Source organism: Eretmochelys imbricata, chromosome 15 (assembly GCF_965152235.1).
Source record: "Eretmochelys imbricata isolate rEreImb1 chromosome 15, rEreImb1.hap1, whole genome shotgun sequence".
In the NCBI taxonomy this organism is placed as follows: domain Eukaryota; kingdom Metazoa; phylum Chordata; order Testudines; family Cheloniidae; genus Eretmochelys; species Eretmochelys imbricata.
The window spans coordinates 15631744-15692691 of record NC_135586.1 but is presented as its reverse complement, the minus strand read 5'-3'; the positions used below and the strand labels follow the sequence as shown (position 1 = coordinate 15692691).

General features: G+C 43.1%; 1 protein-coding gene across 5 annotated transcripts; it reads right to left on the bottom strand.

Annotated features, from left to right (window-relative positions):
* Positions 1-268: 268 nt before the first annotated feature.
* On the bottom strand, positions 269-27810 carry TOP3B (DNA topoisomerase III beta). 5 transcript variants are annotated; one of them, XM_077834681.1, is made up of 19 exons: positions 27692-27765; positions 26475-26599; positions 26133-26296; positions 25167-25298; positions 23990-24096; positions 14206-14280; positions 13068-13264; positions 12413-12569; positions 11133-11246; positions 9616-9706; positions 9112-9266; positions 8742-8847; positions 8056-8202; positions 7143-7316; positions 6071-6199; positions 5433-5582; positions 4173-4273; positions 3374-3575; positions 269-785 (listed from the first exon to the last, which is right to left on the bottom strand). In XM_077834681.1, exons 3-19 carry the CDS (start codon positions 26200-26202, stop codon positions 304-306), a joined length of 2589 nt encoding a protein of 862 aa, XP_077690807.1. In that variant the 5' UTR covers positions 26203-26296; positions 26475-26599; positions 27692-27765; the 3' UTR covers positions 269-303. The 5 variants fall into 5 exon arrangements, with proteins under 5 accessions (XP_077690807.1, XP_077690809.1, XP_077690810.1 ...); XM_077834685.1 differs by having other exon boundaries at positions 643-1616; XM_077834683.1 differs by lacking the exon at positions 26475-26599 and having other exon boundaries at positions 27692-27810.
* Positions 27811-60948: the final 33138 nt, after the last annotated feature.

Sequence of the window (60948 nt, the reverse complement as noted above, 5' to 3'; positions counted from 1 at the left end):
TCTTATTGGTAAGTTTCCTGTATTTTCCTCCTTCCCCTCCATGCACTGTACCCAGATAAATGAACTCCAGTTCAAATTTTAAAGGATTCAGAAGCATGTAGTTGGTCAGGACTGGTCACCTAGGGGCATTTTTTAGCATTTGCATTTGTGTGAACAACAATTAAGGTTGTACAAAGATCCAAACTGTTTTACTTTTCTAAAAAAGACAAAATGTAAATGATCAGTGATGTTTTTAAAATGCACTGAGAAGAAAACAACAACATTTTATACAAGGTTTAATTTTTAATAGATGTTGTGTGAGCATTATACAAAGTATGCAGCCAGAGCTGCCATTTTGTCCTTGGGTCTCTTTGGGTTGGGTCTCCCTCCAGGTCTCCTGCCCTTTCCTCTTCCTCGACCCTGCCTTTTCCCCTGTCCTCCACGGTGCATAGGGTGCCTCGTGGCTGCGTGCTTGAGCTCCACCAGGTCCTGGAACACAGGGTCACAGAAGACACAGCCTGAATGCTGTGTCTCGTCACCAGGGAGGGGAGACTTAGCTTTATTAAAATCCACATCCACAAGGGCCGCATCACATGACTCGCAGGTCTCTGGCGACACTCGCACCTTGTGGGCATTCTCAAAGAAATGCACGATCACATTGCATTTGTTGCAGGCCATCTTCCACTTGGGACCTGACGTGGGATCTAGCACCAGAACCCCATTCTCGCATTCCACACACTGCCCGATTCCAAGCATGCTAAGCGAGTGCTGGCATGTTGGGTGAGTACACTCGTTGCAGCCCATCCCTAGGGAAGAGAGTAAAACCACATCATCAGAAACTGTGTGTTCTATTTTTGCATTTTGCAGGAAATGTGATGTAGGATTTAAACAGAGCTAAATGTACTCTATATACCCTGACAGTCCTACGCACAATACAGTGGGTTAAGAATGGAGTCTCAGGCTTAACTCAGTCTTCTCAGCCCAGAAGTCTAGCTGTGGAAACAAGGAGAATTCACTAGTTCTGGAGTAAGACACTCTTCCCCCCGCAGCTTAATAAAAAATAATCACCCAGTGATATAAAATTGGGTCCAAGACTTAAATAGGTAAGACCCCATTCCGATCAACCCATTACTATTCTGATGTTTGCTGTGGAACTACTCCATGGAAGTCAAGAGTGGAGCTTACAGTATCAGTGAATCATATCTAAGGTGGAGCTGAAGTAGGACATGCAAAGCTCTTGCTCTGCACTGCCGCCGTGATTGCTCTGAAGAGTTCTCAGTGTCACTGTACAATGAAGAGTAATGGAGAAATTTAGAATGAAAATACACTATGTCCCACTGAAAACAGATTTATGATGTCCACTTGTTGTCTCACATGGAGACTAAGCGGTTTGGAGCAGGGAACCACCTTTTATTGTGTGTGTGTTGTATTACCGTAGCACAATGGAGCCCTGATCCACAACCGAGGCCTCTAAGTGCTACCTTAATACGAACAAGAATTGTGATAATAAAAAACTGGCGTTTTAGCTAGAAGTCAGTCTCATCTCAGCACCCAGGCTAAGTACACCTCCAACCCCTTCTTGTCTCTCCTTGAGTGCACTCCTCTTTCAGGTATCAGGCTTTGAACCACCACTTTGCCTGTGTTAAAAAAAAAAAAAAAAAAAAATCATCACACAATTCCCGCCCTCTCAGACCTGTCCCTGGGCTGCAGTCTCTTGTGTGCTAACCATGATTACCTCTGCAAGACTGACTCAGATTCAGTACCTGCAGATCCCTTTTGTCCAGGAGCTATAAATAATGGTATCTAGTGACCAGAGGGTCCTCTCAAAGAAAAGCATGGTTTATTTAGAACCAAAGCATTTCAAAGAAAAAGATATTAAGATGCTGACCAAATCTAAACACGCCTGTCTTTCCCTTAAATTTACCATTCCCTTGAAGCCAGGGAAGGCCCCAGTTGTTTCAAACAATCCTCCAGAACTGTCAGTCTGTGTTCTCCAGGGACAGCTCATTGACAACTCCCTTCCTCTCCAGAGGATCTTTTATCTACAGCCATTTTGTTTCCTTCTTGCCTGCTTTTACAATAGTCTCCTATTAAGCTAGACCAATACATTCCTATGGGACGGCCCAGTAACCCAATAAAACTACACAGTGATTATCTCACTGATCAGGTCACACACAGAATTCATAAAATTATTACACAGCAGCTCCACGTAGGCCACAATGAGATCAATGAAACTTAGCCTATTAGTTTGAAAGTTATCCTAATCGGAATGCTCAATAAGATGCATTGCATATATTGAGTGTTATGAAGGATACCCTGCATGTGCAGAGAGGCTGCTTTCTAATTTATTTTGATTTATAAAAGCAGCTGTAGTTGTCCATCCAATTCTCAGAGTACCCACTTTATAAACTGAAAAATAATACATTCCTGCAAACGACAGTAAAGGAATTTTCACATTAAAAAACATCCCACTCCACATTACGGGTGTTAGAAAAATGCTCTGTTTTTAATATAACTGGACAAATATGAGACTGCTAAATATGATATTTTTCAAATAAATTATTCGTTTTGGGGAACTTTGACAAATATTTTGCCAACGCAGACGAACTTGGTGAAATTTTTCAAAGTAAAATGGTCAAAAATAACTTTTTTTTTTTAACATTAGAGTTGAGCTAATAATGAACAAATTTTAAAAAACTAGTGAATAAAAAGAATTTTAAAATTAGTTAATTCCCGATTTTCCCTGCCTTTAACTCAGCTTTACCAGCTCTAGCAAGTACCTTCTCTCAGCCTAAAGGAAATTCACAGCAAGTTTCAAGATTAGTTCAGATGTTAAAATCAATCCCTGTAGACAGGGATTTATCAAGGAAATCCTGTTAGATTCTTAAATTCAGGAACAGCCAGAAACGTGACTGAAAAAAATAGTACCTTCCTACTCAACAGATCTGTTCCTGTTTATCTTTAAGTCATAGCCATTTACCTCACTGATGAACAATTTTGAAGAATTCCTTTTAGCACAGAAGAGCCAATAAAGTTGTGGAAGAACAAACTGGTTTCTACTATTCCTCATTCCTCATTAACTGAACTAAGATCCAATTGCAGAACCTTTGTTAGTGGTGGTGAAGGGGCAGAGAGAAGGCCCCAGCTTGTTTTTAGGAATTTGGTTAGAAAAACCACTTTTTCAGTTCTAAACTCTGCATATTTGATATGGAGCCTTTGGGAGGCAACAGTTCTAGACACTTACAATTTGAAGTTATTTAGCTGAACAGAATTTTAACGTTCGTACCACTGACTGGGAATCTACTAAAAATGCCCCACAAAAGACCAAACAAATAATTGATTTTAGAATTGTTACAATGTGGTTGATCATTCCATATCTCAATGGAAGCTCTACCTTTTTTCATGTCCCTGAAGGGTGGATGGTTGTAACAGTATGGACATAGTGGGTAGCTCTTTCCTCTGGATCCGGAAGACCACAGCACCAGCTCAAAGTCATCCAGGGGGCAACGCAGCTCTTTGTAGAGTTTGATGGTGCCATTCTGGGGAAGGCTGTATGTTTCATCACAGTGAGAACAGTGCAGACGGCTTGGCTTGGCCTGGAAATAGAATAAGAATCTCCAAATAAGCTACAAGAAAAGGAGTACTAGTGGCACCTTAGAGACTAACCAATTTATTTGAGCATAAGCTTTGGTGAGCTACAGCTCCGGGGACCGCTACTGGCCTCACACTGTCCACAGGCTGTGCCTTGATCAGAAGGACTTGGGCCCCCGAGAGCGGCACCGGGGAGGGAGTCTTCTGTACGCCACATTTCCCGCGCCCCATTAAGTGAGCTGTAGCTCACGAAAGCTTATGCTCAAATAAATTGGTTAGTCTCTAAGGTGCCACTAGTACTCCTTTTCTTTTTGCGAATACAGACGAACACGGCTGCTACTCTGAAACCTGCAAATAAGCTACAGCTCTGATCCACTTTGTAAGGTTCAAAACCTCCAGTAACGCAACTGTTATTGCCACCTGGCCTGCTCCATGGGGAGAACCCCCTGTGGGCCTTTTGAGAAGCTCTATTACGTTTTACAGGGAGGCATCTGAGACAAGATACAGATGAACCCAAATGTATTAAGGCAAAAGATATTTTTAACCATTGATCTTCAGCAAGTAACTTTTGAAGTACAAACACAATCTCTAGGTTACCTTACCTGGATGTACTTCATAAAACGATGGCATTTGCCACAGCGAGAAAGAGGTTTGCCTGTGGCAGCTAATGGTGAAAAAGACACTTCCATCAATTCATCCATACCTGCAGAAAAGAAATTGCATAGGTTTTGGAACCCTACTGCTACCTTTTTCATAGTGAAAGTCACCCATCTCTCTGCACATAAAATCTGAGAGAAGAGTCTGCTGGGCCAGAAGCAGACAAAATATTTAGTGATAAACATGTTATATCTGTGCACTCTGTTTGCAAAACAAATATATGTACTATAAAAGCTTTCTAAAAGAGCTGTAATAAGCATGCATAAGACACAATATATTTCAGCCAGTTTTAGTGTTTTGCTTCTTAATACCTACCACCATGCAACCAGGTTACAGATTTCAAGTGCGACTTTGTGTATGCTGTTGTGATGGGGTGCATTCAGTCTTAGCAGCTCCCAGCTGGGGGCCCCGCTGTCCAACTATACCCCACCCCAAGAAGCAAGTTTGTCTACAGAGGCTTCTCCAAAGAGGCTATTTTGGAAACCACAGAGACCTTGGAGGCTTGAAGGGCTAGTAACAGCCAATCAGGACCCTGCTGGCCCAGATAAAAAGGAGCTTGTCTGACCTTAGCAGTTCAGTTTCTGGCTAGGAATAGGACCAGAGGGGCAAGGCAGGTTACTCCTCTCCAGCCAAATGAATGTAAGGAATAGCCACAGTTTGTTTTCTGGGTGCATTTTGCAAAGCTGGGTTTGCAGGGAGAAAGGGGACTTAGAACCTTAACCCTGAGATAAAAGGTGAAGCTAAAGGGCCCAGGAAAGAAGCAGCAAATAACAGAATTGAGAAGTACATGGCTGTTGTTTATAGGGTTCTTGGGTTGGAACCCAGAGCAGTGGGTGGTCCTGGGTTCCCAACCAGCCACAGGTAAAGTGGCATAAATCTCAAGAAACGTCTGGAACTTGTTTGGGAGCCTGAACAAAGGGCTGCATTTAAAGGGCCCGGAGCTGGGGCTGAAGACCTTAGGCAAGGGCAGACAGACTGTTTGTTTATTGGACTCTAATACCCTGGAAGGGGTTCATTTGGACTTGGTGACACTACACCCTGACACTCAGAGGCACTCCAGAATGAGTGCCCTGTTAACAGATGTTCATTCAAGTTCTCTGTGTACCTAGTCCCTTGAAAGGCCTCCTGAAGAATTATGGATTCTCTCAACTCCTTACCAACAATTAGCCAGATTTTGGAGAACTTCAGGTGTGAAGGAGCCTTACCTGCAATAGAATCAACAAAGTAGTGAAACTTCCTTTTGAAGATATCAAGGGTGTGCTCCAGAACCTGCTGATAGTTTGCTTTCCCTTGAGCTATCAAGTTGAGTTGCTTCTCTACTGCACTGCGGATTGTAGGAAGCACCAGCTCGGCATCTAACAAAGTCAGAAAGACAATGGGGAAGCAGCTAGTAAACAAGAAAGGAGATTGGCAGACAACAGGGTGGGAGCGGGGGCAGTGAAACTGACCATCCACAAAGAGCTCTCAAATGAGCAAAGAAAGCAAACTGAAAAAAGGACAAGTTTTTAGGGGTAATGCTAGGGGTTTGCAGTAGCTTTTTAAAGTCTGCTACCTGATTTCTTCTCTATAAATCCTCCTGTCCCTAGAGATGCAGTCACTGTGCTTTTCCCTCTTCCCCAGGGGGGTGAAAAAGAGGCTGTCTCCAGATATCACTGCAGCTCAACATGTGATGGGGGGGGGGGAGACAAACTGTGCACAGCCTAAATCCTATACTTCTGCAACAAGAATGAGCTCTACAGTCCGGGGTAGTGAATGATCCTTAAAATCCTGCGGTGTCCAGAGTTGGCCAGGAACATAGTTAAATGAGAAGAAAATGACAGAAAATAAAACAGCAGCAACTGACCTATTTTGTAGTAACCATGAACCAGAACAATGCCAAGGTTTGTAGGTTTTAATCTGCGACCACTCTCCACTGTGACATAGTTCCGCTGGCAGATATTGTTAATGTGAACTGGGATACTTGCATCAGTTCCTGTCACACACAAACACAACATCCTTCTTGAACACAAATTACAACTTTACATGCAATATTCTATTCTCTCTTCCCCTTTCCTGGTTTGTAAGTCAGACACTAACTCTCTCTCATGCCTTAGGCAAAGGCTAACATCCAGTTCTCCCCACTTTTCCACATCATTCTCCATTTCTCAGCTACTTCTTCCCTTTTTGCTTAAAAATTCATATGTTCTTTTCAAATCTACAGGAAAGACTTTTCAGTTACAAGAAATCTGCAACACGTACTTTGTTTTTAACTCTTCTGCTGCTTCCAGGGAGACTGCTATTATGGCAACAGCTCTCTCATTCTATGTTGTCAGCATTATATATATATATATATATATATATATATATATATATATATACATATATATATATACACACACACACACACACACACACACACAATGAATGAAACTCCACTAGAATAAGGAGGATAACTAGGCCTTTTCAGCAGTGTGCAGTTCACTGTACTTAGGAAACAGTTTAGATAAAAAAGTAAATATTATAATGCTGAAATGTACATGCTACATTAAGATACCAGAGCCAACATGTACAAAGCATGCTGTAAAGGCAGGAAGTCAGTCCCTGGATGGAGCGAGCACATACAATCTGTGGTTAATTGAGGAGTAACACTGATGGGGTTATACAAGGAATATTGTTTGGTGCTCTTTGGACATAAGAGTAGTAGACATGAAATGAGAGGAGGATAGGAGAGAAGGAGAGAGAAACGTGCGGACAAATTCTTGAAGGCCACCTAAAAGATGCCAAGGACTTTGTGATTTGAGAGGAAACATAAGCCATCATTGAACATATTTACAGGAACACTAATAGGCCATTTCTGACAGAGAAACTTCAGAAGAGCAACTCCTTGCCCTCTGGGAGGAGTATTACAACATCATGTAAAGGAGACACATTCCTACCAATGCCATGTTTCTCCATCAGAGTGATGAGTTCTGCTTCAGTCAGGTAATCAGGAGGATTGGTTTGTTTCTCCAGCAGTTTTACTTCACTGACTGGGAAAACATCTCCCTTCTCACAGTTGGGGAGGCTCTCCTCCAACGGGATGCTTTGCCAGGGCATAATCTCAGTGAACCCTGTAAATAAAAATAAATGGAAACTGAACCATTCCACAACTTCCTAATTCTTTCTAATTCTAACTGGAGCTGTACTACACAAGTCAAGGCTGAGAAGCTGACTTAATGGCAGTTTGCACTGCCACACAGAAGATCACGGATACCAGACTAAGACGAGGCCGGAAGCATTAAGGAAATAACACAATGAACCTCTAGAAGGAGTTGCTTCCACCACCCAACATCAACCCCTCTGTGCTGATTCTGGAATGCTGTTGGCAGGCCCCAAAAGTTAGCCCTCCTTGGCTAGAAATAGAATGGCATGAGATCGAACTTCAAAGGAGCAAGAAGGGTTTTTTAAAATACCAAGTGTGATTAGGCAAAATTAGCACAAAGCCTTAAATTATTTCCTTTTAGTACCAACAATAAGTTTGCCTTAGCAAATATAAATAAAAGACTGAAGAGCATACAATCTGAAACAGATCAAGTCTCCTCCTGCATGCAGGGGCAGCGCTTTTTAGCATGTTGTGGGCACAACTGGAACAGAAATCCTAAAATGGGTCACACTGGGAAATCCAAGTGTGGGGATGAGAGCAAGAGTTGGTGGTGGCTGTTTTTTTTAATATTGCAAAAAAATGCTTTAAAAATTCCCCCACTCTCAAAGCCCTTGCTTTTATTTTAATTTCTCTTCAAATTTTTATTTGGGGGTAGAGGGAGAAGAAAGTCATAACTAACCAAACAGTTTTTCCCATGTTTTCCTTACCTGGTGAAATAACCATCTTTCCTACACAGGTAAAATGTTCAGGGCCAATAATAAAAGAAATGGTGGTTTGGAGATATTTGCAATCAGCGCAGACAGTGGCAATGAAATGTCTAGTGATATATTCATACAATCGCCATCCATCACCACCTGAAGACATACAACACCTTGTTACTCACATAAAACCAACTTATGTTGAACTATAGAATACTTGTTTAAAAAAAAGTTTGCTATAAAAACTTTACAGGAAAAACTGGCACTTAAAGTAAAACAAAAATCTAAAAGTTCACCTATTTTCTCTTTTAAATCCACTCTGTCGAGCTTTGGTATTACAACGTACATGGATTGCCTACTGATCTTAAAGGTACTGCAATATACAGGCACAAGAATGGTCTTTCATCTTTAGCTCTGAACTTGCTTGCCATTATGAGTTTAAGTCAATTTTCAACATTAATATAATGTATTTTTCTGTAAATTAATCTACTGTTCCTCATACTTCTATTTCAGCTTTTCAGGAGTTCCGGTGCAGTCACTAACTTTACTTTTTTTTTTGTTTATATACCAGAAAAGGGTCAGTGACTCAGTTTTTTCTGAAAATACCAGCTGGGGTTTCCAAGCCAGCTCCAAGACCTCAGGTACCCAATCTTCTTGCAAACGGCTGTTTTTTTTATAGTAAGAGTTGTGTGTACCTAGTTCTGCTTCTGTTGCAGCTCTCATTGGAGTAATTGGAGGATGGTCTCCTGCATCATGGCCTTTCCTTGGACGATTAACACCTTCTGACAGCAATGCCTTTACCTACACAAAATGAAAAGGAGAAAGCAGAAACAAGCTGATAACACATCCAGTCTCTACAGACTAATGTGCTTTTCAGATCAAATCCATAAGATCACAAACCACAGAAAATACAGTTACAAATTTGTATACTGACTACTGAGGTCTACAGACCATTAAGAGATGCTTGTGCTATTTGAGAGCATGGATTTCTTGATACTGTTTTCCCTAGACTACTGGCCAAGAAAGAACTTGTAAAGCATTTCAAATTTTGCTTCATACACTTACTGTTTCTGCCCAGTAAGGGTTATTAGTCTGCTGTCTCAAAGGTTCTTTCAAGTCAAAGTTTTCTGGATAGTGGGTTGTTTCTGTTCGAGGGTAGCTAATATAACCCTGAGTATAAAGTCGTTCTGCTATTTGCATAGTATGTTGTGGACCCATTCCTGGAAGAAAAAAAATAATCAGAGCTATGCAGAAGATTAATCTCTGCCATAGCAAACATTTCCCCATGACAGGTCTTAAATGCACTACTATGATGTGTGTATTTTCTACAAAAGCATTTCATGACCAGAATCTGCTACTTTACCCTACACTTCACTGCTGACAAATTCTCTAAAATTATAACACAATGATCTTATATTACATTGTAGCTAGCAATCACTTGCCTGCATTGCTAACAATGTGTTCTAAATGTGCTTCCTTTATTTCATGAGACAAGTCAGAACCCAACACGTTTTCTCTTGAGAACAGTTTTAAAACTGAAACGTTTATATCTCCACATTATCTACATACCCAAAGCAGCGCTGGCAACTCGTAACATTTCTACTGTGTTCAGCGCCAATGGTCTCTGCTTTGCTTTCTCCTTCTTACTCACAGATTCTACCTTAAAAAACAGAACAGCATTTCCCCAGTAAGTTCTGATCATGTTTATTTCATGACACTAGCATGAGTTTCATAGTTCGTCTAAGAGCACTACACAGGCTTGTAGTATCTATTTTGTTTTATGCTCTGTGTCCCCCAAGTCCCAAAATATTTCTTATTTCAAGGAACTTTGATTGGTGGAAGTTTTAGTAAAGGTTGAAAACCTGGCCCTAAGGTGTCTTTGTGCTAGAGGCTAGTTTAGCCCCAAGGTTAGGGGATGGAGAGAGGTATCTTACTGACATCTTTACCACCCACTCCCTCAGCTGCATGTCACTTCAATCAGCTGATGATTCACTCCTTAATCCAAGTATAGTATCAGTTCTAACTATAATCCACATTTTTAAAGGCTTCATCTACATTCTCGGAACACCTTACTGGGTTTAAGCACATAAATCCAAATATACCGTCAAACTAGTACTGTATAGAATGGAATTGGCAGTTAATTGGCTATACAGACCGTACCATACTATGTATGTATGACTTCTGGTTTTAGGTTTTACCAATAAAAACCCACTATACTAAAAAAACAAAAAAAACCTAACCAAAAACCTCCAGGTATTTTTCCGAAAAATACCAGAAATTATTACTTGTATCTAAGGGCTTGTCTACGCAGTAATGTGAACTACTGGGATGTGATTTCTTAAATGCATTGATTGGTTCGTGTAGGCTCTGCTGGTGCACATGAAAGGTTCCCGGGTGCTTTAACGTAGTGCCGTTTGAAACAGTACTCTGTTAAAGCATACTAGGAAAGATTTACAAAGACACTACTCTTTACAGTATATACAAACAGAAAGCCTGGAAAACCCCTATTTTTGGACAACTATGTAAAATTTAAAAATTGCTAAAAACAAACCCCCCAAAACAGAAGCCCTAACCTTACACACGACCAAGCGTTTCACTACAGGAATTTTGTCATATAAGTAATTCAATTCTGATTTATAAAGCAGCTCTTGGGAAATAAATCTATTCAGCAAGGACAAAGCAGTACTTCTCAGGTTTAGTAATACAGACTTCTTCTCTAAGGGAAGCTGCCTTCCACCATGAGTGATGCCAACTCCCAAAGTCAACATTATTATTTGTATTATCGAGCGCCTAGGTGTCCCGTCCATGGATGAGGACCCCACTGTGCTAGGTGCCATTGGAAAGGGCCTTCCACTAAGAAGACTACATGCCTGTAACATTAAAATGACGTGACCCACAATCATAACTCTTCTACCTTTCATTCTGCATGCACACTAAATGGAGCTAAAACCAAGACAAAAACGACATTTTATTGAATACCTTTTCTATTTTAGAATTAAAAGTACTATATAGCTATCTATATATATAAAACTTAGTACTTAAGCCATATGATATATGGCTTTACTTGTACTTACTACTGTTCTTACCTTTGCTTCTCTTGCCATCTTGGTTATGTTTAGGAACATTTGAGCAATCTCCCGATCGAACACCCTAACTCTATCCCACTCCAAAGTGAGAGAGCTTTCTTTTTCATGGTTCACCTACAGGGAAAAAAAAATAAAAATCTAAATGTTTTGTATTCAAGTACAGCTGACACACTCAAGCATTAACAACTTCCAGGCACAGTCTAAAGCCTCCTTTTGCACGGACTTCTGAGAAAAATGTGGATTCTTAGGGCCAGGGTTGTAGATGGCCTAGCTGGAGTTTCAGGGTCTGGTTAATAAGTTTCATCGTTCTTGCAGAGTAGTCAAATAACTGAAATATTGAACAACAGATTTAAAGTTCCTTAGTGATTGTGGGTGTTTTAAATTACATGGGATAGGCAGCAGATAAATCAAAATAGTTTGTAAATATAGATAACTATTCCATTTGTAATTATCTTAGACAGAGATGACTAATACAATTCAGGTTTAAAATCCTGATCATAAAAATAAGTATCAACCTGCACCATCCCAGTAAGGAAGCTGATAAACTTAGGCTCTCGGAGAACAGAAATCAACATTTGATGTTGACATTCAGGAGAAGCAGATCATGCAGGACTGGAAACAAGGAAACAAGAACTGACACATTAGCTTTCATCTTTTCATTTAAGATATAGCAGTCTATTAGCTTTTTATAATCCTGCTACTACTTTTTAAAGAAGTCAATGTACACACAAACACAACTTTTTGGTTAGTTCTCAGAGCTTCAGCACCAGCAAGGCTAGCGAAACTGGTGTGCGCTACCAAAGTATTCAGAGGACTCACCTGGCAATTAGTATACCATGTGTTACACTTGCTTCAAAGCTCCCAGGCTCAGCACTGTGTGTTTGGCAGGCTAATTAAATCATGTATTGACTACAGCTAGAAAACCAGTGCAGGGGCTTACTTACCTGAAGCAACCCATTTTGAGTAATCATTCTGGCTGAATCTAAGATTAGACTGCTAGGATTCAAGGAGGCTGATAAACTGTGCATATAATCACTTTAATTTAAAGCTGACATCTTTGAATCTGTGCCATGAAGAGTGATCACATGCATATAAAATTAATAAAAATCCATCAGTTCTTTGCCTATAATTTACAGTGTAATCTGAATTCTAGAGAGCTGTCACAAATATATAAGTTAATACATAGAGACAAAAATAAAAATGAATTTTACTGATAAAAAGTGCACTAAATTTCACATATACAAACAAAACAGACAACTATGAATGGCATAAAAAGTTACCTTGGCTTGCAGCACCCAATAAGTTTCAGGTTTGAAAGACTGGATTTTATCATGTCTTTCTACACAGAATCCAAGTGTCGGGGTCTGACATGGCCCAAAGGAGATGAGTGAGCTGTCTAAATTGCCATATTTCCCCTGAAAATATTTAGTCTGAAACCTAAGGAAAAAATATTGACAAAATTGTTTAAAATTTTTTGCATGTTAATAAATTCTATTCCCTTCAAAGGGTAAATTTTCATAAACTTACATGGATACATATCAATGTAACGACACACAGAGCTTAGAATATTTTTTCAAGAGTGACCAAAATCTTTAATAGTCAATGTAATAAATAAATAAATAAATAAATAAATAAATAAATAATCCTTCCACATAGGATCCTGCTACCTCTTGAAGAGACTGGGAAGGGAGACTGAGATAGAAGTCAGGGTATACAACATTTTTAGAGCCTGGTTCAGGAAGACTCCTTAGCTAGAGAACATATATATCAGAACTGCAATGGACAATCAGTGGCTCTCTTTCATAAAAATGGAAAGAACAAATTTCACAAAAAAGTTAAAATTAAAAATAAAATTAGGGTTACGGTTTTAATTAAAAAAAATTATATGTATAAACTAGGTAAACAACGATCAGCACAAGAACAATCCTCTGTTACCTTGTAAATGCGCAGCCAATTCTCAGATCCAGCTCCTGGCGGGCATCCACTGACAAAGCCTCATTTCGATTGGGTTCTCCCAGGGAGTTCATAGCATTGCAGATGTCTGTGTCGGTAATGGAACTGAACTTTGCTCTGTAAACTGTCTTTTCAGTGCCACGAGGTTTATTCATAACAGGAAGAACAGCATCAAGAACCTAATGGAAATAGAAGCATGTGTTAACAATCATAGGAGGCAAGAGTTTTTGTGTCTGTGCATCTCTCTAACAAAGATTAGACAGAATAATAGCCAAAATCTTACCACTTTCTTCCCACCAATGAGATTTCATGCTTTTCCATTAACACGCTGGCAAGAGCAGTATTGCTCATATATACATTAGAAACACGTTAAGGAATAAGCACATCATAAGCACTTATTTACTAGACACCGGCAGCTAGTGAAAGTGAAGAACTATTTCTAGACAAGTGCAAAAAAGAAGTACCCATGGGATTTTGTTTGGCAGAGTTCACAGTATCACCCTGCAAAAGTTTGCCAGCTTCAATCTGAACCAACCTTTTAAGGCCTCAAAGACAATTCAGTCATTATGACAGGGCTAAATAAAGCTGCAGATGAATACAATTTTATTAAATAAAACATAGCAAAATCCACTAATGTAGTGTTAATCGCAGCTGCAGGATAGGTACAGAAGTAAGGCTGTACAAAGTGACACATTATATCCTTTTGTGGAAAAACTGTTAATTTTAATTCTATACCTATTGTGTACCAAATCCAACTCTCTTGTGCACTTTAAGGTGGCCTCTACAAGCTAAAATTTCTACCTTCCAAATTAACAGAGCACTGTGGTGGTCAAGTTTTTACAAAGACAATAAAACAACTATTCCAGCTGTGAGATGTAGAAGGACCTTCACCACAGATAAACAAATGCTACAAGACCGATTTATGATTTTCAACTAGTGCCCTAGATGTTGAAAATCCATGAGTTATTCACCAAGTTATTCCATGCCTTAAAAATCTACTAGTCTCATTTGTGTAGCCTTTAGTACATATCCACAAACTAGTAAAATGCCTGGTAACACAATGTATAGTAAAACCTACATATGTTATGGTTTTATAATAAAATAGTAATGAAAATCTTACCTCAAAACAGATGTTTTCCCCCTCCTTATCACAATCCAACCATAAAACAATGTAGTCACAGCCTCTTCCTTCCACCTATAAAAGAAATTAAAGCTTTCCAACAATTGAAAAGCAACTTCCTTCTGCTCCTAACTCTTTCAATGTTAATATATTTATCTTCTACTCTTGTGAATTCAAATACCAAACTAGTGATGAAACAAGGACTTTATTTGGGGGAAGGGCTGCAATAGAGGGGAAGGAATATAGTGGCTAAAGCATGGAACTGGGAGCCAAGAAACCTGGGACCATATTCTCCACCTTCCTTCCTTCCTCCCTCCCCTTTTTCAAAAAATCCACCTGAAAAAACCCCAACTTGTTCTGTGAATCAATATAGTTATAATGAACACACACTGGTGTATGATTGTACCGTACCTTTAAACTAGAAAAATCTCAGAGCAAAGAACTACTATTTATTTGGGATCTCTCAATGACTCTACACCTCAACAGCTTCATTGCATCTGGATTCTACTCCTGGCTCTGCCGCAGATAGCATGTATAACCTTGGGCTAGTCCTTTAACCTTCCTGTTTCCACATCTTTAAAACTGGGATACTACTATCTTATCTCACAAGGAAGTCATAACGCTTAATTCATCATTTGAAAATACACTCAATCCTCAGAAGGATAGACATGCAAATTGTTATGATAGGATTTCCAAAAAGTATTATTTTGTAAAAGGAACCACCTCCCACACTGCACATTCAGCAATACAGCTACCCTCTGGAGACTGCATCGGTGAGGAGTGATAAATAAAGGACATAACTAGTTTTAACAAACAGCTCACTTTCCAGGGCTTACGTGCGCTACAAATAAAGTGAATTGTGAAATGAATGAATTGTATGCCTGTTGTGCCTATTGTAAAAAGTGACACATTAAGGGTCAAATTCCAATGGCAGAACTGAATTCAGTGGGGCAAGGATTTAGCACTAACCAAACAGCCACTTAACAATAAAAGAGAAGGCCTGGTGGATTAACAAAGAGCTGCCTCCTGTAGTGAGGAAAACTGAGCCCTGGTCTACACTATGAGTATAAGTTAGATTTAGCAGTGTTAGATAGGTTTAGCCCTGCACCGGTCCACACTACGAAGCCATTTTTTCTTTAAGGGCTCTTAAAACCGGTTTCTGTACTCCTCCCCAACGAGTGGATTAGCGCTGAAATCGACCTCACTGGGTTGAATTTGGGGTAGTGTGGACGCAATTCGATGGTATTGGCCTCCAGGAGCTATCCCAGAGTTCTTCATTGTGACCGCTCTGGACAGCACTCTCAACTCAGACGCACCGGCCAGGTAGACAGGAAAAGCCCCACAAACTTTTGAATTTCACTTCCTGTTTGGCCAGCATGGTGAGCTGATCAGCACAGGTGACCATGCAGTCCCAGAATCACAAAAGAGCTCCAGCGTGGACCGAATGGGAGGTACTGGATCTGATCGCTGTATGGGGAGATGAATCCATGCTATCAGAACTCCGTTCCAAAAGACGAAATGCCAAAATATTTGAAAAAAAATCTCCAAGGGCATGAAGGACCGAGGCTATAACAGGGACCTGCAGCAGTGCCGCATGAAACTTAAGGAGCTCAGGCAAGCCTACTAAAGAACCAGGGAGGCAAATGGCTGCCCTAGGTCAGAGCCCCAGACATGCCACTTCTATGATGAGCTGCATGCCATTCTAGGGGGTGCCCCTAGAACTACCCAAGCCCTGTGCGTGGACTCCGTCAATGGACTCTCACGCAAAAGGGATGCGGATTTCGGGGAAGAGGAAGAGGAGGAGGTTGAAGAACAGCAAGCAAGCGGAGAAACCGTTTTCCCTGACAGCCAGGAACTGTTTCTCACCCTGGATCTAAGTACCCTCCCAACCCACTGAAGGCGGGCTCCTGGACCTAGAAGGTGGAGAAGGGACCTCTGGTGAGTGTACCTTTTTAAATATAATACACGGTTTAAAAGCAAGCGTGTTTAATGATTAATTTGCCCTGAAGACTTGGGATGCATTCGCGGCCAGTACAGCTACTGGAAAAGTCTGTTAACGTGTGTGGGGATGGAGCGGAAATCCTCCAGAGACATCTCAATGAAGCTCTCCTGGATGTACTCCCAAAACCTTTGCAAAAGGTTTCTGGGGAGGGCAGCCTTAATCCATCCTCCATGGTAGGACATTTTACCGCGGCAGGCCAGCAGCATGTAGTCTGGAATCATTGCGTAACAAAGCATAGCAATGTATGGTCCCGGTGTTTGCTGGCATTCAAGCAACATCCATTCTTTATCTCTCTGTGTTATGCTCAGGAGAGTGATATCATTCACGGTCACCTGGCTGAAATAGGGGAATTTTATTGAGGGGACCTTCAGAGGTGGCCGTTCCTGCTGGGCTGTTTGCCTGTGGCTGAACAGAAATCATCCCCGTTGCTACCCACGTGGTGGGGGGAGGGGTGAAGCCATCATCCCAGAGAATTGTGTACGTGTGTGTGTGTGGATGGGGGGGGTGTTAGTTCGGTTTGTGCTGCACGTTAACCCGAAAAACCGCAGCCCCTCCTTTTCAATGGCCAACCCATTTTAAAGGGCCAATCCAATGGGTGCTTGGTATGTGAAATGAGTGTGCTGCTGTTTGAAACCATTCCCACACGTTAGGAAGGTTAAAGAAGCCAAAAGACTAGCTTACCATGTCTGTCTGCAAGCCGAATTCTGTTGCCTGCCGGCCCTGTGTGTGTGACCTCTCACACCAAACCAGCAGGCCCTCGATATAAGAGGCAAAATGCAACCTTGTAAAGAAACCACACGTGCTATGTAATGTTAACAGTTTGGTTCACCATGAAAGAGTCTACCCATTGTTCTCTAAAGTGTCTCTTTTTAAAAGACTAATCTCCCTTTTTCCCCCTCCCACAGCTGCAAATGTTTCAATACTCCCCCTATCATCTCCGTCCCAGAGGCTATCAAAGATTAAAAGCCGAAAAAAACCGCACTCATGATGAAATGTTCTCTGAGCTCATGCAGGCCTCCCACGCTGGAAGAGCCCAGCACAATGCGTTGAGGGAGACAACGTCAGAGTCCAGGAAAGCACAAAATGAAAGCAAGGACAAGAGGGACGAGCGAGAGGATAGGAGGGATGAGTGAGAGAAGGAGGTGGCAGGATGAAATGTTGAGGCTACTGGACGATCAAACTGATATTCTCCAGCATATGGTTGAGGTGCAGGAAAGGCAGCAGGAGCACAGACCGCCGCTGCAGCCCCTGTGTAACCAACCACCCTTCTCCCCAAGTTCCATAGCCTCCTTGCCCAGATGCCCAAGAATGCAGTGGGGGGGCATCCAGCCACCCAACCACTCCACCCCACAGGACTGCCCAAGCAACAGAAAGCTGACATTCAATAAGTTTTGAAGTGCAGTGTGGCCTTGTCCTTCCGTCCTCCCCCACCCCATTCCGGAGCTTCCCTCCTCCCCCACCCCCCCAGGCTACCCTGGCAGTTATCCTCCCTTTGTTTGACGAATTAATAAAGAATGCATGAATTTGAAACAACAATGACTTTATTGCCTCTGCAAGCAGTGATCAAATGGGGGGGAAGAGGGGGTGCTTAGCTTACAGGAAAGTATCTCACAGATATTGTGGAGCGCGCAGCAAGCAGTAATAACAATGGGAATATTGGTTTCACTGAGGTCTAACCAAGTCAGTAAACTGCGCCAGCACGCGTTTAAACATCCAAATGCACATTCTACCACCATTCTGCACTTGCTCAGCCTATAGTTGAACAGCTCCTGACTACTGTCCAGGGTGCCTGTGTACGGCTTCCTGAGCCATGGCATTAAGGGGTAGGCAGGGTCCCCAAGGATAACTATAGGCATTTCAACATCCCCAACGGTTATTTTCTGGTCTGGAAAGTAAGTCCCTTGCAGCAGCCTTTCCCACAGATCAGAGTTCCAAAGATACAAGCGTCATGTACCTTTCCTGGCCATCCCACGTTGATGTTGGTGTAACGTCCCTCGTGATCCACCAGTGCTTGCAGCACCATTGAAAAGCACCCCTTTCGGTTTATGTACTGGCTGCCTTGGTGGTCCGGTCCCAAGATAGGGATATGCGTTCCGTCTTTCGCCCCACCAGTTAGGGAATCCCATTGCAGCAAAGCCATCCACTATGACCTGCACATTTCCCAGAGTCACTACCCTTGATAGCAGTAGCTTAGTGATCGCGTTGGTTACTTGCATCACAGCAGCCCCCACAGTAGAGTTGCCCACTCCAAATTGATTCCTGACTGACTGGTAGCTGTCTGGCGTTGCAAGCTTCCAGAGGGCTATCGCCACTTGCTTGTGAACTGTGAGGGCTGCTCTCATCTTGGTATTCTTGCGCTTCAGGGCAGGGGAAAGCAAGTCACAAAGTTCCATGAAAGTTCCTTTATGCATACAAAAGTTTCGCAGCCATTGGGAATTGTCCCAGACCTGCAGCACTACCTCCCACCACTCTGTGCTTGTTTCCCGGGCCCAGAATCGGCATTCCACGGCATGAGCCTGCCCCATTGCACCAGGATGGCCAAAATGCCGGGACCTGTACTTTGAGAGGTGTCCATGTCCTCATCACTCTCCTCACCATGCTGCAGTCGCCTCCTCGCCTGCTTTTGCGAGTTCTGGTTCTGCATATACTGCATGATAATGCGCGTAGTGTTTAGAGCTGTCACAAGTGCCGCAGTGATCTGAGCAGGCTCCACGCTTGCCGTGGTATGGCGTGAGCAGGAGAGCAGAGTGGCAGTGGAAGCGGCAGGTGGATGACGATGCTGACAGCAATATGATGCCCGCACGGAAAAGGGCGTGAAACGATTGTCGCCCGTTGCTTTCACAGAGGGAGGGAGGGAGGGAAGGGTAGGCTGGCAGCAGACGGTGCTGCTGGCTGGGAGAGCTATCCCTCTGCCAATATTCCAGGCAGGACTGAATCTCCATTAGACAAAACTTGAAGAGAATGACCTGAGTCACTCCCATTTATGTGCAGGCGCCCCCTACAGACCTCACTGAGGTCCGCCAGGAGCACCCACGTCTGCCCAGGCGCCCCGACCAACCTGACCAAGGCCGTCCAGAGCACCCAGGAGACGATGAGGACGGCTACCAGTCGTACTGCACTGTCTGCTGCCACAAAGCAATGAGCTGCTGCTGTGTAGCAATGCAGTCCCATGTCTGCCAGCACCCACGAGACGTACGGCGACGGTGAGCTGGGCAGGCTCCATGCTTGTCGTGGTATGGCATCTGCATGGGTAACCCATGAAAAAAGGCGCGAAACGATTGTCTGCCGTTGCTTTCATGGAGGGAGGGAGGAAATGGGGGCCTGACGATATATACCCAGAACCACCAGCGACAATGTTTTTTGCCCGATCAGGCATTGGGATCTCAACCCAGAATTCCAATGGGCGGCGGAGACTGCGGGAACTGTGGGATAACTACCCACAGTGCAACGCTCCGGAAGTGGACGCTAGCCTCGGTACTGTGGATGTACTCCGCCGACTTAATGATCTTAATGGTTTTAAGTGGGGACACACACAACCGACTGTATAAAATAGTTTTCTAAAAATTCGACTTCTATAAATTCGACCTGATTTTGTAGTGTAGACATACCCTGGCTATGGCTACGCTACAGCTTATGTCAGTATAAGTTATGTTGCTTAAGGGCATGAATAAGCCACCCCCCTTAGCGACCTAAGTTACACCAATCTAAGCACCAGTGTGGACAGTGCTGTCAGTGGCAGAGCTTCTTCTGCCAACAAAGCTACTGCTGCTTGCAGTGGCTGGAATAGTTAAGTCCACTGGAGAGCTTTCTCCCACTGGCTTAGAACAGGGATCTCAAACTCAAATCACCATGCGGACTAGTACATTGGCCCGAGTGTCGCATCACTGACACCTTTTCAAACAAAGTTACAAAAGCCCCCTCCCCTGCCTCAGGCCCCACCCCTACTCCACCCCTTCCATGAGGCCCCGCCTCTGCCCCACCTCTTCCCCGCCCCCATTTCAACCCCTTCCCCAAAGTCCCTGCCCCAACTCTGCCCCTATTCCAACCCCTTCCCCAAATCCCCAGCCCCACCTCTTCTCCACCTCCTCCCTGAGCGCGCCACATCCCCGCTCCTCCCCCCTGGAAAGTCCTAAGCACCGCCAAACAGCTGTTTGGCGGCGGGAAGCGCTGGGAGGTAGGCGGAGGAGTGGGGACGTGGCGTGCTTGGGCGGGGCGGTGAGGAGCAGAGGGGGAGTCGGTGCCTACGACAGGCCGCAGGAAATAGCTCCGCGTGTTTGAGACCCCTGGCTTAGAGCATCTGCCCTAGCAGCGCTATAGCGATGTATCTGAATCAGCTGTGCTGTTGTAAGCCCTACAGTGTAGCCATAGCCCCAGAGTTGGGAGCACACTCCTCTACCTCTTCCCAGATGGTATTCGAGCACAGTGAAAGGCACGACTCCCAAGATATGGGACGTGGCGAAGATGGTGTGACAGTCAGGGTCTAGACACCCCAAGTGGAAGACAGGGAGTCTGAATCCCAAAGAATAAGCAACTGAATCAACTGGTTGTATACAATGTTATTGTGAATAAAAATATGTCAAGTAAGGTCTTTTACGAAAGCTTGTAATGTTCTAGACTTGATGGTCACCACGAGATCTATATATAATTCATAACCATAATCTGTATACATAACTTGTGGAGAAAGTTGTAATTGTAACTACAGTGCACTACAGCACCACCTCCTACCAGTGTGGTGAGGCAATCACACAGGGAGAGAACCTCCCAGGACAGGCTCCAAGCACCTAGCATTGTCCAGCCAGGAAAAGACAACAGTAGACCACTAAAGTTAATGGGAAAACCCTGAAACAACTTGAAACTGAAAAGAAACCCCCAGTCTGAGACACCCCCCCACCACATCCCCTGTATAACCATGAATTACCATCGTCTGAGAAAAAGGAAAAAAAGACTACAAAGCATTTGAAGTGAAGGCTATCCAGAAACTGAAGGGAAGCATCTAAGCGAGGTGCTGTCTATGAAGCAATGGATCCCCTCTAGGACAGAGGGCATGCTGGGAAACTGTTCAGAGGAAACAGGTAACTTGGATTAGGAAAAGGGAATTTAACCAATACTGTACAGAAGTGTAAAGCCGGAGATTGTTTATTTTCTGTGTAACTTGTATGCATTTGCTTTTCCTTATTATTTCATCTTTGAATCTATGATTTTTCTATTAAATAATTTTTTTGTTTATTTCTACCTCAAGCAGATTGTGTGGAGGATATGTGCCAAAGTGAACTGAGAATTGGGAGCAGGTTTCACACCTTCTGGGTGATAAACCAGCAGGGAAAAGTCCAAGTGTCAGGTAGTGAAGAACTCGAGAAGACATTTGGGGGTACTCAGGATCAGAAGGGATTGTTGAGGTCACCCTGCACAAAGTAATTAGGCTGTGGGAAGCCAGGGTGGGATTATGCTTGTAGGCTGGCTACTGGTGTCAGAGTGCTGAACCATAACAGCATAGCATTAAGACATCCAAATTTACAACGCAGGGGGTGAAAGAGACCATTATTGGTCTGGGTGATCTCCCAAGTGTTACAGATGGCTACAATTCAAGTAGTAACATATTTCAGACTTTGAGAAACCACCTGCTTTTCTGGGGACAGAGTTGGAGAACATGTTACAGTGTTGTAAAGGACATGGTACCCTTCTAAAATCCAAAAGGAGAAGGAAATGGTTGGGGGTAGACAGGTTCAGTTCCCACTATTAAAATGAAGCATTGTAGAACCTCACTAGTTCACACTAATGGCCAGGAGACAAAGATATGGAATTTTGTTAATTAACTGGCAGCGAACAGCAGAAAAACAAGGGTAATGCATCACAAAATGCTGTTTTAATTTTTTATTCTTCGCATTAGTAAATCTTCTGTAGAAGATTTGGAAAAAAAATTTAGTAATACGAGACCTCATATAAGCTCTCTGCTATTAAATCTTTGCTGACACGGAGGACAAACTGTGACTTTAGCAATAACTCTAGGGTGTAAGGATTAGCACGTTTCTATTTCATTGATTTAATAAATAAGGGGAGAAAACAAAAATATTAAAGAAAAAAGAGCACCCTGAGTCAAAACATTTACAGTTTAAGCCTCAACCCCCCGAACTTTAAGATAATTAGCGGTGGGAAAAACACCTTTCATTGCCAAAGGATGAAAACTATGCAAATGGCCCTCTAGAAATGAGGATGAGGAGGAACATGAAAGATGGGACTGGTAGTCTCTGGAATAAAAGTGTATGGGAATTAGCAGCAGTGGCCTTGGATTCATAGATTACAGGGCAAGAAGGGACCACTGCGGCCATCTAGTCCAGAGGTTTTCAAACTTTTTTTCTAGCTGAAGAGAATTGTTGATACCTAAGACCCAATGGAGTTGGGGCAGGTGGTTGGGGTGCAGGAGCGGGTCAGGGCTCTGGGCTGTGGATTAGGGGTTTGGGGTGCAGGAGGGCGTTCTGGGTTTGGGGGGGCTCAGGGGTGGGGCAGGAGTGTGGGACTGGGGTGCTGGCTTACCTTGGGCGGCTCCTGATCAGCAGCGCAGCAGGAGTGCTAAGGCAGGCTTCCTGACTGTCCTGGCACTGCGGACCTCGCTATGCAGGTCTGGTTCCTAGGCAGAGGTGCACAAGCGGCTCAGCACAGCTCTCGCCCCCAGACACTGCCCCTGCAGCTCCCGGCTAATGGGAGTGTGGAGCCAGTGCTTGGGGCAGGGGTAGCGCACAGAGCCCTGTGGCTCCACTGCCTAGGAGCCAGACCTGTTGCTGGCTGCTTCTGGGGCACAGTGCAGTGTCAGAACAGGTAGGGACTAGCCTGCCTTAGCCGGGCAGCATCACCGACAGGACTTTTAATGGCCTGGTCGGCAGTGCTGACCAGAGCCGCCATAACCCAGTGCCTTACATTCTGTGACCCATTACTGGGTCGCGATCTGCAGTTTGAAAACCATTGATCTAGTCTGACCTCCTGTATAACACAGGCCATAAAACTTCCCAAAACTATTTCTTACAGTATATATCTTTTATAAAAACTTCCAATCTTGATTTAAAAATTGTCACAATGGAGAATCCATCATGACCTTTGGTAAACTGTTCCTATGACCAATTACCCTCACTGTTAAAAAATGTACACCTTATTTCCAGTCTGAATTTATCTAGGTTCAACTTCCAGACAATGGATCATGTTATACCTTTATCTGCTAGACTGAAGAGCCCATTGTTAAATATTTGTTCCCCATACAGGTACTTATAGACTGTAATCAAGTCACCCCTTAACGTTCTCATTGATAAGCTAAATAGATTGAGCTCCCTGAATCTAGCACTACAAGACACGTTTTCTAATCCCTTAATCAGGCTTGTAGCTCTCCTCTGAACCCTCTCCCATTTAGCAACATCCTTCTTTAACTGTGGACACCACAACTGGATACAGTATTCCAGCAGCAATTGCACTAGGGCTAAATAAAGAAGCAAGATAACAAGGGAATCTCAAGCAGGAGTAGAGAGGTTATGTATGCAAGGATTGCATTTGCCCTTGAGGCCATAGCATTACATGGGAGCTCATGTCGAGCTGATTATGCACGGCGATCCCCAAATCTTTTTCAGATTCACCGTTTCCCAGGATAAACTCCTCACATTGTGGATGTAAGGCCTATGTTCTTTGTTCCTAGATGCATACATTTAGTCATGCTTGTAGTCAGAGAGAACACTAACCATTTAATTCCACCCCCCACAAAAAAAAAAAACCAAACTTTAAAATACATCTCATAAAGAGTACCTGTAAAAATTTCACCATAGTCAATTTGGGGTTAGCTTCTTTCTTTTCTGTAGGGGCTTTGCTAAAAAGTTCTGCTGGATCCACTTTGTCCCAATTGTTATATTTTCCTGAAATGGGAAAGAGTAGTATCGGGTGTTCTAAATACCTTAAATGAAACATTTATTGTACAAACACATGGCTTCAAAGTGTATCATAGCATGCTGTCTTCAGAAATGGCATTCTTTAGGGAAGTTCAGTCCTTCATACTCCTCCACCAGGTACCATAATGACCTCTAACTTTGATTTATATTAAGATCAGTAATATTTTAAAAGGGACATCAACTAATAACACATTTCTAAGGGAAATTTGTTTTGTAACACATTGCTATAACTGAAAGATTAGAGGGAGGAGAAAAAAGGCTATTTTTCTCTATTTCCGCAATTTACTCACTTTGAGCATTTAACAGTCCTTTATGCATAGACAATTTCATTGTTTCTCCTATATAGTCAGTTGGGTCCCATTAGCTTGTTTCATCTTCCATATCTCATAGTCATTGTTGATTGTAATTTCTAGCACTAACATGGTGCTGTACATCTTCAAAGCACTGTGCAAACTATTTAATCCTCATAACACCTGTGAGGTAGTTAAGTATTATCTTCATTTTACAGATGAAAAAACAGTTGTCAAATGACAATCCCAATGTCACAGAGCGAGTCAGTGATAGAGAGAACATTAGAAACCAAGGAGTTCCTAGTTTCCAGTCACGTACTTAAGCCACTACACAATGCCTTGAATATTCCATAACACATTAGACAGTGCCCTTTTAATAATATTTTACGTTTATAAAGTACCTTCCATTCAAGAATCTCAGTGTGTTTTACAAACTTGAGCAAAATTAGCCTCTCATCTCCCCATTTACAGATTAAAATAATGGAGGCACAGAGAAGGTAAGTGACTTGCCCTAGATCACACACAGTCTGTTGCAGTGTTAGGCATGAAACCTAGAACTTCCGACTCTAGTCCCATGTCTTAACCCGAAGGCTATCCTTCCTTTCACCCTCCTTTCTCTTATCCAATTTTCACTGCAGCACTTACTCGGATTTTACTGTCAGAGTTAACTGTGCAGCTATTTAAAAAACAACAACAACACTGGTGCAAAAAGTGCTCAAATTCAAACAGACGACAGACAGACACTACCTATGAAATCCAGAGTCATCACATGACCACACACAGATGTCATTTTGAAGTGGACACTCTGCCCTATGAATGATCCAGTGTACTCATGTACAGAGCATGCTCCATTCAGCCCTTTATGGGAGGACATGTTTCCTGTTACAATAAAAATAATAATTATTAACAGGCACTAAAATACTGAAAGTAATCTTGTTTCTTGCATCATGAAATTCACTCTTCCCTCTGTATCTCAACTCAGATTTCCCTGAAACCCTTTTCCACTCTCTAAAGAAGTTTCTCTCCTGCCAACTCCCACCCTTTGGGCCTTTATTAACACCCTTCTGTTTAACATACCCCAAACTTCCTTCCTCTCCTCTTTCAAAAATTCCTTCTGATAGCTCAACTTGTCCTGGGGATCAAGATAAGTATAATGAACACACTCTTCTCTATATATGATCTGTACTGTACCAGCTCATACCTTTAAGGCAGAAAAACCTCAGAGCAAAGGATCTGCTATTTATTTGGCATCTCTCAACAACAGTACACCTCTATGTACAGTAAAAATACTACATTAAATAACAAAAGCAGACTCCTGTAACAGAGGCTGCTACTTTATTTTTCAATTTTATGGTTGTCTAAGGTTACGAGAAAATGGAATGATGTAGAAGAGCTCTATAACCACCTTTTAAATTCTGAGTGCCATGCTGCTTCCTCATGATCAGCTGTCTGCAGCTGGCAGCCAAGATTAACATTGGGAGGTGACAGCTGCCCAACAGCATCCAAGTTAGCTGTCCAGGGTTTTTTTTAGCTCCCAACTTCCCTGAAGTCTAGTAGTCTTTGTAACGTGCAGCGATTAGTAAACTGCTTCACTTCGAAGCAAAGCCATACGCTTATATGTTCTAATGGATTTAGTCCCTACAGTACAAATATACTGTTTGTCAGAAAGACAAACAAAAGAGGCTGAAGAGATTAGCACATTTTCCATCTTACCTCTTGAGAGGATCTTGGCTATAGACTGAGCCAGAGAAGGCTTCTCTGCAACCATAAACACGGTCTTCATTTTCAGTTGAGGAATTCAAAGGGCTTCAGGCCTTAATCATGGGATTTTAGCCTAGCATAAACTATAGTTTGTTCTCACTGTGTTATCCTTCAATCTAAAAACAAACAAACAAACAAACTAAAACACAACAGTTCTAAATTAAATGAAATCATTTGTGGAAAAAATGCTATACAAAAATGTGCCAACAATACACATTTTTCTGTTCCTAATTATTTTCAAATAGCTATTCCTTTACTCTAGGATTGTCTTTAGGTACTCCTCTGGTTACTTACCAGTGGTATCAGCATTTCTATTAACATGGAGAGGTTTATAGCTTGACTAAGAATTCACTCCAGGATGAAAGCTGCCAGTTTTCCAACCAGGAACTCCTTTGGGGGCTACAGACACTTTTAAATGACTGGAGAAAATAGAAATTTCCATTTTCAGAAGCCTACTTTAAAATTCTGTGATTTTTTTTTTCACCCATCAAATACAGCTCTCCAGGATGGATGATCCATAATGGGAACTAGCTTTCTTAAACACTGTTTTTTCAAGTCCAAAACAAACTAAGTAGTTCTCTCATTCCCCATCCTCCTCTCCCATGTTATCTAAACCAGTGGGTCTCAACCAGGGGTCCAGGGCCCCTTCAGGAAGCCTCAAACAGGTTTCAGGGGGTCCACCAAGCAGGGCCAATGCTAGATTCACTGGGACCTGGTGCAAAAGGCTGAAGCCCCGCTACCTGGGGCTGAAGCCCAGGGTCCTGACCCCTGCCACCCAGGACAGAAGCCAAGGCCTGAACAACTTAGCTTAGTGCAGGCCCCCGGTGGCATCGGGCCCCAGGCAATTGCACTGCTTGTTCCTCCCAAATGCAGGCCCTGACTTTTCTATGCAGAAAGCCAGTAGCACAGGTGGGCTGTGGAGTTTGTACAGCATGTTGGGGGGAGGGGGGGAAGGGGCTCAGAAAGAAAAAGGTTGAGAACCCCTGATCTAAGCCACAGTCCGACCCCCCCGGCTCTGGGTTCCTCTCGTCCGAACCTCCTGAGCCACGCCGGGATTTCCACGACGCTAATTCCACAGGAAACCGATTTCACTTAATCGTAAAGCGACTGGGAGGCTCGCAGTCCCCGGAGGGCAGCGGAGGCGGCTATCGCACCGCCGTGGTGACACCAGCGCTCACGGCCGCGGTCACCTGGGCCCCGGGGACGCCACGGGCCCGATCCCGCCGCCGGGATGCCGCACAGGGAGCGCCGGGCCCGGCCCGATCTCACCGCAGGAGCGGGGCCCTGCCGCGGCCCGCCCCTAGGGGGCAGCCCCCCGCCCGGGGTACGCTCCCAACCTGCTCGGCCCAGCAGCGCCCGGCCGCTCCCGCGGAGACACCCTGACAAGGCGAAGGGTCCCTGTACCCCGGTCCCGGCTGCGGCGCTCGACGGGCCGAGTCCCGCCGGGGCGGTACCGGGGTCGCCCCGCCAGCCCCTGACCCAGAAGGCGCCCCCCGTAGCGGCACGCTCACCGGCCCCACAGCCGCCGTACGCCGCCATGGACACCGCATCCACCGCCGGGTCACACGGCGCCGGAAGCCGCGGGGCACTGACACCTCCCCCTCCGAGACGGAGAGAGAGAGAGATCGAGCGCGCGCCGCCCCGCCTTCACGGAGATGCTCTCCGCCCATTGGCTCCGCCGCCTGCCCTCAGGGAGAAGCTCTCCCTCCATTGGTCCCGCCCCCTGGCCTCAGCGGGAGGCTCTCCGCCCATTGGCTCCGCCGCCTGCCCTCAGGGAGATGCTCGCCCCGCATTGGCCCCTCCGCTTGCCCTCAGGGAGACGCTCTCCCCCCATTGGCCCCGCCCCCTGGGCTCAGCCGGGGGGCTCTCCGCCCATTGGCTCCACCGCCTACCCTCAGGGAGATGCTCGCCCCCCATCGGCCCCTCCCCCAGGGACAGCCTCTCCTGCCCCTCTCCAGGAGAGGCACCTCCCCCCCGCCACTGAGCGCAACCCCCTCCCCCTGTGCCCCCTTTGCTCCGCTCTGCTCCTGGGGCCCCGCCCATGCTCACAGGCCCTCTCCCCCTGGCCTTGTCAGGGCTGCAGCAGGGCTTGAACCAGCCGCTCCCTCGGGCCCTCATTGGCTGGGAGCCACCCCTGCCCTGCCTCTCCCCCCAGGCCCCACTCCCCGCCCCCTCCATTGCTCACGGCTTTCCCACCGTCCCACCCTCCCTGCGTGGCTCAGGAGGGACTCTGCCGCCGAGCCGGGGCTGGGAGGTGCAGCCGCCTGACGCAGGAAGGAGGTGGCCTTGGCTGAGGAGGGGCTGGCATGGGTGAGGACTCGGCACCTCCCCTGCTCACAGTAACCGCACTTCGGGTGTCTGGTCAAAAACTGGCCACCCTACGTTCAAAGCACCAAAGGTCCGAGTCTCACTGGCAGTGCGCAGTATTGCCACTCTAAGCACTGAAAAATTACAAGATTTTAGACACCCAGACTAATACATTTGGGTTCTTTTTATTCTGGTTTTCGAGCCTTTAAGATTCATGTTTTCCAGCTTTTGTTCATAACCATGAAGGCTGAAAACCTCCTTTAAAAAAAAAAAAAGTTGAAAGTCTCAGTAGATCACCTGACTCTGGGAGCTGGGGCTTTAAGAGTAACACCAAATATTGTGAGAGTCACAATAAAATCATGAGCATTGTCAAAACTGCCTGCACCTTATGCAATCATTATGCATGTGGGTAAATAACACAACTATTCTGAGGTGGTAGTGTTTTGTACGCACTGCACAGGAATAAATGACCACAGAAGGGCAATGGAGCATCAGGACCCATGTCGTCTAACATTGATCAAAGCAGATCTTTTGGACATAGTGCTTATGACATGGGCAGCCATGGAAGCCCTCTCTACACCAGGGGTCTGATTCTTCGTTGTCATGCACCTTGCACAGTTTACACCACCACAAGTGGCAAAGCAGGTGTGTGTTGCACCCCCAATAACTACACAAGGTTCAAGGCAACAGAATCAGGCACTAGGGCTCCCAATGTTGCTGACGCTAGTGGAGCTGAATTGAGAGCAATGTTGGGACATTTCTGAAAATTGTCCAGGCTGAGCTTAAGTTGGGAAAAGGTTGAAAGGGGATGAACAATAGCTGCCCCCTGCCCTCCTCGTGCCTCTGTTATTGGACACGGTGAAAGAGAATTTCATTCTTAACTCCCTTGCTGGTAATTTTCTCCATACTAAGGCAATAAAAGCAGCCCACTAAGTTGTTCTCTAGAGTCTCTTCCACAGGGCAGTTCCTGCCACTACCTGTTTTTTAGGCACCTCTATGTGGCGTGGACACTGCAGACTTTGTAAAGCAGAAGTTACTGTTGCTTCTCAAAACATTAACCTCTGCTACAATAAAAGGAATGAAATTACCCTACATTAGTCCTTATGATATGCCGTTGAATAGTTGTGTTTAAATCCAATGGAGGGCTGTTGTAGACATGTACAAGCCAGTTCATTACTTGAATCATGTAGTGTCCTATTTTACAGTAAACTAGGTGACCTCTCTCACTGCTCTGACTTCTGGAATGTAAAAGAACAAAGATGGAGTGTTAAGAACTACAGCACTTTATTTCCTCCCACATAATGAATTAGATAGAAATGGCTTTTATCTCGGAAGGTCACGCTATTGGCAAAATCACTAAGGTTTGAATAAATATTAAAATATGAATCAGATTTTGATTGTTCACTTGCAACTTATTTACAAATGAGGCCTGACTTAGAAATGTGCCTTTCCAACTGCAGTACTCTCTGCAGGGAGAAGACAACAAATTCTGGGCCAGATCCTGGAACTGGTTAGGTTAGATTTCTTCTGGGTTGGAGGTAAGAATGGAATACTTTCCCCACCACAGAGGGGCAGCAGAGCCATTCCATCTCTGCTGTTGAGTTTGAAGGATGCTGTGCTCTGACAGGGGGTTGGGTGTGTTGGTTAATGGATCAGTTTATTTGCATATCAACTTCTAAACTCTGATGTGCCCATGTGTGCAGGAGTGGAGGAAACTCCTGAAAAATATAGCCCTCAAATATGCAAGTTTTGCAAACCCTTTGTGCAGGAGCCCAGTAGGCCCCTACCTCAAACCCTGCACAATGGAACCACATAATTTCCACTGCTTATTGGGCCTTCTGTGCGAGGAGGCACTCAGATACTGCAGTGATGACTGGAGCGTACAAACCTAAACAGAATAGAGTGGGAAGCAGTTGGGACAGAATTTACCTCTCCATGCACATTCTCTGTGTAGAAATAGAGTAAATAGGAACAAATCACTTTATCTGACTGATTGGAAGTAAGTTTTGTTGTCTGGTGATTGAAATTACCTGTACAAGAAAAATCAAAATGAACAAAAAGTTCTTAGTTCTTTGGCTGCTCTGAAGTTGGGACTTGTTAAAGCCAACGCATTCTGCTGTTTCAAACTGTCTATCCCTCAGACATCTGGAGAACATCTGGAATAATCAGGATGCAAGTTACAACGGTCTTCAGATATGTCAAATACATATTTTCAATTTCCTGTGGTAAAAAACAACATTTTAAATGACCAATTTAACATAAAAATTGACACTTTCTTAACTATGGAAGTACTGTTGTGTCTCTCTAATTTGCGGCTGAAAAACCCTGGGCCTGATCCTTGGCCCTGCTCTGGTCCCTTTGTGTGTGCAACTCTGATGGTGCAAGGGATTCTACAGATGGCTTATCTGGCCGCATGAGCCCTGGAGGAATTCCAACTTAGCACAGAGCTGACATAGCCACCTCTATGCCAATCCTTTCCATCCCAGCGTGTGTGGTGTGTCAGAGATTCTCGGCAGTCCCCGTTTGGATTGTTTGCAGCTGAGTGCAAATTAGACCAGCTTTGAGTTTGCTCTAATTTGCAGAGGGGGACAAAATACCAGGTTCAAGGAGCCACAAAAATGGCATACAGCTGCCTTTCCCCCTTTCCTCAGGTACTACACTAAACTATGCTCAGCTAGACCTGAGAATTGGGCCCTTGCACTAAAGAACACTTACTAATGCTCTAAACACATATTCTATATACTCAAGAACAGCATCTCTTTGTCTGCCTGCTCAAAGATCTGCTAAAACTGCCTTACACAGTGTACAGAGGATTTTCCCTAGCAAAGGGGGATACTTGGCAAATGTCACTAGGCTATAGAGGTGCAGGGGCATAAGCCAGGGCATCCCTACTTCCTTATCTTAGCTACTGGAATGCCCTGTAGGAGTCTTAGGCAGCCCTGGGGCTGCTCTAAGTTGCACTTGCACTAGAGGAATCCATATGCACCCACACCCCCTGAAATGTGCTAAGTGCTCCTCATCTGCAGCTTAGGATCTGGGGAACAGTGTTCAAAGTTTTAAATAAATAGCATTGACAGGTCAATTAAAGGTTTGAGTAGTACTAGCTTAGTTAGTTTGTCATGATCCAAGCACAATTCTGTCTTATTTCAAGCACACTGACAAGATACACACATTGACTCTGCATCTAAGTCATATATGTGCAGGAGGTCAGAATACATGATCATGATGGTGCCTTCTGATCTTAAAGTCTATGAGTGCAAGGCAAATGGTGGTAAAAAGTACTAACATTAACTGTACTAACATAGCAAACTGTCAGACCCAAGATTAGAATAAAGGTCTTTTGATTCTACGGCCAATGCCTAATGCACTAGGCAACTGTGCCCAGGCAAGTCACTGAACTCCTCTATCTATCTAGGTATTACCTGGCTTCCGTCATATAAGGGCCTCAGTGCCTTACTCGCCCTGTCACAACCCTCCTGTGACAACACTGAGCAGACCCAGATGACAAGTTACACAACCCCCCCATCCTTTTTAGTTTCTTGTATTCATAGTAGTTGCTTTTGTGTCAATAGGAAATGCTGTCTTGAACCAGTAATTTGAGCTGACAAGCATTCCTCAATCCCTGTCCTCAGCTTCCAGCTGAACTGGGCTACAGCAGCTTCTCAGTTCAGGGCCCTTATCTAAGACCTCCCCTGAGGATATTTTCTGGAGTCCATCAGTGGCTACCTTCAAAGTCCACCTTTGATCATCTTGGCCTCGAAATTTTCACTTGATCTTCCTTTCTTGAAGGATGTTTAATTTTTAAGCCCTGTTTATTTGCATGCAGATCCCTCTGGATTTGGGCCCAGTTTGACTTACCTTTCCTAGTTTGCACGCATTATCTCAAACACCGTTACAGGAGGGACACTTTTTAAATCAATCAATGAATAAGTAAGATGTGAAGCCTGACTTTGCTACCGTGCATCATGGGTAGCAATGGGAGAGATGGCAGCAACTTGAACGATGGTAGTCGATCACCGACTGCGTCTGATGAGCCGCCACTAAGGTTCCCTTTCTAGGAAAGCGGGCGGCACTTTGTACTTGGGGGAGGAGAGCGGACGATTAATATTTTTTAGTTTGCATTCCAGTAGCACTTAGAGGCACCCACCAAGCTAACGGCATCATTGCACCAGTGCTGTACAAACACAGGCAACACACAACTAGCATAAAAGCTTTTGCACAGGTTGGGGCAAATCGCCTTGCTGTGCTCCAGAGAGCACACAGCAAGCTGGACTGGCCCCAGATCTATGCCAGTGGTTCTCAACCAGCGGAATGTGTACCCCTGGGGGTACACGGAGGTCTTCCAGGGGGTATATCCCCTGATCTAGATTTTGCCTAATTTTACAATAGGCTACATAAAAAGCACTAGCAAAGTCAGCACAAACTAAAACTGCATACAGACAATGACTTGTCTGTACTGCTCTAAATACTAGATACAGAAATGTAAGTACAATACTTATATTCCAATTGATTTATGTTATAATTATATGGTAAAAATGAGAAAGTAAGCATTTTTTCAGTAATGGCATGCTGCAACACTCTTGTATTTTTATGTCTGATTTTGTAAGCAAGTAGTTTTTAAGTGAGGTGTAACTTGGGGGTACACAAGACAAATTGGATTCCTGAAATGGGTACAGTAATCTGGAAAGGTTGAGAGCCACTGATCTATGTGATACACTAAACCAGGGGGTTTCAAACTTCATCCACTTGTAGACCCCTAAAAATTTTTGAATGGAGGCATGACCCCCTTTGGAAATCTTAGACATAGTCTGCGGACCCGCAGGGGGCGGCGGACCACAGGTTGAAAACCAATGCACTACACACAGAGCTCCCGATATTTAGCTGTACTGGAGTAGGTCTAGCATATTCATCCACTAGAGGGCAGTGACACTGCAACATATTTGTTGGCCAGGTTCTGGGTTCTGGCTGGTAGCAGGAGACAGGCAGGCAGCTGGTTATAACGTGGAATGGGGATCTTGGAAACTCCTCTTAGATCAACGGCAGGAGTGAGCAAACTGGGATTAACACTTCACAGAGACACACATTTTACAGCATTGTTCTTACTTTCTTCAGTGCGACACTCGGTAACAGTGGGCCTGGCTCCAGGACATTATAAATTCACATTGTTCCCTTCCCAGTTGTATCATCTCTCACATGGAAAGCTGAACTGCGGCCCATGCGCTCTCCATGACAGGCAGAACTCTCCTTTGCCAAATGTGTGACAAACAGTCAGACTTAGCAGTGGGAAAAGGGCTGGAGATCCAGAACCCTCACCCTTTCACAAGGGCTACTTCATACTGCATCACAGAATTATTACCACGTCGGACGAACTAGACCGTTCATCTGTTGAATGAGTTTGGTACGGGAGGAAAGGTATCTGTCTATCTCTGTTCTGATACTGATGCCCATCACCATTCTGGGGGAGTGTTCAGGCCATTAGGGAAGGGGGTTCATTCCTCATCACAAGAGTTAAAAGCCAGACAGCAGATGAATTCTTGAAAAGTGGAGCAGAATGTTAGATTGGGACGACAGCCCTCATCTCAGTTACCCAGCCCCCAACAGTAATCTTTGTACTAGGTGCAATTTTTAGACCACACTAACTTGACCCCCACCCCAATCCTTTCAACTGGTCCTTGTCTCTTCAGTCTCTCTCTGTCTGGGGCAGCTGAAAGCCATAAAAATGCCACTCTATAGCTGTCTGATTGGAGTGCTATAAAAAAGGAAGCAGCCCCTTCCCATCCTTCTTGTCCGAGGAAGACGTTTCATTCCTAGTTTAAATATTTAGCTTATTTTTCCTACACTGAATTGCATCAGACACTCACCTGCCTTACTCCTAATTATTTAATCTATGATGCTAGACCTTTTGATAACTGCTTAAACTGAACTAAATAATCTCAAAAAGAAAAGGAGGACTTGTGGCACCTTAGAGACTAACAAATTTATTTGAGCATAAGCTTTCGTGAGCTACAGGTCAGTTCCTAGCTACACCAAACTTCCTATTCTTGATTATTTCAAAGACTAAAGTCCTCCTGCTAGGTGAAATGTCTGTCTCATCTCTCTGACGTTACTAAGAGGCAGATTTATCTAGTGGTTAAAGAACGGGACCTGCAGTCTGGACTTTAGTGTTCTAGTCCCTCTGGTACCACTAAGTCACTGTGTAACTTTGGTCACTCAACCTCTTTGTGCATCCAATGCTCTCATCTGTAACATGGGGCTTATTGCTCCTCTACCTCACAGGAATGTTTTGAGGATTAATGTTTGTAAAGCACATTGATTTTGTCAGCTGGAAGAAGATATAGAAGGATCATGATGTTGGTGATGATGATTAATAACGTTCCCTTTGTCAGAAGCACTGGGCTCATTCTTGACTTCAAATTTACTTTTCCTTGTTTGTTTCCAAACACACACACACAAAATGGCCATGAAATTAACAGATATTGACAGCAGGGTCAGGCAGGCAGAAACACATCTGGAAGGAAGCCTCAGAAATTTAAAAGGAGGAAAATGCAGGTCAAATTGTTAACATAAAACTTTATAAAACTATGTAAGAACTGTGCAGCCACAAAAAGGTGCTTGGAACTCAGAGTACGAAATCTATGTACATGGTATTTGTGCCTTTAGAGTGAGCGGACAGAATTCCACTGTATAGATACAAACAATATCCACTGAAATGGATCTTGCTGGAGAGCCATAGGTATGATAAAGATGATAGTCAGCTTCCATTCTACGAAACAAAAAAACCTTTGAATAGCAATTATACTCAGACAAGGACAGGGATAGTATATTATTAGCTGCTCTTGGAAAAAACCAAACCAAACAGGATAATCAACTTGATTGATCTTGCTTGTACTTTTCTCTCAGATTTTTAGTCCTTTATCCAGGGGAAGAGAAAAAAGTTAACAGGTAAACAAGCTTCTATGCCAGAAGACATCCAGGCTACAAATCGTATATACATCCAGTCTTGTATACATGTGTGGTAGCCTGCAATACTATTTGAGGACAAAAAAGTGCTAGAATAAAGTTAATGGGAAAGAATATGAGGAAGGCAAGAACTTGGTGACATAAGGGCCTGATTCTCATTATATTAATTACATTTACACACTGCCAGAGAGATGTAAAAGGGCTATAGTGTAAAGGAGAAACAGGCCCACAAGTATGGAAGAAAAACTGAATAAGTATGTTGTCTCCATTTTGTTTGATGTTTGGACATTCATAGGACAATATACAGTGCAACTTAATTTTGTTTAGCATCTTCCATACAATCTATTTCCAAAGGAGTTACAGTAAATAATACAATTACAGAGTAAACAACAGCAGCTGGAGAGACAAATCAAGAAGCATAAGGAATGGTGATCTTATAGTAAGTAGCATCAAATGCAAGTCCACATACAGTTTCACCATAAATCAGTGTTATACATTTCATAGTAAATTCCATCTACTGTACATAGTCAATATAAATACGTCACAAAAATATTTCCACTGTTAATTGCTATATATATTAACTGATATTTCCAATTTTACAGTATTCATGAAAAGAAAAAATTTAGATACTGAATTCAAGACAAAAACAGTACATTGAAAGTATCCATCGGTCAAAGTTAAGATTGTAGTGTGATGAAATACATACTTCTTTATACTTAAGAAAATATGTTTGTTTCTTATGTGGCTTGCAGAAGTTTTATTATGACCCTAATGATTCATTTCCTTGCTTTTAAAGGCTTGGATTCTGTAAATTATGGGTAAGATAACTTTGGGCTGTCACTTAGCAATCTTAGCTGGTTTGGGAAACAATTTTTTGTTCATTTGATTGTTTTGGAACAAACCTTGTATGTAAAATTTCTGCATTGAATTAATAGGCTAGATCTTCAGCTGGTGTCAACTGGCGACTTCAGTGGAGCTATACCAATATACACCAGTTGAGGATTTGGTCCAGTGTTTCTTCTAACAAATAAAAAAACCCAGCATACAATGTTAGCCTCCCATTCCTCCCTTGGCTTTAAGCTTGCTTCTCACTCCAGGACATGGCCAGATGTCATCTTTAAAGAAACCCTGCTTCTGCCATACTCCTTAGCTATGCTTTTATTAGCTCTTCCCTTGATTATTGCAAACCCCTTCCTCTATGGTCTTCCTATAGCCAACTCTAAGTTTCAGGTGTCCAACGTACTGCAGCTAAACTGCTCCCCCCGCTCCCCCGCAGCTTCAGTTTAGCTGCAGTACGTTGGACTGTAACACCTGAAACATCTGCTGGGATCCCATCCGGGTGGAAGAGGTGGCTTAGTGGCCAAAGCATCAGACTTGAAATTGTTAGACTGCTTACAACCACATTATCAAATTCCAGCAGGATCTTCTCATCCTTTCCTCTTTCTTAGGAAGGAACAGTGAGATCTATATAGCTTACGCTGAATGGCTGTTTTGAATGATACCTTAAAAACTGAGGTCCCCTTGGCTCTGCACAGACATTATATATTCCATGGTACTTTTCATAAGAGTAAGGTGTTCCGTTGCCTCTTTGGTCAAAATCCACCACCAGCCACGTGCGTGCACACATGCACTGTTGTGCCATGGCATTCCACCAGAGAGCTGGCTGTATTTCAGTGGTGCTGTCTATAGCTTATCAAGGGCTCAGAAATCATTAGGAAAGGATGCTGCATTGCTATCTAGCAAAGTATTACTCTCTCAGAATTCATTTCACTATTAACCTCCTGGTTTTCCAAACTCTCCCTGGATCAAAGGCACCCTTCTTTTATACCCCTACTTCCTCTGCTCCTCAGGCCTTACCCTATAACTCAACGTGGTCAGGGAGTTGCTGTTTCACTTAGGTGGTCTCTCCTTTTGAGCCACTTGTTTCAAATATTATGAAACTTCTTTGCTGTAATTCACAATAGACATTCATCTCCACCCACTCCTCTCCCCACCTTTAGAGCATCCTTCTATTCCCAGCATAACTAGTATACAACAGTTTACTTCTTTACTGCTTTGACCGTGTAGCTTTCTTATCCAACTCCAATGGTTCTCAAACCGCTCAAGTCTGTGCAGCTGCTTCTGTCACAACAGGGAAACGCCCATCATGTTGCGAGCAGTGATCTTCTTGCTAATGGTAGCCCAATCCATTTCTACCATTGCCAGATACTGTTTTGACCCCATGAACTAAGAAACAAGTCTCTCTCTTTTGCCTGTGCATATGCTTTAAATGTTACTTCTTTGCCAGGTGCTTTTTTAGGTGTAAACTGAATTGTGGTTCCATTTGTGGACCTCACCAAAAATGGTGTTAGAGGTTGGACTGTAAGTGCCAAGTGGCAATGGTGTCAAATCACAGAAAGGTCACTTTCTTCCAACACTGAAGAAAAAACTTTTGTAGAATAAGGAAAAACAAAAATTATCCCCAAAGTTACTGGCCCCAGTGTGGATGTATAGCCATTGACACCCGTGCAAAGTGGGTGTAAAATCCTACCAGATAAGAGTTTCGGTATTTTCCATCCTCCTTGCACAGGTATAAATGACTACCCAGGGTGCCAGGATCAGACCCACCATCTTACTCTCTCTTTTATTGAAAAGCTTGTGTTAAAACCTTCACCAGCCCCCCCTTGTACCTGGTTTCTCAGTAGAGTTTTAAAGAAACAGTACATATTGTCATAGTAACCAGCCAACTGTGACTAGAACACTGGAACAAATTAATTTTACTCGTTGCCTGTTTCCTGCTCTTTTAATATTACATTTGCATGACAAATATTTCTTTCACTTTCTCAGAAAATGAACTCAGTCTCCGAGGTAGCCCCGCAAAGTACCTGGCCACATGGATATTTCCGGCATAAACAATCATTGGCCTGTTTTTAAGAGGTACTGAGCACCTGCACCTCAGCTTGACTTCACTGGAAGTTGTAGTCATTCAGCACCTCTGAAAATCAGGCCCGGTTATAACTATTTCGTTAGAAGAATAATGGAAATCTTCATTTGGTCTTATTTCAAGGCAAGGCAGTAATTACTGAACTTCATCTGGTTAGCATGGGCACTACAACCTACATAGATATTATCTTCAATGAATTTGTTAGCACAGCAATAACATCAATCAGCGACTATTTTGAGGTAGGGAAGCAGCTTGACAGATTCTTTCAAAGGAGAATTAGGTTCCTAATTATCTGCGACCCTGTGTTTTTCAAAATCATTATAGCCATTACAGTACATTGCTTGTCTCCAAAATGGCTTTTCCCTGCTCCATTTGTGTTTTCCCACATTCTCTGACATTGTTTTTGACAGAAACTTCTTGGTAAGCCAAGCTGTGGTCCTAAACTGAGCAAGAGATGACCTTTTTTTACCCTCCAGACGGCTAAAAACACAATGTAGTTTGAAGCGTTGTGTGTTCTGAGACTGAAAATTGTTGCGAAAAACCGTAAATTATGGGACAGAGCAGAGGGACCCATAGGATTTTTTAAAAAATGGCATGAAAGATAAGATTAGGGGTTGGAACAGAGGGAATTGTGGGAGCTTCACCTCACACTCCCATAATCCCCTGGGAGGAGCACTGGTATTCCACAATGCACTGCAAAAAGTCCCACAGGCAGTTCACTGAATGGTGGCACGGGGAGCACTGTGATGCCTACCTACAGTGCAATGTGTCTTTTGCCAGTACAACAACTCACTGTGAGCACATGCTGCACCAGGAAAGGCAGCCAAGCGTGCATGAGTGCGAGTGAAACTGCAATGTCAGCAGCTGTATGTTGGCACGAATACTACCTGTAAAACTTCCTAATATAGATATGGCCTGAGAATAGTTAAAATCTAACACTTGCACTAAGAAAGCCATGGTATCTGCTAGCCTTTGATAAGTGTGTCTATGGTATAGGAGCAAATATCACTTACATGCAACTGTGATTCTCCGTTCTTACCAATCATTTTTAGCTCATTTGTGGGTTGTTGTTTATTACAGTCACGTAGCACGAGTAGCTACTACAGTGAAACTGTTAACAAAGCAGGGAGCTTTGTTTGTTGGCAGAGCTGTGTGACTGCTCCCAGTCAGGTATTTTGAAATTCCATTTCAGTTTGCAATTTGATAGGTTAAGGTATTTAAATGGATGGGCTGCTGCCATAATTTTATCATCTGAGGTATGTGATGGGGTATGTGGGGGAGGGACATAGAGAGGGTGATCAGGAGGTTGGATGAGCTGGGAGGGTAAATGCGGTATTTAACACGTTTATTAGTTCTTCAAACTGTTGCATTAGCATGTGTCTGAAATGAAAAAACAATTAGCAACCCAAGTCAATTTCAAGATGATGATCTTAGGTCATTTTTTGCATAGCTTTCAAAAGAGCCCTCCATACTTATACAGAATGCTGTTGAAACTATTATTTGAAAGATGGTTTCTTTCTCTCTTTTTTGCATTTCCAGCAGCAGTTTGTAAAGTGAAGGAAGGGTTAACTGAACAAGAGAAGTATGAATGCTGAAGAAACTTTCAGATACCTGGGGTACCTTCGACTTCACAATGTTGACCTCTGACTCTTGAAGTTTATCAGCACGTTCACTAATCAGGGGTGTTTAATGGAACAGCCACATGGATTCTTGGAATTCTTGAAACGTTATGACCCTGTCAGTTGTATGAAGACTAAAAGTTTTTTGCTTTTGAACTCACTATAGTTTGCACTGCCTTTAGAGGCCTTTGATAAATACTTGCTGATTTCTTACCTAGCTGCTCTAATCTGCCCCCGATCATCATCCCAGAAAAAGGGCTTTATTTGTGGGCATTCGTCACCTAACAAGGATCAAATCAATATTTTCTCAACTACAGAAAGGGAAACATTGTGTGCCACATTTATGAAATCTAGCAGATTCCAGATTTATTGTCCTGTTACATGTGGCCCCTTTGTGCTCACCTTCAATCTCTAAAGATCAGTAAATCACAAACACCAAATACATTTTCCACAAAAATCAACCTTGCTTAAGAACTTTTAATGCAAATATGCACTGGATATATACTACACTGACTGTGCCCAGAGAGTGCTCTTTCCGGCTGGCTCATGCTGAAGGGTTTCCAACAAAAAATTCAGGGTACAATTACAGTTAGGGACCCACAAACTAGATCGGATGAAACAAGTGACCTGAACTTTCCTCAGGACTCAAATGGCTTCTCAGCTAAACTTGCTGAAGTTTGAAGAAGTGACGCTAACTTGGTTTTAAATGTATTAAATAAATAAATAGGTAAATAAATCCCCAAATTACAGAAGTTAGAGATGGAAGACCACCTCATCTTGTCCATCACTACTAAGAACATGCTGAACTTTAGGTACATTCTTAAGCCCCGTTGCAGTCAATGGGAGTTAAGCATGTGCTTGCATGCTTTGCTGAATAGGGATGGACTGCTGATTTGGGGCCTCAATCAGTGCATTGTTACTCCTGATACTTAGAAATGGATAAAAACTGAAGAAAAAAATTTGAATTCTGAATATTAACCTGTGTTCATTCTCCTTGTGTTTGCCTTTGGCAAAAATCCAAACAAATGAATTCACTGGCAAGAGTGTTCACGGCAAAAACCAGTTTAGTTATTATTTGTTATTCACTAAGTGGTGACAGTGTGCTAAAATATTTTATGGGGATATTGTAGAATATTCAAGGAATGAAAATTGCAAATCAAGTCATGAGTCTTTGCACCAGTACCTTGATTCTAAGAGTTACACTCGCCCTAGGTAAGTGTTTTAAAAGTGCTCAAGGAGACTCAAAAAGCAACTTCAGCACTTAGGGGTAAAATGGGACAGAGGCTCCTCAGTCACTTAGGCACTGTTGAAAAATTTGCTCCCAGATCAGCCCAGTAACATGTGACTGAATTGTTTAATTCAAACAGCTTGAATTTTGAGTACCAAATATTTGTAATAAATTGTGACTGACCTACAGCCCAAGCCATAGGTGCTGGAACTAGGGGTGCTAGAATTGCAAGAAAAAGAGTCCAAATAAAGAGCCTAATAAATTGCATGTTATGAATGACTCGTCCAGCTCCACCTGCTGAATTTTCATGAATGTTGTGACTGATTAAGTTTTAAATTACATAGTGGGATTCCACTTTATCCCTTGTGAGTCTATTCCTCAGTGTAATAGTCCTCACTATCAGAAGAATGTGCCTGATATCCAGCCTAATTTTCTTTTAGCAAATTTCATTTAATTCCTCAGAGTTTTAATTCCTTGGGCCACGTTACAGAACTGCTCTTTCTCCTTGAAGTTGATATTCTTCAGATACCTGGAGATAGTTATTAGATTCCACGGCTTAGCCACGCTCTAAGAGATTTAGTTCAAGATGGATGACAGAAAGGACCTGAGCCTGTGTCAGAGTCTTTGCATGCTCTCAGACAGGCAGCCTCTCTCTTTCCTCCTTCAATAAATTTTCCTCCCCCTCACACTAACAACAAACAGAAAAATCCTAAAAATAAAGTGACATGAAATCCATGCTGGTGCGTAACATGCCTCCTTTTTTGAGAAGAAGAAAAAAAATACAGAAAAGTAACAGGACTTTTTTAAATGAACCATTCCTGAGCAGGTGACAGCAGCTCTGCCCCACAGAGCCCGGAACCCCACTCAATCCAAGATGCAGGCAAGCCAAACCACAGGTATCCTACCCACAGCCCAGAACAACACTGTCAGGCATTTTGGAAGTCTCCATGTCTTTCACTCCTATCCAGTCCTTATTTTCAGGCATGTTGGTACCTAATCCCATGTCCTGCCCTGAGGATGCACTTTACCCTGTATTTCACTACTACAAATAAAACAGTTTAATGGTCCCATACAAATAAGCTTTGTCTTGAATTTATTGTACCATTGTCTTTTATTTCCTTGAAACATAGGTCAATTTAAGACTGAAAGGAAGCTGAAGTGACTATGTGGCAAGTGAAAGAAATTCTTCAAGATAAACCCCTCCTCCCCCCCCAAAAAAACCCCACATACCATCTAGGACAAAACCCTGAGAGAATAGACAGCCTTGCATTGAACCCTGAAGGTCCTCAAGCTTGACCAATGCAGGAAGAGAATTCCAGAGAGGAAGGCCACCTGTGGAGAAGGCCACCCTCCTGCAGCCCAACAGCCTTTCAAGTCTAAGAACTGTGCGCAAGTGCATCTCAGGTAATCTCCCCTCTTAAGGTGGTGACCTCCCATCTTCTGGTTTTACACTAATGCAACTCTATTGACTTCAGTGGAGTTACTGCTTGTAACAGATTCTAGGCCCTTGCACGGAAATGTAGGGTTCTTCCACTCTGTCAGGGGCTTGATCACAGGATAGACATCCCAAGTCACTCTGAGCTTAGCTCAGGGGTTTTCAGTTAGCTACCGTCTTGGCAGATAAGGCTTCGTCTGCTCCAGCATCGATCTTAAATTAGCTAATATAGTCAGGGCATAGACGGATGCTGGTGTTTTAACTGCTGTGTAGTCTGTGAAGCAGTCGTCGCTGGCGTCACCTAAGGCTGAGGTTTGTGTTTTGTGGTTGTCATATGAGCTAACCTTAAAGGCAAGCCCACTGTCAAGTTTGGACCATATCCCGTGTGTGCAGAGCCGGGTGAGAACTCCTCCTGCTTAGAGTCCTGCTTGTCAGCTGTGTGAGTGACAGCAGAATTGGGACCGTGGTTGCTAATAAAGTCAGGGCCCAAACTACACAGGGCTTTGTAGAGCGAAATACGATCACTGATATAACAAGTATCAAAGTACAACAGGAAGAAACCGCCACGCCACAGGAAACACACAGAAATGGCAACCACAAACTGCAGGTGAGAAAGCACCACTGAAAACTTTAAAGATTGGCTCATGTCTCACACAGCAGTGAGTCAACACAATGCCCTGCTATTCCAACCCCTCCCTCTGCCCGTTAACCAAACCGCCCAAGCCAGCGTAGTCCTGCCCACCAGCCAATCAGCACAGCCTGACAACAATGGATATGTTTATGTAATCAGCTGGTTAAAAATAAAACTTTACAAATGAAATACCATGTAAATCACATAAGCCGTATAGCTGGGAGCGGGCAGCGTTATGTGAAACATTAGAACAGGCTAATAATGACCTAACAAGCCACACTTGAGAATTTTTAAAGGTAATGGCCAACTTGTGAAATTATTGCTCCTATTATTGCTCCTATCTTTCAGCTAGTACATGCGGGCTGCTCTTAGGAGCATGCTGGGGCTAGTCTTGTGACCCTAAGTACATTTTCTTCCTTTGAGTATTTTAGGTTTACCTGGCCCCCATGACTGTAGTATCTGAGCCCCTCATAATTGTTAATGTGTTTACCTTCACAACACCCAGGTGGTGAGGAAGGGAAGTCCCTTTATTTCCATTTTACAGAGAAGGAACTGAGCCACTGGAGAGACTAAGGCCCAAATGCTCAAGGCTATTTGGGTATTGAAATCAATGGAAGTTAGGCATCTAAACACCTTCAAGGATCTGGGCCACAGAAACTAAGTAGCTTGCCTGGGGTCACACACAGGAAGTCCACTGCAGTGCAGGGAACTGACCCTGGGTTTCCTGACACACACACCCCGGCCGGCCCCGTAACCCCTGGACCATCCTTCCTCTCAATCTTTCATCTCGTTAAAAGTGAACTCTAGTCACAAAATCTGAGCCATACCTTGAAAGTTCAGTCATGTTAGGAAAATCGGAGGGGTTTTATTTTCCCCCTCCCTTTTTTTTTTTTATTTTTTGTCATGGAAGGGCAATGAGGGGGGGGCTCTTTAAGACTGGAAAACATTTAAAATCTGCCAGCCACTCTGAGACTGGAACCCTTTGCAGTTCCCAAGAATGTTAATGGTTTAAGACTATAGGGCAAATTGCTCATTAAAGGTGAAGCCAGTGAAATGTTAATGTGTTCCTATCCCTGTTAAGGCTGCAGGATACTTCAGCTGCTGGTGAAAGTTTAATCATCCGAGCTTAAGTGAACAGTTTAGCTAAAGTGAACAGTTGGTTTCATGCTTCACTTACTGAAACATTCTGAGCAGCAAGACACCCATTTGGCTTTGTGTGTTGGAAACAGCTAATTCTTTATGCATTTGTATCTGCTGGCTGGATTATTATGTGCACTGTCGAATGTAAGACGTTCTTGTAAGAGCCTTACATTGGATTGGATCAGTGAACATCAGCCACGGCATGAGGTGACTCAATAAACCGCAGACGCTTATTGGTAGGGCAAAGTTCTCTGGGAATGCCGGAGGTAGAGTGGAGTCCAGATACTGCCCAAAGACTACTTGCTAGGAGATTCAATGCATAGTCTGCTTGCCACAGACCTCTTTGGTGTGGTACATCACAGTAATCTCTCTAGCTGTACTCCTTGGCCAAGAACTTACTTTTCACAGTGTTGTGGTATATTTAATATTAGCTTCATGCTTTCCTTTTTGTATATATGTAGTGCTTTTTCTGCATGGGTTTTATATGGTGTTCTTTTGACGTTATTCCCATTGTGTAAAAATATATTGAGCTTTTGATGTATGATACTCTAATGGGCCAATACATATTGCTAGAGGGTGTAAAGCAGGGGATTAAATGAGCCTAAGTTGTTCTGCCCTTGTATCATATTACATTTCAACAGATGCCTAAGAGGGATCAAGGAGTTCTGTTGGCTCTGGATAGTTACAATCATAACAGAATAGTGGTGTCATTAGAATTATAACTAAAGCCCTCTTAAGAGCCCCTTGATGTAGACAGATTTTGCATCTGTGGGAAAAATGTAATGAGAGCAGAGATGTAGTGTACGATATCATGAGATATTAGTGAGATATCATTTTAGGATCCCTGGTATTGAGCTGAATGAAGTTATGGCAAAGCTGGGAGTTGATGATTTGAGGCAGAAAGTGGCGGGGGTAGGGGGGAACAAAGCAGGGAAGCTTATGTAAATGTGGACTTCATAGATTGCTAATGAATATGGGATGCAGAAAGGTGGTGGCACAAAAGAGGGAGGTGAAGGACTGAATCTGAGTGATAGCATAGACAGTGGGGTGAAGGAGTAGTGTGTTATGGTAGAAGAGTTCAGTCAACATAACTAAAGAGTAGTTGACCAGAAAGGAGCAAAGTCACAACAGTAAGATACAGCCTGTGTTGGACAACTGGAGACATAGATCATGGCTGTTCGTTACCAAATGCAGCACTGAGCTTAAGAAAGATGAGGAGACAGAAGGTACCAGTGTCAGATGAGAGATCCCTAAACTGACAGCTTCACTAAAATGAAAGGGTTATAAAAGATCCTGGAAGGTTTTTTTGGAGAGGGGGTTTGATATGAAAAAAATTGACTTTCCCCTATTCCATGATAGTCCTAAGAAATGGAGCACTGGCTGGACTGGCAGCAGGAGTGCCTGAAGGACTAGGTTGGGTATTGCACGCCACAGCAGATTTGCCTTTTGCCTCATAGACTTACCACTGTCTTTACTAACGTCATTCTGACCTTGTTGCAGTCTGAGGCCCTGAAACCCCATTCAAACAGCAATACGGTGAATTAGTTCCACTTTAGCAGAATGAAACATTTCTGGACCTCACATCCACCCAACTTCTGCAGCAGGTCTAGGCAACCATAGTGAGCATGGTCGGTACTGAGCTACCAAAGAAAGAGATTTGCATAGGAGCATCCATGGCTCCCATTGAAGCGGGTAGGAGTTCATCACCTCTGAAAACCAGGCCATTTTTATTTAGGTGCCTAATTAGAGATTTAGGTCCATAACTTAAAGCTCATAATTTTGAACTTTTTGACCAATTAATATAATTGCTAGTTTATTTCCTGCTCAGATAGGCAGTAAATCAGTGTAGTTTTAGAGAGCAGTCAGAATAGATTGGAAGGATTGTGGTACCCATATGACAATGGGATGCCAAATAGAGTTACAATACCATTCAAGGCTTTCCGATGAAGTGAGCTGTAGCTCACGAAATCTTATGCTCAAATAAATTTGTTAGTCTCTGAGTTGCCACAAGTACTCCTTTTCTTTTTGCAAATATGGCTGTGTTATTAATGATTTATTAATTATTATTATTATTTGTGTTGGGTAGCACCCCAGATGTGCCGGGCACTTTTCAAACATAGAAAGAGATAGGTCCCTTGCCCTGAGAATTTGACAGTGTGCAATAGAAAACTGTGGTCTTGACTGGCTTTTTGTGTTGTGGTTAAATACTTGCCACCACACACAGGAAAAGAAACTATGTGCTTGAGTCTCAAATGGTGACTTTTGGGTTATGATTCCTGCTTGAGGCCCTGTCAAATGTATCTTAATTTGTTAACAGTTTTGCTCCATTAGGCTGACTCCGCTAAAAGGCTATAAAAAGTAATAGTCCATTTGTGAGTTGACTGCTATTAGCTACAAGTGTTAATTCATGCGCAAAAACTATAGGGCTATATACATTCAGCTAGTAATGAAGTGGAGGAGATTACATAGCTGGTAAGGAAATTATTCCCATTGTAGATTTGGTGGGTATTCGTCTGTAAGCAGTTGTCCTCCTGCTTTAAGAAAAAAAAAGTGATAGCTTCTTGTTTTTAATCACACTCTTGTCAGTTCTTCTAATTGCTTCACAAACAACATCACAGGAGTGGTTAATTGGGCCCTTCAGCTTTTCAGTCATAACAGTGTTTCTGCTCTGCAGAAGAAAAAACAAATTCCAATCCATGGCAGAGGCTTAAATTAAAAAAAAAAAAAAAATCCTGCGTGTGTGTGTGTGTGTGTTTTACAGAAAAAAGGGGGATCAAAAAAAGGTTTCTGAAATGCGTTCACGGAAAGGTTGCATTCCTTTTTATAATGTGAATCTGTGTCTATGTGGGGAAGGCATCCTTTAAAAAGACAACACTTACGTTTTACCACACTTTAATAATTAAGGGAAGGCACTGCACGAACATTCCACTTGATGGAAGTTGTACAGGAGAAACAGTTGCACGTGTAAAACTTCAAACTAGCATGTGCAGAATGCTGCCACCTACCTTTTTACACATATAAAACGGGTGGAGTCCATCATGCACCCTTCCTCTATCTACTCCACTGGCTGGTCAGCATTTCTTATAGCCAAAAATATTGTCAAGAATACGGAGTCCTTCTAGAGGGGATCCCATAGGGGTTTGTTTTAATGGGGTTTTGTTTTTCAGTGGCTGTGCTGCTGTGTTTATGTGAGAGAAGGTAAGGTCAAAGAAGCGTGCCTTGCAGGTGAAGCGTCCCAAAACAGTACCCTGCACACACAACTATCTCCCTGGAGGAGGAGAGAGAACAAACCCCCGATGTTAGCCACTTTGCTTAACGTACAACTAGGAGGTGCTCAGATACCATGGTGATGAGGATTGTGTAGGAGCCTACTTACAATAGAATAGACTACAGTAGAACCTAGGAATTATGCACAGCTGGGGAATGGAGGTTGTTCGTAACTCTGAAATGTTCGTAATGCTGAGCAAAATGTTCTGGTTGTTCTTTCAGAAGTTTACAGCTAAACATTGACTTAATACAGCTTTGAAACTTTACTATACAGAAGAAAAATGCTGCTTTCCCTTTCTGTTTTTCGTAGTTTACGTTAAACACAGTAATGTACTGTATTTGCTTTTTTTTTTTTTTTTTTTTTTTTTTGGTCTCTGCTGCTGCCTGATTGTGCATTGTCGGTTCCAGATGAGATGTGTGGTTGACTAGTCAGTTTGTAACTCTGGTGTCCATAACTCTGAGGTTCTACTGTAATGCATATGATCATGAATAAACAGAATGTAATTTAGTGGTGATAAGATTCGTGAAGGTCCTTAGTTCCGGTGGGGGTTTGTTTCACAGGCTTCAGACGAGCCCCGGAGAAAACTTTTGTCTTTTACCCAGAGGACCTTTATCCTTACAGTAGAACAAACCCACGTGCCGGAAGTGTGCTGACTTTATTATGGATAAACAACAAGGAAATCAACCAGGCAGAATCATGTTGGTTTATGCTCCAGAAGAAAATGAGAAGAAATCAGTATCTGCCAGTGAGAAAGGGATAAAACCAGTGGGAAAAGAAATATTATTTTCATCCCTTCTGGGTATCGTAAGCACTGGAAAGTAAAAACTAAACAGCAAGAAATTGCAGTGTATTTTAAAAAGGAACTTGATTTTTGTAAAAAAGATAATAGAATTACAAGAGATGGCCATTATTGCTATTAATTATTTGTATTGTGGTAGCACCTAGGAGCCCCAATCATGGACAGAGCCCCAGTCATGGACCAGTCCCCCATGGAGCTAGGTGCTGAACAAACACAGAAGAAAAAAACTTGTCCTTGCCCCAAATTTGCCTTCTAGCATTCTACTTCACTACATTCAATCATAACAGTTCTCTTATGTAGCAGGAACTCCTGGGGAAAGCAGCTAGATTTACTCTTTCTCCCTCTTTTTTCCCAGTTATTTTGATAGGTTTCCAGGAAGAGCCTGGGCACTTGTAGAAGCAGCTAGCAGCAAAGAAAACCTGCAGCACCGCATGACAGGTCAGCCTTCTGTGGGCCAGTGGTCTTAGTGCAAGAACTACTACAGTAAACTATTCCCCTGCACTATCTCCAAGATACGCCAGAGTGATTTTCACTAGCCCCATGAGTCTCATGATTTCTTAACGTCTTTGTTTAAATATCTACCGTCTCCTTTCTGTTCTCTGCCTTTGTCCTGCCTTTACATTCTTTTTTCACTTCTGCAGCCTTTCCAGCTCTCGGACATGCCTCTTCCTTGGACCCAGCACCTTTTTGCACATCTTGTTCATCCACATTAGTCTTTATTCCTATCAGGACCTTTTATTTGTTTGTGGTTCCATGGCCCACACATCCCTTGGGAAAACATTTAATTTTTTTTCCAAACAGTTCCCCTTATCAGCATTTTCCCAGTGCCTTTTGCTATTTGGTTTCACCCAACGTGACCTGCAGTCTTGTAATATTTTCCCTGCTCACACTCACCATGGTTTACTCCATCTGCTCTCACTTCAGTCCTGTTTTCACTAACTCATTTGTGGTCTCTCTTGCTTTCCCATTGTTCACCTCTAACTCTCCAGCCTCGTCTGTTCTGTGACTTAAACACAAGTAAAAATTGCTCTCAGTGCTGCAACTCTACAGCCGTATTTCCCATTAAAGCTGAAAATGTTTCTCAAGAGTCTTGGGGAATGAAGTCAATGGGGTTACTTTGTGTGTTTAAAGTTATGCACATGGCTAAGTACTTGGCTGGATGGGGGCCTTAATCTTTTTGCAGTTATTCAGTATATTTAAGAAACAGTTTCAAGCGGTTTATGTTGGAGCAATGAAGAGACACTGAGGTATAACTGCTCATATTTTGTGGGCTCCTGCGAAGTCAAATGTGTTTAAAAAATGAGGAGACGTTTCTTCTCCAAGAAGAAGAGGAGGTACTAAGATCAGTTGTTGTATCTGCCTGGCATTCATTCACACAGGTATTACAGTCTCATCAGTTTCTCCAATAATAAATATCCATAACATCAAGGACTAAGTTATGAGTCAGAATTGGCCAGGGTAGAGGGAAGAAATACACAGGGAAGAAAATGAGCCTGGAGGTAATACTGAAAGTCATAATGTCTTTGTAAACCCAGTGAAAATATGGGGAAAGGCATCTTTTGTTTCACATGTACAAAACTCTCCTCAGTGTAACCATCCTGGTGAATGGGTGGGGTGAGGCCATGCCAACATGCTGATAGTGCTGGAAAACCACACTTGCCACTCCCCAGTGCAGAAAGGCAGATTATACCTGTGCCTGGGGAGATGCATTGTAGAGACAGAGCTCTCTGTGCCCTCTCCCCAGTTCCAGAGAATCCTAATTTAGTGCCGTGTATTTCCTAGAAAAAACCTAGTGCAAAATGTGGTGGCTTTTTTGGGTTGTCATTTGTCAGGATGTTTCCAAAATGTAATATTTTAAAATTGTTCTCTTTCCATAAGAGCATAAGAACATAAGAATGGCCCTACTGGGTCAGACCAAAGGTCCATCTAGCCCAGTATCCTGTCTTCCCACAGTGGCTAGTGCCAGGTGCCTCAGAGGGAATGAACGGAACAGATAATCATCAAGTGATCATTCCCCTGTCACTCATTCCCAGATTCTGGCAAACAGAGGTTAGGGACACCATTCGTGCCCATCCTGGCTAATAGCCATTGATGGACCTATCCTTCATGAATTTATCTAGTTCTTTCTTTAACCCTGTTATGGTCTTGGCCTTCACAACATCCTCTGGCAAGGAGTTCCACAGGTTGACTGTGCGTTGTGTGAAGAAATACTTCCTTTTATTTGTTTTAAACCTGCTGCCTATTAATTTCATTTCGTGACCCTTACTTCTTGTGTTATGAGAAGTAGTAAACAATGTTTCCTTAACTACGTTCGCTACACCAGTCATGATTTTATAGACCTTAATCATATCTCCCCTTAACCGTCTCTTTTCCAAGCTGAAAAGTCCCAGTCTTATTAATCTCTCCTCATACTAGGGTGACCAGATGTCCCGATTTTTTAGGGACAGTCCTGATTTTTGGGTCTTTTTCCTATATTGGCTTCTATTACCCCTCTCCCCACCTCCTGTCCCGATTTTTCACACTTGTTGTCTGGTGACCCTACCGGATACGGAAGCCGTTCCATACCCCTAATAATTTTTGTTGCCTTTTTCAATTCCAATATATCTTTTTTGATATGGGGCGACCACATCTGCACACAGTATTCAGGATGTGGGCGTACCATGGATTTATCTAGAGGCAACATGATATTTGCTGTCCTATTATCTATCCCTTTCTTAATAATTCCCAGCATTCGGTTCGCTTTTTTGAGTGGATGTTTTCAGAGAACTATCCACAATGACTCCAAGATCTCTTTCTTGAGTGGTAACAGCTAATTTAGACCCCATCATTTTATATGTATAGTTGGATTAGGCTTTCAAATGTGCATTACTTTGCATTTTTCAACATTAAATTTCATCTGCCATTTTGTTGCCCAGTCACCCAGTTTTGAGAGATTGTTTTATAGCTCTTCGCAGTCTGCCTGGGTCTTAACTATCTTTAGAAATTTTGTATCATCTGCAAATTTTGCCACCTCGCTGTCCTTATGTTTCATACTAGCTATCTGGTCACCCTATATTGGTAAGTGATGAAGCCCCTTAGTACAGTAGATGCAGGTTAGAATGGAATGAGATTGCTGCAAGAGAGTTATGGGACTTGTCCCTAATGGGACAAATTTGATTTACTCTGTATATTAGTGACCTAAGAGGAAGAAGAAACATGCAGCCAGGTGACAAAATCTGCTGAGGATAAAAGTTTTGGGTGCAGGGAAAAGGGAATCAGTCAATGCAGATTCATCTTTGGAGATGCACAATCGAGGTCCAACTCACTTGTGGCCATTAGAGAGTCCCTGACATTTTTCCTTAGGAGTAGGGGCATTAAACCCACTGTCTCAGCCCCATTCCAATCCACATTGGGAGCTCATTCTGCTTACTTAATGAAATCCACACTGCAGTGGCAGTTGAATATGGTATTCTTCACTTCCTGGCCTAATTGTTGAGTAGTGCAGCTGTGCACAGTTAGGTAGCTTCTGCATTCTGCCCCAGAGGTGGCTGCATTTCCATGACGGGAGAAACAATGCTTATAAGAGTCTGAGATGTTTGTGAAGCGTGTTGGGTTCCTCCGGTGAAAGGCACAAGGAGGACATAACACTTCAGAATTACTCGCAGGCAGTAAATTGTGCAGTAGAATGTAGAGAAAGCAAAACTAGGTAATGGCCTTAGGGATTAAAAATAGGTAAATAAGAGAAGGGATCATACCCTCAAGAATCAGAAGCTACATTACCTGGAACAGGACAAAGATCTAATGGGAGCTTAAAGCTTCAAAACCTGCCCAATGCTTAGAAGCAGAAGATAGCACGTACCATTTTAGAATGTATGAGGAGAAATGTTTATAAACCCAACAGAAGTTATTCTGACACCACGTAGGGGATTATTGAAACCATCTTGCGAATACCATGTGCAGTTCTTCTTGGTCTCCCAACAAGGACACCTGGCTGGTCAACTCCCTGGTTTGTTGTCATTTTCCTGAATTTTAAGAGGGTATTATCATCTTATTTTAATGTGTATCCACTACGTTATACAAATTGCCTCTTCAGGAAGGTGCTTCATAATCCAATTATGTTATTAGTAGCAGTGGAAGAAATTTCAGTATTAGAGTATCGACAGAAATGGCTATGCTGTTTTAGAAAAGAGTTGGGAAACGGAAGAAAGGAGGGGGCTGTCAGCTGATGTGTCAAACATACATATACAAATAATGAACTAAAGAGGCATTGCAAGGGTACCAACGTCAATGAGACACTACAGATAAAAGTAGCAGAGACAAAATCAAGCTCATTTTAGTCTGAGTGTGTTACAGAGCTAATCAAGAGGTTGAGAAGGACAAATCATTGCTTGGAGAAGTGGAACACACAGTAAAAAATCCCAAATGCGTCAGTGCTCCTGGTTTCAGCAATCCATGGATTGGATGGGAGAAGTTTGCAGGGCAGCATCAAGTCTTCAGAAATGTCTTCAAAACGTGTGGCATGCCATTGATGGACTCAAAAGGTAAAAATATAGCAAGCAGAGGGGATGCAGTCCTTGATCTGATATTCACAGATACGGAGGGAATAAACCTAATGGGAAAAGGAGGCTCAATAATAGAAGATTAGGGAAACAACCCAGGAGGCACATGTGGTCATTGTTTCAGCAATCTAATATCGTTCTGTTGGCTAAACCTTTGTTTTACTGTTCCATGCAAGTGTGCGCATGCATCTTTTAATAGCTCATGGCTTGTCATTTGGCAGTTTTAGATCTACAACTCTTTCATGACCCTGCTCTCAATGTACCATGAGATCCACTTGGTGTGTTACAGATGACATTCCAGGCTCTCTCAAATTCAAACAGCCAACCATGCCAATGAAAAAGGCAGACATCCAAGAGCAAGTAGGTTGAAAGGATTTAGATCTGAATAGTCGAAATAAAAGTACATCAGACTCACTATGCCACTTAGGGCCAGGCTTTCAAAAGAGCTCAGCTCCCATTCAGGCACAAAAATAAGTAGCCGGATTTCCAAAATCTTTCAGTGTGCCGGTGTCCATTGGCTGCTGAGAGCTGATGAAAGTCTGGCCAAAAATGTCACAATGGGAATTGTTGGGGGCAGAGTATTTTTGACAACCTGCCCCTTATTTAGGTGCCTAAATGGGAACTGAGCTCTTTTGAAAATCGGGACCAAATTGCAAGTGCTGAGCACTTGGAAATCTGGCATTTAGGTACTTCACTTTGTAAGGTCAAAGAAGCTCATGGAGTATTTTACATGTTACGTAGTAAACTATCAGAAAGTGCTTGCTATCTAGACACAGAGAAGAATATCAAAGTACTGAAGAGCACAGTAACCAGTGGGGGATCCTGGACATATTTCCATAATACATGTAGCCCCTTTGTAGGAAATCATATGAATGCCCATGTAACTGATTAATCCTCCGGCACATTTAGGAGAAATGCATTGAATAATATATATCCATTACTAGCCTTTGTAGACAACTCTTTCTATTAGCCTGAATGGCTTGTCATAATATATTCAAAGTGATACATGATGATGGTGAAATCTGTTATCCATTAAAAAGGTGCTGAACACCAGCTTGTCAGAAGACATTTTTTTTTCCCTTCAGTTTTGCTCCTCATTAGTTTTTGAAGCCTGGAAGTTATAGAACAAAGTTCATGTTAAAGGCTACCACCAATATTATCATGCTGCTTTAACGCTGAAGCAATCAACTATGGGAAAACCTATATTCCCTGATCCATTGCACCGCATTTTTACTCTAACCATTGGGAGAGCACACACATCATGGAGAGAAAAATGGTTGCAGCTGACCAATATTTATCTGAAAAGTGTGATTTCCTCAAAAGCAGCTTGATGTGGCTTCCAGTCTTGAGGTTCCCTAATGCTGCGGTGTCTGATTCTGAACTCATTTACTCTGTAAATTAACACTTTATACCAGGAAAAAAGAAAAGGAGTACTTGTGGCACCTTAGAGATGAAAGTTTATTTGAGCCTGGGTCTCATCTCTATTGTTTATTTAATGGAAGGAATTCAAGGCTGCATTCTGATTACCGGGATATAGTACATGGAAATGAGCATGTCCTCCTCAGTACCACAAGGTCAGAGACATTTAACCATATGGGTCAGATTCTGCCATATATGCTCATTAAGATTAATTTTTGAGTCGGTTACTACACGGTGTAAGGGTAGCAGAATAGGACCAAGGTGTTTGGCTTGATTGGTTTTTATTTTTCTCTTGCTGGTCACTGAAGGTGGGCTTTTCAAAGTAACCTAGGACATTTGTACACCCATTTGTACATCCATTGACCATTAACTTTCATATAAGATGCATCCGATGAAGTGAGCTGTAGCTCACGAAAGCTTATGCTCAAATAAATTTGTTAGTCTCTAAGGTGCCACAAGTCCTCCTTTTCTTTTTGCGGATACAGACTAACATGGCTGCTACTCTGAAACTTTATACCAGAGTAATTTCATTAGCTTTAACTGAGTTACTCCAGATTTGCATTAGTGTGAATGAGATCAGAATAAAGCTCTCCACTTCTGATTCTGCAATTTAATTCTCGTTTCATGGGAATGGGAGCTTTTTGTAATAAAAACACAGGCAGGTAGAATTACTTTGATTCTCTAAGCAAATTCAAGACGGTGTGTTTTTGTAGACAAGGGTCTGGTTTGCATTCAGTCCTCAGGCATTGTCCTCTTGTTGAAATAAACCTGGCGCTTTCTAATACTACCTTTGCATGCAAAATGCAAATGCTAAGGGAGGTCAGCTGCTGCAACCTTCCTCTTTCCATCAGCTAGAGAGATTCCTAAAAAGGCTCAATTTAATTCTTCTGTGAAAAGTTCAAGCTGCAGTGCAAAAAATTCTGTGCTCCCATCTTCTGGATACTAACTTTTTCAAAGAAAACATTCCCCGTCTTCATGGCACATTTCCCCTATGCACTGAGACTTTGAAGAATATGATTAAAAGCCAATGATAAATTTTGCACAAGCTGGTGTGGAAAATAAATGGTTCTCAGTACTGTTCATCAGATTCTGGGATTGTTGAATCAGATTATTAGATTGATGAAGAAAGGAGTGTAGACAGAGTATGATCCTGTTGCCATTGAAACCAGTGGGGAAAAAACTCACACTGGACCTTAATGGTACAGAATTAAACTCTCACAGAAGTGAAATAACTGATTGCTAAGGCGTTGGAGAGAAACGGTACTGAACCAAACCTCTAGACGTCCTTGAACTTTGAGGTGTTCCTGGATCCAGATCTGTATTTTGTGCCTGGGTCTCATCTCTATTGTTTATTTAATGGAAGGAATTCAAAGCTGCATTCTGATTACTGGGATATAGTACATGGAAATGGGCATGTCCTCCTCAGTACCACAAGGTCAGAGACATGTAACCATATGGGTCAGATTCTGCCATACATGCTCATTAAGATTCATTTTTGAGTCAGTTACTACACGGTGTAAGGGTAGCAGAATAGGACCAAGGTGTTTGGCTTGATTGGTTTTTATTTTTCTCTTGCTGATCACGGAAGGTGGGCTTTTCAAAGTAACCTAGGAGATTTGTACACCCATTTGTACATCCATTGACCATTAACTTTCATATTTTCAAATCAAGCATTTTAATATTTTGGAAATATTAATTGTTTATGTTGGAATTGAACAGCCCAGTCCCTTAGGCAGCTTTGACAATTTCTTTCCTTTTCCTTTAGTCCTCTTCTCTGGATGACATCTCCCTTCACAGACACAAGCCTTATTGATTTTCAGCCAGGTAAGTTTAAAAATAGAAGTGCAATGCAAAACACTGGATTCAGTGCTTGCTTTTTCTTTCACAGAATTCAGCATGGCAATGCAGCCGTTCTGAGGTGTGTCTGAGGTAGTAGAGAAAGGGACTGGTGAATATTTTTGAGTGAATGCAATAAGGTTGATCTGCTTTTACCGGTGGAATCACATTCTTAGTCATTTGTGAATATTTAAACAACCACTGGGTTAGTCCCGAAAACATTCATGAGTCCTACCATATGAATTTTGGCACCAATGATGATTTATCTGGAATTTGTTCTGGAAAGTGTATTATTCGATAGTCATCATTCATCGTGCTCCTGTTTAAAAATTTTCAGTCATCCAATCAGGGATCAGAAACACTACCATGTGACATCAACAGGCTTCTGTATGGATCTGACTGTGTGATCACGTGGATAATTGTGACAAGGAAGCCAACTCTACTGATCCTATAAACTGTTTGAAAAGCTAAACCTTTCAACACCCAAAAACTCTCCTTGGTAAAAACAAGACAGTCATCAAGGGACAGTTCTAATAAGGAACCCTTTTTCTGAAGCTGTAAGTGTGTAGCATCTTCAGAATTTCCAGCATAAATTTTGTTTAGCCTTTAGTTAGAGATCCACCTTTACCAGGAAGTTGATTCTTGTTGGTCCCTTGGCTTCCCTGCATTTTCACTGCATTTTTTTAAAGACTTTAAAGGCAATTTACTGTAAAGAGAAAAGGAAAATTCAATGACAGAAGTCACCCTGTGTGGGCAGAGAACAAGGCTTAGGGTGAAGATTTTAAACCTCCATGCCCTCAACCCCTCTCTCTCTCTCTCTCTCATAAAGTGACTGGAACCTTAGTTTATGTCTCCATTAGTGCACAAAAGTTCCAGCCCCATTCCATAGTGTGGAACCGGAGGGACAACCTAAAGATATTGTTGTTTATAATGAAGCAGGATAAATGACTGCAGTTCTCCATTAATTTTAATTGCTGCAGCAAACCTGGGAGTGCTTTCTTGTGTGAACCAGCCAAAGAGCTCAATGGAAGCCTCTTTGAAGGCTCACTTGGCTCCCTGCTCAGTGACATTTCTGCTCTTAATGGTATTGCTATTATACCAGACAGCACATTAAAAAGGCAGCAGCTCACAGAAAGGCTCAGGCTAGAGTACACTGAATTAGTACTCCTGGAATTACAGTGCAGGGTGAGCTCCACAGGATGTTCCCATCTCCATCAGACTACGTTAACCAGTCATTGTGCTCCAGCATGATTAATTGCATGACAGCAGCAGCTAGAGGCCTCAACCAAGCCTGGGGCCCATTGTGCCAGGTGCTGTACAAACACACAGTAAGAGACGGTTCATGCTCCCAAAGAGTTTACAATCTAAAGAGAAAAGAATCAGGGACAGAGAGAGGGAAGTGAATTGCCTCAGGTCACACAGCAGGTCAGTGATAGACCCTTGGTCTCCTAAATTCAAGCCAAGTGCGCTAACCACTGGACTAAGCTGCTTCTAAATCCAGAGAGAAGGTGGGCTCTGAGTAACAGAGTGGCCCCTTTTTAAAAGTTTCACAGGGAAAAGCACTGACTGGTTTTTAATCCTTTAGATGCCCCAGGATGTATAATATACTATGGTGTATTGAAAACTGTATAAACATTGTAAGCTATCACTTTAAATTGTCAATGAGTTTCCTGCTCCTGCTTGCAGGCTAGGGGGCCTTGTAGAGAAGCATGCGACCTGGATCTAGCAGCAAAGAGCTGCTTAATCTGCAAAGAGCCAGTTTAGAATGAGGTGGGGCAAGTTGGGCCTCTGCTTCGGAGAGCAGCCTGCTTTCTTGCTCTCTGTTTTTGGCGCTTGTGTATTAATGTTCTGGACTTAAAGAAATAAATCTGTGTTATCTACACTTCCAAAAGAGTATTTTAGTTTTTTATCCAATTTCTCTGTTTGTATGCTGTGAATGTAACATATACCAAAGTGGTTCTCTTATTGATTGGCCATATGAATGCCTAGCTCCAGGTAGATTTTATGCTCATTCCAGAGCCAGCATCAGGCTTTTCAAACATCGGATTCCACATGGAAAACACAAGTCAGAATGGTTCAGCCCTGAAGTCACATATATCTGGAGCTCTTGTTCCCCTTAAAGTGGGAGGAGTTGCACCTTTATGGAACATCCCCCCCAAACCACACAGAGCCCCAGAATCACCAAGGAGCCAGAATGCAAATGTCAAGGCTTCTGTATGAAGGGCCTGCCTCTTTGTATTGTCTTTCGGGACCTCCTCCCACTCTGGAGCCAGTCAATGCCACCCCCAATGGCTGCACCATAGACACTGTGGAGGAGTCTCTGGGGGAGCAAATGATGCGGTTGTTTGTTTAATTGCTTTTTGCCACTTATAAAATAGGCCTTTTGATGCAATGACACTAAACAATGAAATCTAACAAACATCATTCCGCAGCTAGACCATTATTAACCGGTGCCGACAAAACAAGTCCCCCACCATACGAACAAAAACCTCAGAATTCCTGCCCATAAAAACAACACAGCCCCTCCCCCCCTACCCTCCCAAAGCACACCCTGAAAGACATTGGATAAATATGTTAGCCTTGCAATGTTCCCTGAAGGTCACCAAGCCCAGGCTCTGTCACACCAAAGAAGGAAGCGAATTCCAGAGTCAAGGACCCTTTACCAAGAATGCTCTGCTCCCAGCCTTCACATGCTCAAATGGAGGGACCCTCAGATTGAGCATTCCATATAATCTCTGCTTCTGCGGTAAAACACAAAGAGTGAGGAAATGAGCAGAAACCAACCAAACAGGGCTTTATACATCAAAAACACCACTTGCCTTGCACCTCCCAGAAATGAAATGACAACCAGTGCAGTCTACGGAGCACAGATGTAACACGTTCTGTTCACTAGCCACTGCTGTGTAGACCAGCCACTGTAGCTTTGCTAGCTCTGATTCAGGAAAGCACTTTTAAGCACGTATTTAAGTCCATCCCTCTTCAGGACAGCCCTTGAGCACATGCCGAACTTTAAGCATGTGCCCAAGTGCTCTCCTGAATAAAGAGACTTTCCTGAATCAGGGCCTGGCTGAAGTTTGGTCTTCCAGGCTAGCCCCAAGTGGAGCATATTACACTGATCCTATCTGGAGGTGACAAAGCCCTGAATGACTATGCTGAGGTCCCCACATCCACAAGGGAAGGTTCAAACAAATGTAGGAAAAAAGCATCCTTGGCCACAGCTGCTGTGTGAACATGCAGAGGCAGCCGGGTATTCAATAAACCCCTTAGGTTGCAAACTTGAGGAACAGGAAGGGGGCACTGTCCCTGAGCCAGTAGCATCTCCACTATTTCTTCTGGTTACTTCTTCCTCACCAACCAGAATCACCTCTGTCTTTTCTGGGTTGAGTTTCAGCTGCATAGCTGTCATCCAAGCCCCAAGCCCCTGCACCGTCTGGGTATAATGACACAGACAAAGTTGAGTGTCATCAGCATTCTGCAGGCACTGCAGCTTCTGGCCATCACAATCTCTCTCTCATCAGCCCCACATATGAACTGAACAGGAGAGGTGATAATATAACTCCATGTTATCCCCTGTGAATGAGTCCTACGGACAGAGGAGCAATCACCCAAAGCCCCCTGGTTCCTCTCAAAGAAAAAAGAATAAAGCCGCTAAAGCACAATTCTCGCTGTCCCAGACAGGGTCCACAGCTGTGTCAACACCTTGTGGTCAATAGTATCAAAGGCAACTCATTTGCTCTAACAAACTCAGCATGGTTACTTGATCTTCATCCATCTCCAGAAGGAGATCAGCAACCGGTGAAACCAGTGCGGTCCCCTGGGACCTAAAACCAAACTAAAACAGGTCAAGGAAATCTGAGATGCGAGGTATCACCAGTTGCCTCCGCATATTTGTAATCTTCCTCCACAGTAGGGGGCAGCACCTTTGCAAGGATTGTGCCTCAGAAATCCTCAGGATGCTGAAACTAGCATGTCATCCAGGTGGCATGCTCCTGATTCCCAGATCCAGGCCCTCCCCCATAATTTGCCCATCACACCCCAGGCCCAGGCCCAAGAAGCTCATGGAAAAGGGATTCATCATTCTGTGCGGGCAGGGGGAATCATCATGCAGAGAAACAGTTCTCTTCTCTACATGTTTGTGGCCTTTTCTGACCCATTTTCCTCTTTCCTGCAAGGTCTGTAGCTCATGGTCTCTGGGATGGAAAATGCCCCACTGCCTCAGTTGTTTGGAGACTTCTAGTTTATTACCCAGCATAGAGATGCTAAAATATTGCACAGCCTGGGCCTCAGAGCCTCTGAAATGCTGAATGTCAAGGGGAAGGAAGACACAAAGAGCTCCAAGACCCCCCAATCTGGCTTTCTATAGACCTCAACATAGCAAATTGACATGGGCCTCTTTTTGCCCCTGGCTCTTCCTATAATTTAAATGCTTTAACCTTAAAAGGCAGCATTCAGGAGTCATGGTACTCAAGTGTTAAAGCTAATTCAGGGGGTGTTTTTGCAAAGGGGTAGGAGGCCTAAGGGACTCTCACCTTTGGGACCTGATGTTTTCTTTCAGCACAGGTCAAGCACGGTGCTAGGGCCTACAGCAGAACCCTCCCAGGCTACCTCGTAACACCAATTTCCTCATTCCTGTGCTGCAGGGATCAACAGATTAGAAGCAAAGAG

Coding starts and splice junctions, on each gene's coding strand:
- TOP3B (XM_077834683.1), bottom strand. CDS start 26,202: ATGAAGACCGTGTTTATGGTTGCAGAGAAGCCTTCTCTGGCTCAGTCT. Junction 12,570..13,067: donor ATTGGCTGCGCATTTACAAG/GTAACAGAGGAT, acceptor TTTTTTCCTTAG/GTTTCAGACTAAATATTTTC. Junction 7,317..8,055: donor AAAGATGGTTATTTCACCAG/GTAAGGAAAACA, acceptor TTTTATTTACAG/GGTTCACTGAGATTATGCCC.